Consider the following 58779-nt stretch of genomic DNA (forward strand, 5'->3'; position numbering starts at 1 on the left):
TGGCATGTTATTGTGTATCCATTTGTGGCATATTGTGTTTGTGGGTGTGCTCGGGTATGCGATAAAGCCTGCGTGTTTGAGAGAGAGTGAGTGAAGAAACTCTGAAAAGCCTCGAGGGGGATTTCCTCTGAAAGGGAAAGCTTTTCTCCTCCCCCTCCCTTACTCCCTCCTTCCCTCTCTCTCCCTGTCTCTCGCTCTCTCTCTCTCTGTCCCCCAAACACTCAGAGTAGCCAGAGAAGTGAAGGATCAACAGGCAGCTTGAACATTTGCTGCTCTCTGTTGCTACACACTCAAACTAGCAGAAAGTCTATGAAGAATGGAAATGACTTTGGTTACTTTGCCACCAAGACAACTCACTGTCATGTGGATGTACTTCAGTCGACTCCTGTTGTTGATGCTCTAAACATGGCAAGTCTCTCAGCACGGAGCCCAGGGAGACTGTCTGGAGAGGATTACCAGGGGCAAAAATGAAATAACTTTCAGTTTTGTAGAGGAGAAACGCCTGCAAACATGGTAAAGTAACATCAAGACTGCACAAGTTTTTTAATTCCTGTCTGTTGTTAGGCTCAGGTTAAAGGGTTAAAGTGCTCCACTGACCCAGTAACTGAGAGTGAGAGCCTCTGCTCTGGACAAGTGACTTTGTTTCTCTCTGTGGCTATGTCAGTCATGTGTGACTGAAGTTTTTGAAAGCCTGATGTGTTGTAACTAATGCATTTTCTATGCTTTTAGCAGCTTTTTTTTCAGCTGCATGATACCGTGCACAGTATTGATGCACATTCTTTGTTCTCATTTTATGAAACCTTATCTTTGTGACATACAGAGGCAGCACAAAGCTAATGTAGCTGCACTCTTCAAACCTTTTTTGTCATCATGTGCACAGTTGGTGGGACTGTTTCACCTCACCAGCCCACAGCATTTCAAGCTTTGTAAAGTGTGTGCACGCTGACAAAGAGAGAGTGACAGAGAGACACACACACACTGCCTTTTGTTTTGCATCTTTAAGTCCTTTGGTTGGGACTTAATTGATGCGGATGGCACACATACTTCAGCATGTGGAGAGTGTTTTCAGAGTATGAATTATTTGACTGCTTTGCATGCACACATAATGGAGTTCTCCTGTTTAGTGTTCAGCACTTTGAAAGGTTTAAACTACACGGCTTTTTACGAGTTAAGAGGACCAGTGTAATCCTGGTCACAAAAGAAACTAATGAATGACAAAGAGTGAGCCACAAGATGGGAACATGTTTGATGACGGGTTTGTGGGAGGATGTGGCGTCTTTGAACTTATTTACTGGTTGTTGCTGTTGCAAAAAAACAAAAAAAAACAAACCTCAAATAAATGCAAATTAGGAGTTAGGGTTGGATAAAGATCATAGTGATGCATATTTAGCTTGTACTATCTAGAATTCAGCTTTCTGTTTATCCAATGTAGCTTTCTTCTTTATATGGAAATCAGTTGGACCCCTAACATCTGTCCCAGCGTGCTGTCTAAATGATAGCTTTAAAGTGAGCAGGAAGGAAGGATGTTTAAAGCAGTCCAGACTTGGCTGCGTATCATGGCCACCACTGTACTTTGTCCTCCCTTCACATCTACGGCAGCACTTGTTAAACCAGCTTTTACGGCCCCAACTGTTTGTTTTACTTATTGCTTGACTGATGTCGTCTTCCGTGACCACCCTCCAACTTCCAGTCACGAGCCTGCAGAGTCTAAATTATTGGATTACTGCACCAAGTTTCAATCTTGGGTAAACACTCGGCAACAATACATAACCCAGAGCCGTGGCTTGCTGGTGTGAAATGTATTTGCCTTTACAGGAGTTACTGTGTGACAAGGACAGCCAAGAGTCATTCATTCACCAGCAAGGTCAAGCACTTTGTTCTTAAGGCCTTACAGCAGCTTGTGTTATTTCATTCACTGTACAGCAAACATGGTGATCAGCAGTGTGTGCTGTTTAAGTGTCTGTTGCGGAATTCAAAGTCTATTCAAAGTTAATGCAAATCAAAGCCTGTGTGAGAGCCACTCTCAGGTTTTGGATGTGCTCTCGTCTTGCCAAAACATGTTTGGTTTGTGCTGAGCAGGTTTTTCTGTGATTCATCTAAAATGGTAAAAATGCCAACTGTCATTAGCAAAAGGTTATTTTAGAAGAACATTTACTAACCCTTTCTCGTTCTCAGGTTGGTAAATACCAACGCTTTGTCACTCCCCTTGGCATCTCATATTGACATACAGGGCATCCAATAGCGCATCTATTTGATGCACAGCTGAAACACATTGTAATATATCGTTAACTGCACAATAGGCATCAATTTGATAAAGTGAAGAAAAAAGATCATGTTTTGGGCTGAAATAAGTATGTTTCTTAATGTGACAAAAATACATCACAGGAGTAATATCAGTGCATGACAATCCTACGTAATTGTGTAAAGTTACACTAAGACACCCTCTGGTTTCCCATGAGTGACATAATTTTACGTTAAAACAACATTGACTTTTGGTTTTGCACGGGACATTAACCTGGATGAAAGTCTGGTTTTGTTTGACCCATCCACTTCGCCTCCCTCCCACCCTGCGCAGACTTTCCAACTCTTAATTCTACATTAGTTGCTCTCACCGTCATGTACAGTATTTCCACAGCTGGGTTTATACTGGAGTTAATTGAAAACCCAGCGCGTCTCATAAAGACGCTAAAGGGTGCCTTTGGCATCCATATCATACGCCAAGGGCCATGACAAAGCGGTAGTTTTTGACTGTCCGGGAATAAGAATCGGCTGTATTTACACATTCAGCAGACACAGAGAAACATTAGCATTCATTTGGTGTTTGTGTCCACCTGATGAGTCTCATATACACTCTCCTTTTAGCTCCGTTTTGCTCTCCACTAACTGCTGGGAAAAACATAACAGGCTCTCAAGTTGATAAATGCTCCACTATGTTCACCAGCAAGTCGCTAGCCATGTTGTTTGATGCTGAGCAGATAGTGTACAGTGAGTCAGTGAGGTTATCAGACTTTCTCCTTTTTTTTTTTTTTTGAAAAGTTTATGTAGCAGATGTAAAACCAAAACAGTGAGCTGAAACATGCTAAAACGTGCAGCACAGCTTAGAGTCATGTGATAACACAGGTTCATTATAACCACCTTTCAGTCACATATAGCCATTTGACCCACTTTTAATATAAAAATATAAAATATTTTATTATAGCAGATGTAAGTCTCTTGATCACTGGCAGGAACACTCACAGACTCCCACAGACTATCACATACCTGCTCCATATCATCAGTCAGATATGCTCATCAGTCACGGTGGTTTTTCCAACCACTCAGCTTACAGTATGCATGCACATACCTTAATCTATTAAGTGTTGCATACACTGTGGACACGCTGTGTGAGAGCATCCAGATTCTGATTGGCTGACTGTATACGTACTGGCCCGGCTTTAAAGGGTCACAGCTGTGTCTCTTTCAGCCATGGGACGGACAGTCATCAGTAGCTTTCTCCCCTGACTGTAACAACTCCTCACAATTTTACAATACCATCGTCTGTGCTCCCTTTGGCGGACAAATAATACCTCCTGCCCTCTGCTTCACTTGCTGTGATTTCGCCAGATTTCAACAGAGGCAAACGGGGGAAAATCTAAACAATAAAGCGATGTGATTTATAGAGAAAATATGTATAATTGCAGACATCTGCTCCATGGAGCCGAATAATTTCTACCCTGCTTCAATCAGCAAGTTGAGTTTCTGAGAGTTGTCATGGAGCTGTGAGCCATATTTTCAGCGTGTTTATTATCTCTGTATCACAAAAGTGGGTCAAACTCAGCAGAGACTGTGCAGTGTATTGTGAGTGTATGGGGGGGAAAGTGTCTGAGCAGCAATAGGCTGTCTGTGAGCCACTTTTCATCATGCATTGTCTCTAGAAGCACAGTTACAGCAACATTGTCATTTCCTTGCCGGACTGTGTTTGAAAGTTTCTGTTTTTGTGGCTCGGCTGGTTGCTTTTTTGGGAAGATAACAGTTGTATTTAAGCTGGTTCACTGATCACGACACATCAGACACAAGTCATAAGAAGTTCTTGCTTGCCTTGATTCAAAACCAGCTGAACAACTTTAATGGGATCTGTTGGGCAAATGTGAGGTGACACCCTGTGTGACGAGGTGACATTTACTGAAGGATAAAACATTCAGCTTGTGAGCTGCTGCCGTGCTCTGTATAGCTCTGTTCGGAGTTGCACTTGTTTGGACTTACAGAAAACTTTACAAAGCACAGGAATGAAGATCAGCAGATGTCAGTGTTTAGTCCACTCCTTATAAACACACTCACATGCTGACCAGTTAACAAATCCCCTGCACTACGGCTTAATGGATTTCATAAGGCATTCCTTCTCCTGTATTATTTATCCTTTTCAATTTCTTGGCCATGTTAGCATCGTGAGGTGAACTATGGGAGCTATTATGGCGTGTTGCAGTCTCTCCAAAAACAAACCATTTTGAATTTTGTTTCCTGGTAGTTTGCCAGAATGTAAGCTTTGGGAGATGAGCTGAGATCTAGGAGGCTTTGTTTGGTCATGTTATATGGGAGCGGTTCATTTTGAATCAGTCGTGGACACATTCCAAAAAAAAAGAAGTCAACATGGGAACGTTAAGATGTTACATGCCAGTTTTTGTTTTTAAATGTACATGGGGGACTTGAGATTTTCTGGGGAAGCCTTCCACATTTCTGATATCTTGTGTTTTAAAGCTTCATCTGTCCCACACCCCGCTGCACCTCTTATCCTCATCGGGCATTGTGCAACTTTTTAAACTACTGTATACACTTGTTTGATCCTGTATATCCTGACATGGCATGACAGGGAAGGAGACAGTCACTCTTTTGTCACGTGCATCCAAAACAGTAGTAAATGCAGGCATTGTTTCAGAGCACGTTTTTTTAAATGTTGCATTTCGTAATGTGTGGTTGCCATGACAGGCAGCTGTGAGTCAGCGTTTTTTGAGATGACAGCATGGATTTATGTCGGATTCAGACACACTTGGCTGATTGTTCTACACAGCGGAGACAGATTTCCTCAGCAGTATTGTTCCCACTTCCATGGAAGAATATTACAAGTTCATTGTTCATTATTTACAGATTCAGGATGGATTAATGAGTCACTTGTGTAATCAAACGTCAGCTCAACCTCATAGGGTACTGTACAAACCTGCCTGGTTTTAAATTCTTGAAACTCGTGTGAAATGAGAAACAAAAGGCCGAACCAGAAACCTGACACACTATTAATGTGGCCTCTTCACTCTACAAACACAACTTGAGCTCTTACAAACTACAAAATGAATGAGTAAGAGGAACCCGGGCAGATTCAAGGTCTGATAGCGAACACATACCATGTTTACTCCTGGCAGCGGCAACTCTAAGAAATGATGTAGGGGTTTTATCTCAAAGGGGCCGTTTTTTTTTACTGGTTAAAAGGATTTAAGATGGCTCGGCTGAATGGAGTGCCCCTCTGCTGGGTTTAACAAGAGTGGATCAAACACAAAGACAACACTGTCTCGCCGCCAAAACACAGATACCAAATGTTTAAGAAGGGAAAAGTGGAGAAGGATGGGGAATAATTGAGAGATAACACTGTAACATGTTTTCGATTATGATGTGACTAATGCTGAGCTCACATAAACTCAGATGAATAACACCTTCTGGATGGCGTGGAAAAAACAAACAAACTGTGGGAATACAAAACACACATGATATGTTGCTATGGTGATATATTATTTACAAAGATGAGAATAAAATAAAATAAATTAAAGGTACACTATCCAGGATTTTCATAAAAAAAAACAAAAAAAAAAACAATGTACAGACTCATACAGAAGAAATACCTCTTATGACCCACTCTCAGTGTATGTCAGTGTATTTTTCTGCAGATACTCTGCCCTCTGCCTGTATTTAATTATTTCCATCTTATTTTGCTGTTTTCAGGACATTCCTGGGCACAGAGCGCAGGTAAGGTCAGCACTTTATAAAAAGGTAGTGAAATGGCGCCAGACCGTAAGCAGCACGCATCCAAGAGGAAGTTATGAAAATCACGGATACAGTGCCAAAAATTACAAATATAGAAAGGCCAAGCGGACAAAGCTGGGGTTGGCATCCGCTCTTACTTTAGCTGGCAGTACTGTTTACAAACAATAGCCAACATTCCTGCATAGTACACCTTTAAATAAAATTATTTTGTGTTTGTTATTTAAATACAAATTAATTTAAATTATGAGCTTCAAGTTGTTCATTTTTTTTAATTGATAAAATGATAGTATGCAAGAAATGCTGGTCAATAATTACAGCACATAAAAATCAAATATAAGTGACGTAAAAACATATGAAAAAGCATAAAATAAGAATTACATAAAGACGAACAGGAGTACATATATACACAAATTTAAACATAGTCAGTCAGGTTTCCAGGAAAAAAAGTTCCAAAGGCTCAAAGGCGACATCTTAGAAATTTAGAACATTTCTTTTTGTGAACAAAAAATCTTTACAGATAATATCTTCATCCAGATCTCCCATGTTGTCTCCTAGTAAATTCCGTCACGGAGGATGACAAGAAGTTTTCATGTCTTCACTTTGGATAGCAATGCCGTTGCTGGTATTCTCATCTGGCCTCACTTAATTTTACCGTCCTGCTGTCTTCCATTAAAATGATTTTGTCTTGCCATCTACCATCTGTCTGAACCCATGTGAACGCATCATAAGACAGTGTTCTTGATTATTATTGCTCCGAGACTCAGCATCTTCCCACTGCTAAGGTTTCGTGTGAAGCCAGTTATAGTCATTTAAAAGCTGCAAATTATCTTAATCTTCTTCCCATGATGTTATTTCTTATTATCTTTGTGGCTAGGTGTCATATCTCATCAGCCCTCTGTGCCTGTGCTGTGATTGGCCGATGTTATGGCTGAGTTGGTGGTGTGTCATCTGAGATACTCGGACATATCTGCATGTCCGCACATGCAGAATTCAGGCAGACGTCTTCAGGATTTCCTGGCAGGTCTGAACTCAACTGTCGCTTCTGCTTATGTTTTGGGTTGAGCCCAGAGGTGCAGTGACAGTCCATTTCTTATGAGCATTTCAAGCAAACGTGATGACCAGTCGAGACAGAGACGTCAACAGATCCTTCCAGCGTGTCACATCGGGAGTCGTGTCCATTTAGTTGAAGATAATCTTCTTTAAAATCACATTCTGCTCAGCTTACCCGCTCTAATCTTTTGAGCTGTTATGGCTGATGACACAGATACACATTGTGTGTTACGCACCTTGACAGCTTGTTTATACTGTGGCTCAAATCTGACTCCTGACTTTCTTGACCGTAGCCCAAGGCAGTATAGAGGAAACCTGTAATTATCTGCTCAATAGTCAACACTGCAAAAACTCCCGTGGGGCCTGGATGGTGTAGAGGACAAAGACAGATGCCTGTTGTCCACACTGGCATGCCAATTCAGGCCAGACAATGATCTTTGTTGCAGACTGAAGCTATTTCAAGAGTTAAATCACAGGCTGCGCTGGACAATAATGGGCAGAGAGGGAATCCCCTTGTGTCAAATGTGTAGAGGAGGCGGCAGTGGAATGTGGTCGTCAGCTGGACATCGATCAAACCCCAGTGTCTCTGCAGACCAAGATAAAGGTTCAGGATTTAAGCTTGATTGAATGCTCCTCACTGGCTGATTGTGGGAGTAAAAATACTTTGGAAAAAGAAGTAGCAACTCTGTTTCTGTCAACATAAGGAAACGCGAGTTAGATGCTGTGCACTGATATACAGTGAAAAATTGTGTTATCATAAAGATGTAGGGAAGTGATTGTGTGTGGGTGCTCACACAGGACTGAACAAATTGGTGTTAGCCCAGAGTTTTTGTGGTGGGAGGAACTGTTAAGAACACAAAAGAAAAGCCTGTGCGGCAGACAAAACAGCAGAGGGACTAAAAGTTTATTGCAGACACTTAAAATGGTTGAGCAGCTTATACAGTACTATGGATTTGTTCAGCCAAAGGCAGCCTGCATGAAAAGACCAGGAAACTCCAGCACAAATGTCAGAACTTAAGGTGTATTCCTGGCATTTATAGAGGGTATGCACTGGCTTCACTTTTTCACACATACAACCTCTTCACCTCCACTGAGTGCCCAAACCAGCCCTCTGTTGCTATTGTAAGTTGGGAGAGCTGTGGTATTGGGAGGAAACGGGAATCTTGAATACACAAAGGTCATGTGAGTTAAGAATGGTCATGTAGAATGAAATAAAAACAACCTAGAGATTATGAGGTAGCTGAGTTTTTATGGGGGGGGGGGGGGGGGGGGCAGCAGTGGCTCAGCTCGTGGGGCATTGGCTCAGGAACCGGAGGACAGTCTTTTCAATTCCCTGTACGGACCAAGAGTGTGGACTGGTAGCTGGAGAAGTGCCAGTTTGCCTCCTGGGCACTGCTTGCTCCTCGCTCTGATGCCTTTCTATTACAGTGATACTTTGCAGATTTTCAACCAGCTTTCCATCATAACAATGTGGGTGGTAAGAGTAAATGAACTGTGGTAAACTCCCCTCCATCTTACCAGTGACCAGATCTACCTGCTCATCTCACAGCTCTGTTGCACAAACTACAGATTATAGGCTACTTCAGATGCCATAAGAATACACAGAGATTATTGAAGCAAACTTAGACCAAACTCTAATCAAACTCTGATCAAACTGTCATATTTTTTGTGCCCTGTTCGGCTGTTTGAGAACAGGAATTAGGCACCATACTGTTTCCTGTATTATAAAAACAGATGCTGAAAATACTGAGATTGAAAAGTAAAACTAAGCAGTGTTGATCAAGTATAAAACAAGGCTCTGTCACTGCATTGCCTATTCCTCTCCTAAAATGTTTACAGAAACATATTTTAACTTACTGTTTAACTGTTAATTGAGATTGTTTGTAACCAACTGGCCACCATATTGTTTCCTGAGTGTGCTTTAAATCAGTCACCAGTGGTAGCATTTATTGGTTCAGTGCATACTGGTAGTTGTAGGTTTTCTACCTACCTCTTGAGCCTTGTCTTTCTGCTGCATAGACAGTTCAGTTTTATGAAAAGACCATCTTTCCAGCAGTGAAAAACTTCCTTAATGCATGTGTATAGGTTGTGTGCAATAAGTGTTCGTGTGTGTGTATTTCGGGCCTGTGTGTGTAATGTCTAAAAATAAAAACAGTGAGTTATAAAAACTTAATTTCCCTACTGGGATCAATAAAGTATGTTTTCTTCTTCTTCCAGAGAAGATGAAGCTGAGTTTTCCATGTGCATTATAAATGTTCTTAGTGTACTAATGCTATTTTTCAGATCCAAATTGCTTGCTCACTGAACAGTGCAACTACTTCGCTAACTGTTTTAACCAGTTTAGTTTATATTACTATAACTATGACTCTGATTATGATTGATTTAATGTTTCAAATACCAAACCAACAGCACCTACTCAGTCAGGGCACAGTTTTCCTTTGTCTCAGAAGAATTTCTGCTGAAGCTTTCACAGTTCAGGCCTGTTTGGCATGTTGTCTGGCAGTCTGTCAGATGTAATGAGATACAGAAGTGCTCACAACACTAGCAGCTTGCCCTCAGTTCATTTGGCTGGCTAGCCTGTCTGAACTGGGTCCAGCTGAGCAATGCTAAGTAAAATCTCAAGAGGGTCTCGCGCATATGAATATCACTAGCCAAACCACCCACAGAGAGGAGTCCCAGTCAGGGGGAAACATCTCATGCTTTTAGCCCTCTTTGTTTTCAGAAGAAGTTTATCCAGGCATAAGCGTTTGTCATTTTAGCCAGAGTGTTAACAAAAAGAGGTTTAGATCTCAAATGATTTTGAAGTAATGTTATGGTAATAAGTCACTGATATTTTTGTTTAAGGTTGAATTTCAATGAAGGGTTGATTTAAAGTCAGGCTACAGAAGAGTGGGCCTGCTCGAATAATTTCAGAGTATCATCGTCTACATCAGAAAAAGTCCGCCTATTCAAATAAAACTTAGGGAAACTGAGCGTCTCAGGTCTGTACAGTAACTTTACAGTGCTGTGTCGTATTACACATGACCTCAGGTTTATCGTTAGCTTTGAGAAATACAGTAGATACCCAAAGTTGAATGGCTGCAGTCAGTCTGAAACAGCTGTGATGCATTACCATTCAAGGGCCAGCCTCGAAGGTACTCTGCTCTCCATTTCCTAATCTATTGTGACAGATGTGCACAATCACAAAAAGGAAGCATTCTTTTCTACTGAGGACATGTAATGTCTACAAGAGACACAAATCCTTAGCATAAGTTGATTAACGTATTTAGCAGACACTGAAATTGGACACAACCACCTTGTATCCAAATGCACAATCCTGAAGTTTTAACTCACAGTGAATGCAAACACTAAACTGAGTCGCACAATCAAAGTTGAATGATTTACTGAATTATTCATTGAATCATGAAACAGCTTTATGACCTTTGTTCCCAGTGTGTTGCTCGCATAAGCATCCGTTAGCCAAGCAGTCAGCACAGTCCCAGCGCTAACCAGTGTGGGGTCTTTGAAGCTGCAGCACTTGTGTTTACCCTGGGCCGCTCTCTGGTCTGGTTAGGCCATCAAGCTAAGTGAGGGGGGGGGGGGGGGGGTAAAAACAGACTCCTTTGTAGGGCTGGGAGATTGACACAGCAGGGTACTGTGAACTGATTGTATGAATAGCACGCCTGCTGTGGTTTGCGGCGAAGACCTGTCCAGATCCAGAGTAAGTGTCAAGTCCTTATTTTCAACCCAATGACGTGAATGTTATTCATGTTCTTTTCATTACAAAGAGACATTTATTTGACTGTTTGTGAAGAAAAGAACAGCACTCTGCATTTCAATGTGATATATTACACACACTTACCTCATATATGAAATGCAGTTGAGAGAATGATGTGCCTGGAAAGTTTGAACAGACATTCATGGTTCCCAGACAATGTAACCCCATGACTCTGATGATCCTTGACTTGTTCTCTACCATTAGATCTATTGCCATGAGGTTTTGTACAGTTATCCATGTCCCCTCACACATAAATAGGATTTTAAAAAATTAAACAAAAATAAAAATAACTTTGGTGCTCCTTTAAGTTTTTACTTAGCTCCATCATCAACCTGAAATTACAATACCAGATACCAAGACTCTTCCATTTCCAGATACCTGCAATATTGATGACATTCAATCAGCCTTAGCTGTACTTTGTGTTTATTGCTAGCACAATGTTAGCTTACTAACACACTAACATGATGAACATGGTAAACATTATACCTACTACATGTATCCTCATACAATGGTTCATATGACATCTTACAAATTAGCGCCTCCTATTGTTAAGTCTAGGAAAGGAATCGTGGGCGGGTGATGTCACGTTACATAATGTGACGACGTGAAGAGAGGGTGTGACGTGATGACGTGAATTTACATACATACTTAAAACTTACTGCTGACCTTTGATTTCACATGGGACACAAACCCTGGTCTCCGGAGTCAAAGTCCTGTGTTTGTTCAACTCATCCATCCACTCTGTCTTACTCTGAGGATTTTGTTGCATCCCTTGACTTCCTCCTTTGCTCCCATCTTAAGCGGGATTTATACTTCTGCATCGAAAGGATGCCTGAGCCTGACGTGCACCTTCCCAGAAATCTAACTACAAGTCACAGAAATGCAGAAACAATAAATTGTGAAGACAATAAAGCCTCCACAAAATAGCATTTTAAGTCTTGTGTGTGATTTATCCTTGCTTCATATGAGTACAGGAAATCTCCACTAGTCGCTAGGCTAGCACGTTCACATGTTGTATTTGTTTGGAAAACGTTTATAAGACAGTTGTTTTGTCGGTAAACCTTGTGTGTTGTAATGGAAGCAAAATTTGTAATGTTACCTTTGTCAGATGTTGCTGTTGTCCCTGGCTTCATATGAGAAGAGTCCACTGGCTGCTAGGCTAATTTACACAATGTAAAATGCCATAGGCTTGTGCTAAAAACATTAGCATGGTGTATTTGTGGGGAAAACCTTTGTCTCTATTAAGACATGTTTATTGTGTGTTTTGAATCAACTAAACTTTACAACACTTCACAGAAACCCTGCCACCGACAAGTGTTTTGGAGGTATAACTGCAGAGTGACACAGACACGCCACCGCACAAGTTTAAATGCTGACAACAGCATAGGCCACGTGCATAGGTTACAGCATAGGCTCTGCATAGAGCTGACGCACTAGTATAGATCCTGCTAGAGGGAGGACAGCCTGCAGCATATTTCACATGATGACATCGTCCTGGCTCACAATTACATGGGTTATATTCGAATTATAGAGCATTACTTTTTATAGGTGTAAGTGTGGACAGTGAATGAAAACAGCCTGCCACTGTGTTCATGCTAGCATGCTGATCTCTTGATGTTAGCACTTAGCTCACAGAACCCCTACTTAAGTACAGCCTCACCAAGCCACTTTGGTTTGTTAAGAGAACCATGCCCCAGCATATTACTGTGAAGTAACTATTTGATTCATATGACAATTTACAACCAACTGACAGACAAAGCCCAGAAGTCATTTTACTGTAGCTCATATATTTTGCACAATCAAATCAAAAGTACAGTATTTGCAGTACAGGCTGTTTTATTAATCCACACTGACAGCCCCCACATCTCAAAGCATCATCACCTCAAATTCATACCATTGGGTGGTTCAACAAAAATGCTTTAAAGACGGCGTCTTTTCATCTGAAAAGTTTCCATGTGTTTAGCTGGACATCACCCATGGCACAGCTGGTGTTAGTAACTCATCCAGTGCAGACGTTTGTACAGTACAGGCAGTAAGCAGAGGAACCACTCTCTTGACAGAAAATGGTGTCATTACATGCACTTGCATCTTTATGGGCAATTTTAATGGGACTGTGCATTTCTCTGGTCTGCTTAGTTTCTTCTTGTCACATTGAATAGGATCAGACGTTGACCCCGGTCTGCTACAAATATACCACTTTAAATGAAGCATATCCTGGCCAGACATGAAACAAGTTGTGCATACTCATGCAAGACAGACTTAATCATCTCCAGATAATGTTGGACAGCTTTTGATTAGGCTCCAACCAAATAGCCCTCTCAACCCCCCAAAAGATGTCAGTTTATAATTTACCTCAAAGCCTTTTGTTAAGTGTATGAAATTCTTTGACATGTTTAGATTTTGGTGAATTTGATCTCTGCAGCTTTTAATTTGTGTCCCCATTCAGGTAGGCCTGGTAATAATTCACTGATCCACAAAGTGCATTCATGCAAAAAAGCATATCGCATTTTTCTCATAATGCAGAAAAACCCTTTGAGGGATTCCAAATGAGCACAGCGAGTGGCCACCATTTGCAGAGCATTTGTTCTTGACATGTATCTCAGCCATATGAACTTTCTTAAATAAATCAGTTTTAGAATAGACATTTACCTTTTGAAATTCATGGTCCACATAACACACTCAGGGTACTGACTCAGGCACACATTTGACCTGACAGTACAACAAGTCATGACATGAAATAGACTGTTCAACTACGATTTAAACCACCTTCAATACTATTTATTAACTACAATGCCAGGATTTCAGTTTGAGGGCAGCTGTTTTAATTATATACAGAAGATTTATTTGACCTAAATTAAAGTTAAGATTCATGTTCCTTGGCTGAAAGGCCAATACAATTCTCATTTTAAAAGAATGTGCAGATCAAACCACTCCTTCATTTATGCACCAACACCAATGTTCTGTTATGTCTTTGCTATGTGTACAGCTGCTGTTTTCTTCTTCTTGTTGGGTTTTTAAATTTGATGTCTGTATTTTAGGGTTTGGTTGAGTTCCTGTGGCACATGAGCACTTGGAGAAATGAAGCCAAAAGGGGCTATTAGATGCAAAAATTTCAATATACTTTCCTTTGATTTATGGTCTTTTTTTAAGTTTTGTTGGTGCCATTCTAGAGATCTGTCCTAGACAAAACTTAAACCAAAGTCTCATAGTCTTATAAATAATAATGTTTCTGCACAAACCTCATCTCACTGACCACCTCCTCTTGTCCCCCAGAACCCAGAATCTCTGGACTCGTCCATCCAGGGTGCCCTGTCGGCCCTCTTCCCGCCTTTCGAGGCCACAGCACCCATCGTCCTCAGCCAGCTGTTTCGCACCATTGAGGAACGTTACCACGGTGATGCATTACAGTGCCTGCTGGACTTCCTCATCCCTGCCAAACACCTGCTGGAAAGTGTCCAGCAGGCAGCCTGTGTGAGTATAAATACTTTTTCCTCCTCTCTCTTAGAGTATGTGGCAATAATAAAACACAAGAACATGACACAAATACTTTTACGTTTAGTTTGACTTACCCTTCTAAGATGTCACTATTTCCAGTGTCCATCATGAATAAATGTCCATAGATTTATTTTTGAAGTTTTCTTCATTATCAAAGTACTCCAGTTTTCTATAGTTATCTACACTCCATTGGTACACTGAATAAAAGAACATTTAATAGTACAATTTTAATTGTGCCAATTTGCTTAATGTAATCAAACAAGCTAAAAAAAGATGGGGCTCAAGTTGTAGCCCATATCTCACTGACTTCCTGTTGACATCATACTTCCTGTTTACAGTCCCCAAGCCTCCAAATGTATGGGTAGTGGCTCCAAAACTTGGAACACATGTAGTATCACCCAAATGCGAGTAAGGCAAGACATAATAATGTCACTGATATACAATATGTCAATGGTTATTTTTTTAATGTTGCACTATTAATTTTTTTTTTTTTTTTACATTACGTGGGCTCAGAGTGTCCCATTGACATTGTCCCTGTAGACCAGGAGCTCTGACACTCTTCTCTTTCCATTTAATTACAGTCTGGTGTGGTGGGTTAAAGCAATACCTATGCCTTCCATACATAAAGTTCATACAAAATGCAAAGATGTTTTTCCCTGAAGAGCAAAGGCATGACCCGCCCTACTCTACCTTGCTCTGCCTCTGATTGGCTTACCCTGATATCATATTGACCCTAACCAATTTCACTCGTGCCTAAACCTACCCAATTCAACGAATAAAGGCAATGACTGCTAGACAGTCAGAGGGAAAGTAGAGCAGGACATACCTTTGCCATTTTAGGAAAACAAGACTGCATACAAAACCTTGATAGGATAGAATTTCTAAGCTACAGCTCAGCTGTGTGTACTGTGTTGTATATTATACCAATATACAGTATATACACGCACATGCAGGAAAAATGCAAGTGAGATAACTCACCTCTTTACATGGTGTGTGTATTACATGTCCTTGAAATCATAAATGTTTTAAATTATGCTGGTAATTTTTTAATTTTATATTCTGACAAACACATTCCTGCAGATGAAAAACTACAAAAAACTATATAAAATTCTGAAAAAGTATATCAATAGGACATTAAGAGAATTGTATTAAGAAGAGCAAATTAAACCAAGATTACACAGAAAACTAATTTTGCTTCTTTTTTTTCCAAGGCTGGATACTCTGATGTGGTTTTCCGCTGTGAGGGCTGGCCTCTGTGTCTCCATGATAAAACCGTCATCCAGTTAGCAACTGTGAACCCTTTGCTGCTGCGCCCTGGAGACTTCTATCTACAGGTGGAACCTTTCGGGGACCAAGCGGCTCGCGTTGTCCTGAAAAGTCTTCTGGAGGAGGGCTGCCGAGAAGTGGAGGAGACCCCCGTCCCTGAGACTTCCTACCCCTGCATCTTCACAGAGGAATGGCTGCAGGAAATCAATGAAGGACGCCAGGGAACTCCTCTGTCAGGTTGCTTGCTTTGCACAGATCAAGGAGTAATCAAGTTGCCCTGGGCTAAAATCGCCATCCCGGAGTTTTTAGACAAGCCTAAGATCATGCCAACTTACAGGGAAGCTCCTCCTGAGCCAAAACAGGTCACAGTTCCTTCCCATTTCAACTCCTCCACCCTCCCAGTGGAAGCCATTTTTCTTTCTTCAAAAGAAAGGATGCCAGCATCTTTGAGACCTGTGCACTGTTCTTCGAAACTTGTCAAAATGGATCATGACAGACGAACCCCCAAATCATGTTCCAGGCCTTTAATTAAGCCTGTGGGTTTGGTCTCTCCTAATACCTGGGACAGTCGCAACTATCGGGAGATCGAGGGCGATTATGTAGACCTGGTGGATATTGCCAAAGGGAATGAGTTTGTGGATAAACAAAGAGGCAGCCATCCAGATCCACACAATTCAGTTTTGTTCAAACCTGTCAGACCAGCACCACCTGTGCCACTTGGGAACAGTGTTCCCTGTGGACGCACCCTTCAGTATGCAGAGGAGCCTTGCACACCATGCAGTCAGAGAAGGCTGGGGCATGAGCTTACTGAACAAGACTTAAAGTGCAGGTACAGAGACTCGTATGTGGCAGCACTGAGAAACCCAGTCGCTTTTGAGAGGGGGAGTGTAGACCTCCTGGCTGCCCTAGAGGAGGTCGGTCTCTGTGAAGAGGCAGAGTTAAGATCCAGGGGTGCATTTGAAGCTCAAAGAGGTGAACCTGGAAACTTTTGTAACCACTGTAATAAGCCTGTGATAAGTAACAAGCTCTGTCAGTTCAGACACTGCTGTGAGCCAACACCTGAAAGCTTTGTGTCTCACCTCAAAGACCTTCCTAAGAGTTCTGAGTCAGAAAACCTCATGAAGGAATCACCCAAGATTTTGAAATCAACCCCTGGTTTGAGCCACAGTCACAAAGTTCAGATGAAACTTATTTCCCACCAATTAGGACATAATGTAGGTGTGAATCCAGGATCAGATGGTGACGTTAAACCACATCAGAACGTGGAGGTTGTGAAACCATCGGGAAAGCACAAAGTTAAGGTTAGGTCTCTGTCCACTGTGTCAGAGACGCCTAAAGGGAGTCCGCTTCTCTATAAACTCAACAACAGAAGCCACAGTGACATCTGCCCCGAAACAATCACCAACATGATGCAGTGTAAGAAAGGTGAACTGCTGGATCAGGTGACTCTAAAGCTGGAAAGACTAAAGTCCCCTAAAAAAGGTAAGCACAGTAGGCAAGTTAAAGAGTAACTCCTGTATTTCTCAACCTGGATCCTTTTTTCTATGTTTTTATGTCTAAGTGACAAATGGGAGCAACAGTTTTGACATTGGTCCAGTATTGAGTGAGAGGACTGCAGCTGGCAGCAACAAAATAGACTATAATCTAACCTCTCAGGGCATTTGTACATCATCAGTTGACATCCACTAAAACTGCTTGTCACTTACAGGCTCAGATTATTATTCTACATGTCTGACAACAGTATGGAAAGGACCCCTACAGAGACAGACCTTTTTGTTTAGGAGTAAGTATCCTTCATGTTGAACCAGAAACAGCCCCGAAATCTCAATCGCCACTCTCACCAAACTCCATTTAAATAAACATTAACTTTAGAATCATCTAACCGGGTAAATTAAGGTTTTATTTTAGCCACATCAGATTGGTGATTGTCGGAGCAGTGAAAAGACAAAATGAGATGGCTTTTGTCAGTTTTATTTTGTTTCTGTTGACTTTGAATGAAGTGTGCTTTACGATGATAAAACCACTGTTTCTTTAAATAGAGTCTGGTGGGTTTGGCAAATGCGATTTCAGGGCTGTTTCTGGTAAACAAAAGGGTTCTTACTCTTTAACAAAGAGGATTATATTTGTTGGGATCCTTCCATAATGTTGTCAGACACTTAAAATAATAATCCGAGTTGGTCAGTGGGAAAAACAAACACCTTTAGTGGACGTACATTGACAGTGCATATTGTTCCGAGTGTTTACATTTCAGCCTGTTTTGCCCCATGTTCAGAGGTCTCACTCAATACTGGACCAATTTCAAAAACTGTTGTTCATGGGAAAAACAGGGCCCAGGTTGAAAAACACCTGACATTCCAGTGACTTTTTTTGCTACAGTCTTTCCCTGTCCTTTTCTGTCCTCACTTCTTTTTCACATTCACCCACACATAAAGTTTGTACATTGTTATTACTGCACACACAGCTGTTTATTATGATCTGTTGCTCAGCGCTTGCAGGGCCACTGAACATTAACGCTAAACAGACTGATTGAAACTCGACCGTGACCTTGTGTGCTTGAGGGAATGCGCTCCGCAGAGATCATAAAGGCTCCTCAGGAAGAGGGTTCAAAGGGTCGAAGATCAGGCTTGAGTGTGATCTTCTTCCTCTGCTGTCTGAGTTCTTCAGCAGTGCGGCTACACTCACGAAATTCCAATTACCGAGGGAGTGAACGGAAATAGCATGCTGCACCCCGATGAAAGGGAGGGCCTGAACCCATTGGGTAAAAAGAAAGAGCAGAGCATTCCTCTAATGCAGAGAGACAGCAGAACATGCAAGAAGGAGCTTTCTGTGTCCCCTGCACCCACTGGCATGCACCCTCGTGCCCTCAGAAGGGCATGTTGAGATCTTGACTGGAGACATGCTTGTCATGGACTATTAAAGCAGCAAACAGAGAGAGCACAGGCGAGGCTTTGTTGGCCCTAAGGAGAGGCCAATTAGGATGTCTGAAATCAAAGCCAGGCTTAGTAGCCGGGCTGCTGCAGCATTTTGTTACAGAGACCATGTCCAATGTATAAAGGCTGTCTGTATACAGCTGTGCAGCTGCATCCATGACGATAGAGGACTATTAAGATTTATGGATGAAGAGCTGAATAATTACTGTTGTTATAAAAGGGCAAAGGTTGCTGGACTGAAAATAAAATTGGCACGAGCTGATAGTGTATAAGAAATATTAGTGCAGTCTTAGAAGAGCGTCCTCAAGAGACGCAGTCTGATGGATTAAACAAAATCAAGTTATGAGAAACAAAATACACACACTAAGTTTTTCTCTCGCAATGCTCTAATTATACTTTGATTTATTTGGTTCTCTTTGCTTTTTCTGTGGGAAGACAATTATGTTTGTGTTTACTGTCATGCAGACTCCCAGTCAAGTAGGAGTGAAACTCCCTCCGCCACAGATGGACCAGACCCAAAACTCCATAACTCAAAAATAGAGAGGCCATCCTCTGCACAAGTTGAGCTTCCTTCTGCAAGTTGTGACACTCCTCAGTCTCCACAGACAGAGGGATCAAGTTTGAGAGGCATTGCTGATCTGCTTGAACTTGGCATCATTACTTTGCCAGGTATTTGATAAACAACATTAATGTCTGAGCATTCATTTCTGTATCTCAAAATGACAATGTTATTCTGTGCTGTCATGCCATTTGTCATTTAAAATCCTTGACTTTGACTAAAACTGCCTCTTACACTTATTTAAAACTAATTATATGTCACTATCTTTTTTCCTCTGTCCTGTTAACCCTCAGGAAGCAGGGACAGGACAGGCAGGGCAGTGGTGGAGGTCCATGGAGGCAGAAATGAGTGGACGTCCCCTCTGGTGTCAGCCCAAAATGTCTGTGAATTATTGCTCTACTTACACTCCATACCAAGGTACTGAAAACAGTGAACAAGGACTCTTACATGGACATCCTCACTGATACACGCTGCAGTGTCCTGATCCTCTAATATTCCCTAACCTTTGTCTGTCTGCTGCGTTCTCTTGTCCCATGCTTATTCTCTCGCTGCTGCTGCTGCTGCTGCTTTGCTGTGCCTGTTTGTCTTACTGCTTGTGTTTTCTGCTCTTGTCTTGGTTGTTGTATTTCCTGACTCTGTTGTCTGCTAGCTACCTGCCCGAGGCTTGTGTGCTAGTCTGCATGTTATTTTGTAATGCTTTTTGTCATACGTAATGTTTGTTGTGATTGTATGTGAGTAGTGGGTGTTTTTGAAATGTTTGGATGTGTGCTGCTGTCTTTTTAACTCTTAACATTTATTTTTGTAGCCCCTACCCCCTTCTCTCAAGAGCCTTTGCCTTTTTCTGGGCCATGGTTGTAAATAAAAATATAAAAAGACCACAAAGAGATGCAAAGAAACAGAAAATAAAAACACAAAATGACTACAAAATGGGGAAAAACAACCCTTAAGAAGCACAAAATTACCAAAAAAGACAAAAAAATTACCGCAACAAGCATCAAAATGTCGAAAAGATGCATAACAACTTCAAAGAGACACAAAACAACAACAAGAAAAGAGGCAAAACCACCATAAAGTCTGTGTCTTGCTCCTATAAAGGAGAGATGGTGGAGCCTTTGCATGTCTGTGCTCAGGGGCCCATTGTCTTACAGCACGCCAAGATGATCTCTGTATCAAAAGAGACCAAATGTCTGTAAATGAGAGGCTCAATCTCCTCAGTTGCCCAGGAGAGGAAAACTGTAGTTTACTGGACTGCATATAATAAGAGGTCTGACCACAAGAGGGCAGCAGACACCTTTTAAAATATCTCCATTGTCCAGCTCAGGTTTTGAGTAATATGACCCTACTCATACAACCACACTAATTGATCCCTTATGGGTCATACCTTTATATTGTTACTCTTTTACAAATACTAAAACAATATATTTTATGCAGAATCACAACTTTATGAACTGAGTAACTGCCTCATGGTGTAATACTTTAAGATCAGCTCAGATCAGGAGCAGTGACCGGTGCTGAGTACCCCCCCCCCCCCCCCCCACAAAAGGTCTACTTGCGAACACTTCAACAGTGTTATTTGTTTGCTCTGGGTTTAATGGAGTCTTTGAAGTTCAAAAAGCCATTCTACCAGATAGCTTGGCCTTCCTCTGTCCCCACCAGAGAGCCATACCACAACAGTCTATGGCCAGGCTGGCTGCCAACTGTCTGGTATGCAGCGCCTTGCTAGAATTAGCAGCCATGTCTGATGTAGGCTCACTCACACAACAGTAACCCAAGAAGAGGCCATTAAGAGGGATGTGTGAAGGCGTCAAAGTGTGGAATAGGATGTGTGAAGAAGAGAGAGTGTGGGTGTGGATGGCAGAGAGAGATATAAAGATAAATACAGATTTGAAAAGTGGAATAAGTAAACAAGCCTAAAAGCCTTTTATCACACAAAGACTACTGTGACGAAGGGATAATGTTTGAATGTGCCCTGACATGATTTAATGTTTTGGCAGGAAAGAAGTTCGAGAGCTGGGAATGACTTTGGTTATCAATGCCAGGAAGAAGCCTCCTTCACTTCACCTCTACAAAGCTCTGCTGATGGCTCAGGTTAAAAACAACAAACCTGCATGCACAAGTCCGAATCAACAATGCCTGAGCTCACCCAAAAACACTCACACACTCCCTGTTATCAAATGCTGACACTTGTGGAAATTGTCACATTCCTTGATTCACAGCTAAAGAAACTGATGTCAGGATTAGTCATTGTGTGTCTGGGTGACACAAGTTCGTTTAAGGTTGTGCAAGTTGATGATTTGGTGGTAGTAAAGAAGTGCACCAGAGGCTGCAATACCCATTTGTTTTAGCAGGTTTACAGTAAAAGATGCCCTAATACACTGTGATTCACACTGTGAACCTATTGACTTTCAGTGTCATGTCAGTTAAGAAGAAGGTTAATGAAAAAGTACACTTGTTTTGCTGCTGTGACAGTCATTCATCTCATATCTAAATCATTAGAATATCTAGTGCTACTTATGCTGAATTAAAACACATGGCACTGTGCCCTTATTTTTTGTCCTCTAGGAGTGACTTCAGTAGTTTAGATAGAGCAAAAGAGCTGCGTGCAATCTAATGTAATGTAACCACTGAGTGTATTTGGACACGTCAATGAATGTGCATTAAAAGTGCATGTTTTTGCCACTGACAGGCTCAGATTGTTATTCTAAGTGTCTGACAAGATTATGGAAAGGATTCCTACAGAGATATACTTGTTTTTTGAAATAGTGAAATGCTTTTTGTTTGACCAGAGGCAGCCCTGAAATTACCACCAGACTCCATTTAAATACAAAGCAATTTAAGCATGGAGAGAGCCAACATACTTTATAAACATACAAGGCTAAATAAAATCCTTTCTAGAAAAGTTTCACATCTAACATCTAACTGGGTGAACTGAGGGTTATTAAAACCAAATGAGAGGTGGTGATTGTTGGAACAGTGTAAAGATGAATCAAGACAGCTTTTATAAGTTTTTTTGTTGCTGTCGAGGGTGTTGCTGTTGAATGAAGTGTGATTTACAATGATAAAATAACTGTTTTTTTAAATGCAGTCTGGTGGGTTTGGCGATGAGGATTTTGCGGCTGTTTCTGGTTGAACAAAATGGATCTTACTCTTTAGCAAAGAGGTTTATCTCTGTAGGGATCCTTTCCATAATGTTTTCAGACACCTACAAATTTGCTGTATGCATTAGTGGACAGTATTGTCTTCTTCTTCTAAGATTGCTACTAGCCGACTACTACTTGCTACTACTTCCTTTCCTTTTTCTTCTTTTGGTTAATGAGGGGTGGCAACTGGAGTTTAAGGCACATTACCTCCCTCCTCCATGAGCATATGGGTGGTTTGATTCTATTGGGGATTAACTGAACATTTATTTTATCTCTGATAAGGAAATTATATCAAGATAATTATTGTTATTCTTTTATTGCCCAGCCCTGCTTAGAATAACAATCCGAGCCTATCTGTGGTAAAAATTTGCACTTTTAGTGGACGTACACTGATGGTGCTCACATGCCTTGAATAGTTACATCGCAGCCCATCTGCTCAATACTGGACCAGTTTCAAAAAATGTTGTTCCCACTGGTCACTTAGACACAAAAACACGGGAAAATAGGGTCCAGGTTGAAAAATACCAAAGTTAACATTATCCTTTAACTTGACTTTCTGCTACAGGAGCAAGCTCTCCATGCCGTCCACAGTACCGTGATGCTGGTGGACAAAGACACTTGTCCTCGACCTGAAAAACAGCCAGGGTTACAGGTCAGAAATGAAAACAGCTTCCATGTTCTCCTTTGTTCTCTTGATTTGACACCACAGATGAGTGGCACTTCACCTTCTGTCTAACCTTGCCTTTGTGTTTCTCAATAAGATGGACATGGTGACTTCTATGAAAGCCCTCAACAAGACAGTTGAAGCTTCCCAGCTGACCTCTGACCTGGGAGGGACCTTTACTTACAGTCACGCTGACTGGCTGCAGTTCCATCAGGTACTAAATTTTCACTTTCAGCTGTGATATCACGTCTCCCAGTCACTTTGATAAACTGTGGAGTTTCCCGTAGATTTGGAGGAGACTGCTGTTCAGCCGCAGTCCACCCACTGGGGATGACTAGTCACACACCCAAACCAGATATTCATCAGCTCTGTTGTTCTTTAGTAGCATGTTTAGCTTTGGTCTTTGAGTGGAGGGTGGGTGATGTCACAAGGGGAAAGTTCTATCTAAGTGATTAATTAGATTATTCGTTGTAGTGTAAATTACTGACTGTTAAGAAGGGGCAGACTTTTTTATGCTTGTCATGCAACACTGATCAGTACAACCCACACTGGCTCCAACACCACAAGCTGGTTGTGTTTATAATGTAAGTATAGAGGTCATAACAAATGTACAGTATTTCATTAGAGCATAATGGGAATGGGGAAATGATGATGAATTTTAGCATTAAAGTATCCCAAACCCAACTTTAGTGCATTAAACTACAGGCCAGAGGGAAGCAGCTAAAGTTTGTGATATAACAGCTGGTTCCATCCAAGTTAGACAAGTGGTATTTCATGAGTGCACATATAGAGTACAACATCTATGGGACTTTGCATCTATCACTCTGCTTTACACATGCTCTAAACTGTTAATTACACTAAACATTAATTAGCCAACATTAACAGTCATCGTCGCACACTTTGCAGCACAAAGTTGAACATATTTCCACAGATAATATTTGAGTTAAATTATGAATGGTCCTCAGAAGAGGTTGAATGGAAGAAAACACGCCTGGATACTTGACTGCTAACCTCAAGGTGTGCTCATATGACATCAGCTGATGTCGTAACGTACCGTCTGATCATCTGTTAACTCATCTGGATCCTGTCAGCAGACTCTAATTTCCCTGGTTGCATAATAAATGGAAACATACAGATAAATGTACATGAAACAAAGTGGTTGGCCTGTGGTAACATGTAGACCTACACAAGGTAGCACGCTGGTGTGCAGGGATTGATATGTGCTGCTTGGCAACAGTCAAGTCCCAGTCAAGTTGTGAAACGATCTGTGATTAGATAATTAGAAAAATAAAATCAAAACATGTTGTTACTAATTACTGTTACCTAGTAAATAGTGCTTGAGGAACTGTTGTAGCAATTATTAGCATGGCTGAGATTGGCTGTAGGCTGTTCAGTTATTTATTTATCTACAGTGGCTCTGTAGATACATTTCTGACTCATCTTCATCCACTAAAACTAAAGCAAACTGTGTAGGAACGTTGTGGTCTAATGGCCTGCCATTCGTAGACACATGCAATCCAAAAACATTGTAAAGCAGAAGCAGTGATGTAGAATACAGAAGGTCCTCAGGAATTGCCTCATGCAGGAGTTTTACAGCCTGCTGCAGTAATGTGTTGATTGGGATGTCTTATTAATAGTCAGGTCCAGGACTCTGAGGTCTTTCCGAGCCATAGCCAGCGGCACACTGAGGGCAGTCTTGTGTTTGTAGCTAATAAGCACACCTCAGTACTCCTGGCCTCAGGTTGGTGCTGCCTGTGGTGCTCTCTGTAGGCAGCAGAGGGCAGATACGTAGTATCGCTTCACCTCAAAGCTCTCGGGTTCAGTACAATGTATATTTTTTTTTTCAACTTCCACTAACTTAAATGTGATTTATTTCAGAGACTGGTTTCCTTCATGACTGACCTGCGAGGTGCAGACAGCTTGTTGCAGAAGGCCATCAAGAAAGTGGATGGCAGCAAAAAAATAGACACCGCCCAGGTAAAATACACACGTTCACAGTGGTGACATCCTATAATTAGTGTACTGCATATTTTGAACCAGAGCAGACACGCTGACTTTGTGTTTGCTGTGGCTGCTACAGGAAGTGCAACAGTGCATTCAGGAACAGAGGGCCTCAATGAAAGAGGTGCTGGAAGACACTCGACTGGTAACCCTGCAAAGAGAGGGAGGGGCTGCACTGGCCAGGATGAGGAGGGAGGAGTTCAAATTTCCTCAGTCTGAGGACTACAGGTATCATATAATATTTAAATCTACTCACGTTCTCCTTCAGTTAATACACCAAGAGACATACTGCACATCACAGGAACACAGCTCGGTGTTAAAATTAAAATCGGTGTTAAAATCTCTTTTCACCTGCATTGTCTTGCACCTTCACTGATCTGTTGTTGTATTTTAAAATAAACTGTTGTCTGCAAGTGAGAATTTTTTCACTGTCCTCATCACCACATTTATTTGAAATCTATATTTAACATACAGTTACAAATGAAAGCCTAATCTGGCTGATTAGACCTCTAATGGGGGGGGGGGGGGGGGGCAGGCTCAATCTGAAACGTGTGCTCTGTTTTGCTATGGGTTGAATGACATGTGTCCTCAAATCATGGTTAAATGGTATGCGATGGGCTTTAAGGGAAATTTTCTCTTATTTGATGGGTGTGTCCCACATGTTACCCAAACAGCAGCATGTTAATAAACCAAATTCTAGTAGATCTTTACTCATTGTACATACAGCTCTTGTTTTTTGTTTCACTCTTGCTTTTGCAATGTAAGCCCATATTCCCCATGCCAATAAAGCTCAACATTTCTGTTTTGCTGGGGATGAAGACAGCCCAGGTGTCAGTTTGTGGGAGCTTGCTGGGACTTACATGGTGTCATCAAACTCTATGTACTAATATGAGTGATAATGTGCTAAGTTGTCCCACCCTAACAGGTGTGTGAGGGATATGTCAATAAAGTGCAGTTTGTACAAGCCCACACTGTCCCGAGAACAGGCCTAATGAGGCATCATAAATGGAAAAACCTGTGTGACAGTACTATGGGTATGCAGAGGCTTTAAGAGTTTACATATTAATTATATGATCATTATTTCTGATTAAACCACCAAACAGCAGATTTAAAAAGCAGCTGCAGCATTAATGCATCCTGCTCTTTAATGTTTCATTATTAACAAATCAATAATATACAATAACGTAACACTGCCACTCTGCTTACTGAGTATTTCCTATTTTTTATAGTCAAGTACATTTTTTCTGATAATACTTAGATATTTTTATATACACTTGTCATATTTTGAAGAAGATTACTACTTCTTCCACTGTATAAAACAGATTTTTACAGCTGTAACTCACTTTTCAAGCTGTGGTTCAAATAGATGCACAGCAGCAATTAGATATTATTATTCTTAAATTAATGGTCCAACCTAAAATAAACAGCAACTGGTACATAACCATATGGTTCTGTCTAAAAAATACCATTCTAACATTGAGTGAATTATGTATGCAGGCATGCCTGAATATTTGTTAACATTCAAATTAGCATAATATAGACACATTATTTATACAAAACTTTTTTTTTTTTTTTTTTGTAATTACGGCAGTATGGCACCACAATTTATCAAGGCAATCATGTGGGCATGTGTAGTTATTATGCACTCCATTTCACAGCCATAATTAACATGTTACTTACATAATATATTCAGCAATTCTGCAAAAACTCAAATAATAATGATACACAACCCCAGTATATTTCTGAGGTGAGCTTAACTTAACAATAGTGCATTTATCCCCATAACGCACTTGAAATTACAAATGATACATTACAGTGCAATTCAAGTTTGATTTGTCTCAGAGTTTGTTAATGTTTGTTTCACCATCCTTTGCAGAGATGCTCTGGAGTCAGTGACGAGTCTGTACAACCAGGTGGAGGAGAAGCTCCACACGCTGGTAATGAGATCAAATGAGTCACTGCAGCACCTGGAGTTCCTCTTCAGGCTCAGGGAGATGGAGGCCAAAATTAGCACGGTACTGCCACTTCTGTCAGTCAGTTCACAATATTAAAATCTATAATATGTGTTGAAACAGCTAAAAATTTTGCCAGGCTGTAAACCAACATTGTGTTATTCCACATTACGTCTTGCAGGCCGCGATGTGGTTCAGTACAGACGGCGAACAGACACTGAAGGACTCTTACACAACAGATGAGACCCTGGTGTGCACTGAAAAGGCCTTGCAGCACTTTGATTTGTTTCTCACTGAGTCCAAGGTATTAGCAATGGATCAAAAGGGATTTTAAAAATCAGAAAAGTTGCCCTTATTTGGCAGTCTGTGTTTCTGTTTACATACCAACAGTTTTCTTTCATTTTCCCAAAGTTGAAAATATCTAAATGGCTGCACTGGCAACAGTAAATAGTAGATAGGGACTTGTGTAGACATGAGGGGAGAAAATACATTTGTTTTCATTTATCATTCGTTACAGGAGAAACAACAATACGCCTTGACCCTGGTGACGGAGGCAGAGGGAGTTGTTGGTATGAGTGATTCCAGTCCTGCAACAGATGTTTTTCTCACTATGGTCAGCACTTTCAAATCCAATATGGATGATTTTATGTTGCGGGTAGAGCAGAGGCACAAAGAACTGGACACACTGGTGCATGTGCACCGCTTCTGTCAACAGGTTTGTTTTTTCATTGCTCCAACCATCTGACATTTCTAATTAAAGTCTCTTTCTTTCTTGACTTTCCCTTTGTCCACATATTTTTGACTGATTTGTGTTAACCTTTAAATCTAAAATTTGCTTTTCTTTCTCCCTCTCTAGGCGTCTGCCCTGGCCAAGGAATGCAGTCATTTTTTGGAGCAGGTAGAGCAGGGGTGTTACTCAGCTCAGACGCTGAGCACACTCCAGATGTATGAGGAGAGATTAGGTGGCGAATTCTCCACCCCACACCTCCAAGCTCTGAAAGCTAAGGCCTGTGCTGTGGGATCAGGGGCCTCTGGGGTGATGAGAGTGTGGAATGCAGCCTGGGTCCAGTGCCAAGAAGTTAGGCAGCGTCTTGAGGAGATGCGAAAGAAGGAGAAAGGCACAGATAAGGACCAGATCCAGCAGACAACAGCTGCAAACCCTCAAGGGAATGATGGTGGAATGGAAAAGGAGGAGAAAAGGGCTGAGGTGGGGGAGGGTTACTGCTCCCAGACCCTGCAGCTGACCTCTCAGGAAGAGGTAGTCAATATTTCAGAAAGTGAAGGAGAAAGCACCACTGCTGCATGCCTCAACCACCATTTAAAACTCGACTCGAAAGTGATCGAGAATGGAGAATCCCAAATGCAGAAATCACCTGAAGCAGCAGCTAAAAATGAGAAAATGACTCCTGTTTTCCCCCAAAACACTGACTGTCATCCAGAAAACAAACGGAGGCCGAGAGGGCACCACAGCGAGGCAGATCTGAGGAGCGCGTACTCAGTTGAAGGGGGCGCTGATTTTAAATTGCACCAACCTTTAGGTCGGTCCCTGAGCGAGGGCTCGTGTGTGAGCTCTTATATAAAGAGCATCACCGGCTTTTCACCTTTGAATGTAAGACACAAACACTGTCAGAGCAGAACACAGCCACTGGAACAGAATCTGCAGCCCGTCCAAAATCTCCCAGTTTCCCATAACGAGAGTTTATGTACAGGAAACCTGAGCTGTGAGTCAAAGAGAGACAGTAATGAAGAGGAGGGTGGAGGATGCATAGTCTCGCACCAGAGCCCTAAAGAGTCAAGGACCCCAGAGACATTAGTCACGGCAACAGAAGACAATGGCAGCAATGTTTTGTAAGTAACACCCCCTCCCCTCAGCTGTAATCTAAAGCTCAGTGCAATGCTGTCCAGGACCTTACGGCAAATTACATAGGTTATATTCATGAATGGCGCAGTTGTTCTCCAGTTAAACAATACTGTCATATCCACAAATAAATAATATAAAACTTAGCATGATCCCAAGCTCACCTGGCTTTGGTTATGAGCTTTATAAAATCATTTCTTCCATTTCCTATGTGTGGGACAGGAAACTGCGGAGGATCATGGAGGAATTGCTGTCCACAGAGAGGGAGTACGTGAAGGCTCTGGGTTACGTTCGCGAGCACTACTTCCCCGAGTTGGAGAGGCCCGACGTCCCTCAGGACCTCAGGGGCCAGAGGGGGAGCATCTTCGGCAACTTAGAAAAACTCCACGACTTCCACCGGCATCATTTCCTGGATGAGCTGGAGAGCTGCGTGAATGAACCCTTCAGAGTGGGACGCTGTTTCCTACGACATGTAGGTGTATTAGTGACAGTAAAAGCATTGGGTTTGAATTACAGTGTGCAAGTGGGGTGCACCTGAGTAACTGTTGTTTCCATGACGTAACCAGGTTTTGGCAGATGTGAGTCTGTGTGATGTCAGGTCCATGGTTTTCTGTTTTGAACCAAAACGGCAATAATTAAACATAATCAACTGCCAACAAAAGCCCTTCCAGATGTTTCCTGGCTGTCCGCTAATGCTAGGTCTTTAGCCTCCGAGGAATCAACTGCTTTAGTGTTGATATCAATGAACACATTCACTGGAAATAAGGACTACATCTAACACAGCTGTGATCTACTATGTTGTACAGCTTAGTCTGCATTTCACTGTGTGGTACACTAGTATATGCGTTTTTATTGTGGGTGATAATGATGATGACTAATGCTCTTTTTCATCCCTTTTATTTCAGAGAGAGAACTTTGCCTTGTATGCCCTTTACAGCAAGAACAAACCACAGTCTGATAGTCTTCTCATCAATCATGGGCAGGCTTTCTTCAAGGTGAGGACCGCTGCCAGCCTCCCTTTGCTCTTTATTCTCTTGTTACTCTTCCCAAAACCACATCATGATTTTCTTAAATGTATTTCAGCAAGATAAGAGGCTTTGTGTAAAGCTCTGTGAGGCTGTGCTTGGGTAAAGCAGTGCTTTCAGCTAAATGCTAACGTCAGCGTGTTAACATTCTCACAGTGACACCCTAAAGCCTAGCTCTTAGTGTGGTTAATAAAAAGTAATGACCAAATAAAGATTCCAGTTACATCTCTTTACACTATTTTATTCCGGATGGATGCTTTCCCATCCACTTTAAATCCCCCTCCACTTAAAAAATATTTATCTTATTTTAATGTCCCTTAAAATGTCTGACATTGACTATACTGACTTCAAAGTTTGTCATGAGAAAGGTGTTTCCACATTCCTCTACTAAGGAGGGTGATGTCTGTGCACTTCCCTAAAATCTGAGATTAAAACATACTCCAAGCAAACAAGATTAGGCACATCACTAATACCAAAGAAAATCGCTGTGTGACATGAGCACCCATATCGATGGGGGAACAGACTTTGACAGCAAACATGGTTGAGTGTGTAATTTTTGGATGTAAACTGGACTCTTTTTTCCACTATCTACCAAAAACCCCATCTTAGCAGCCAATGCCAGTTAGCCTACAAGCTAACAAGCTAACAAATGACGTAAACAAATGAAGGATCTTAACTACTTTTACCATTCTGATACATCTGATAGTTGCTGATTTTGGTGACAACGGATTTCTCATCTGGGTCTGAATGAGGCTCAAACATGTATGGTTGAAGAGCTCGGTCTCACTCTGAGGTCGTCAAAATCAAGTGCTAGGGCAGTGACTTACAGCATCAGAAACCAACGAAAAAAGGCGTCCTTTAACGTCGGCATGATACGCGGCCGGTCGTCGTTATAGTTTGAGGGAAACTAGGGGGACACACGGCGGGACTAGGACGAAAGTTAAGGCGCTGAAAGTAGGACTGGGGCGGGCGGGAAGGGTGGTGGTGGATGGGTCCAATGGAAAGTCCATGACCAGCCGTCAATATGTGAGAATGTGTTTGGCTGAATCTCTCCGATGTTTCCTTTAACGCTAGTGGTCTTTATGTGTGCTGCTTTTTCACCAGTCAAATTAGCACTAGTCTTGCACAGCCAGACCTATTACCACACTTTGTTTTAGCACCCTGCCAAGGCTGGAAAGAGCCCATCTTGGAATCGGGTATCTAGGTATTATTATAAATCTGTGAGTCCAAGTAGCTGTGGTACAGGTCGACGCCAGAATCAAAATTTTTCAGTGTGGGAGAAACAAAGATGTATAATAATAATAAGATACCAGATTACAATATGGCGCATATCATTCCAATGGAGTTGCTCGCCTGGCTATGCCAAAAAAAAAAAGTTTCTAGCTTCTGGGCTTGTCTCCACAGTATGCAGCCCACTTAATATGCATAGTAGTGTTTCTCCTGCTGGCCCTGCCTGCAAGTTCCTGCTCGGCTCATAGACTTGACATTGTGATGACATCATAGATTTTTAAATAGCTTTTTTACCTCTAGGAGAGTTTTACAAATATAAAACCTCTATGGATCAAGAATTAATAATAGAAGGAGTCATAACTAACCGCAGTTAGAGGTGTTCTGTAAACAGTTAAACAGATGTGTCTTTACAGTGGTGGTCTTTTTTTTATTTTTATCTGGGAAAAGCATTAGCAACAAAGTATTAATCATGGCAGAGTATTTTTTTCTTCTTCTTTTTTAAACCTGTCTGAAGGGGGACTTTAACATTAGCATTATTTACAACTCAGCCTTAGCATTACTCTGATAGCTTCGGCCATACACTGCTGCAGGTTCACCGTGTGCTCTGTCTCCTCTCCTCACACACCAGCAAAAGCAGCTGAAGCTGGGGGATAAGATGGACTTGTGGTCGTACCTGCTGAAGCCTGTGCAGCGGATCAGTAAGTACAGCCTGCTGCTGCAGGACATGGTGAGGGAGTGCGGTCCAGGCCAAATCAGAGAGATGGCTGAGGTCAAGGCCGCGCTGGAGGTCATCCAATTCCAGCTCCGCCACGGCAACAACCTGCTGGCCATGGACGCCATCCAGCAGTGTGATGTAAGACAGTTTGTTTCTTTTACCTTCTGTGTTATGTTGTGCACTGAAATGTCAAGCAAGATTATTAGAAAGGAAGATTCCATGTCTTTTATACAGTACATACATACACAGGTATGCTGTACATATATAGTAGCCTGTATAAGATAAGAATGACTTATCTCATCCAGCGTTGGGCAACACCATTGGTAGGGTAAAATAACAGGTACAGGCAAGGCTAGGGCATTTATCCGTAAGGATGATACATACAGTGTGGGTGAGGAAGAATGTTCCGTAGAACATTTATCATTGTGATTTATATTTGTGCAATAGTGTTGGTTAATGTGGGATGGGAATGATTAAGATAGATGAAAAGAGCACAGGGAAAAGATAATAGTTTTATCATCTGTTCCATGGAATGTAAAGGGGGTTGTTGTGTGTGTGAGATGATGGTTTGGAGCTCTAATATCTGGAGGGCAGAGACAGAGGGAATGGAGCAGGAAAGGTTGATTGTATTACTTCTATAAGAACTGTAATATTAAAGTCCTTTCTCCTTTCTGGTGCATTGTTGCTAACCACAGTACATGACCGCCAGTCTCTCCCTCTGTGCTCTGCAGGTTAATCTGAAGGAGCAGGGGCAGCTGATACGCCAGGATGAGTTCTTGGTTACATTCAGGAAGAAAAAGTGTTTACGCCACATATTCCTCTTTCAAGAACTCATTCTCTTTAGCAAGACCAGAAAGACGGATGTAGGAAATGAAACATATATCTACAAGCAGTCATTCAAGGTACGGATATTGCTACACACACAATTTCATCTAAAGTTCAGATGTATCAATAGAACCAGTAAATTAGGCAATAAGAGTAATAGAATTTTTTTCCACTGCTACCACTTCCTCTTTAGTGAAAGGAAACTTCCTACATCGGATACTTACACAGAAAGTGACGATTACTTTATGCTTGGCATACATTTACTCATGATTTATGGAGGAAATGTGGCTTTCATTATTTGTAACAGCGAAATTTCCAAATCACTTCGATGCAGAGGAGCATTGGACATGTAAATTAACCTTGGACTTTTAGCCTTATACAACATATTAAACTTAAAGAAATACTTCACCTACAAACTTACCATTTGTATATCAACTGCTATATCAGCAACTACTGTGTCACCTTGAATTCATGGTAACAATGTCATTCATGCATGCCTTTATGGTGAACCAAGAATCCAGAAAAGGAACATTCTTGATGAATTGAAATAAATCCAAGTCTCATTAACCAGTCTTTCACTCAGTACTTCCAACACATTTTTGCTAAACTTTAGCATTTAAAACACTTCCGCCAAAACAGCAACAACTCACGGACGAGTAGCCCCTTGGCAACTTGTTGGTATGCAAAAGCAAAGTTCAAACGCACATGCTTGTCCAGATGCACGACTGGTATGTGGAGGTTATTTAAATAGTAAAATTTTATCAAAAGTGTTTGGGAAGAACTGAGCAAACCACTTGATAAATGAGACTTAGATGACACTGCACAAGTTGTGTGAGAGTTTTTTAACAGATGCTTTGAATTCATCATTCATCATTGAGGCATGTTGGAAAAATCTTTTTTTTTTTTCATAAATTCAGTGTAACAGAGGATGAGTAATTGATGTAAAAAAGTCACTTAGAGGGTGAATTCTTCCTCTTGTATAAAAAACTGAATCCTTAAATATGTCAGTCATAGAACTATTTAATTTTTCTTATGTAATTTAGAGACGTCTGGCTGCAGAATCAATTTTATTGAATAATTGAATCAATTTGAAGTACTTTTACCTTATTTTGTATTACATGTATTATATTAGACTAACACCTATCTAAGAATAAAGCCCATTAGCACCATGGATAAACCCTGAACTGCAACCTTATGCAAAACAGTCAGAGGCTAACCACTACTGCCAGGTCAATGGTGCTGTTGCTATGGCCTCATTTGTATAAACTTACTGTACTCCAGGTGGCTGGTCCGCCTCTTAGATAACATTTATTTCATCCTGTACTATCCAGCAGTTTAATAGGCCTTGTAACACACTGTATAACACTCCACTCCACAAGCCTAATTACTACAGTGCTTACCATATTTTACACTACTATCTTACACGATCTTTGTTTCTGTTTAGACGTCAGATGTAGGTATGACCCAGAACAGTGGTGACAGTGGCCTGTGTTTCGAGATCTGGTTCAGAAAGAGGAAAACCCAGGACACATACACACTTCAAGCAGTCAGCCGGCAGGTGAAGGAAGCCTGGACCAAGGACCTGGAGCGGATCCTGTGGGAGCAGGCAGTACACAACAGAGGTACAGAGCACATGATCACATACTACTGATGCCCAGATTACAGGCTGATTACAAGCTGTGGCCTCAAACAACATCACAAAAAGGCTGTAAGGTTAAAGAAATGACTCACAATACACACACTGTACATTAAAACATCACATGGTAACGTGTGAGGTTAATGTGATAGCGCCTGGGATGTTCAGAATAGATTAACATTTGCACTGCGTATCGTTTTTTACTTTTCAAAGTCAGTGACAGCAACATGTGATTTGTGTTCAACTTATATGTGCTTATTGTCATGTCTTTAGTTTAAAATATGTTAAAGAAATGATTTGACACTTGTTTTGTAGAGGTCCGTATGCAGGAAAGAGTGTTCATGGGTATTGGAAACAAGCCTTTCATGGACATCCAGCCCAGTGATGCCGCTATCAACGACAGAGCCGTCAACTATGTACTGATAGGAAGAGGTAAGCAATGGTTTACTTATTTATTCAACACTTTAATTTTAGTCAGTAGATATTGTGATGGCTTTTTCCAGCTTATCACACTTCTGCTCATAACACATATTCTCACCTGGTCTCTGCAGAAAACAGGGTGCTGTCCTCTGTGGGATCATGTGGTTCACAGGACGGGCTTCCCGGGGGTCGGCCAAAATCTCTTGGTTCAGGAAGCAGTTCGTCTTCCTCCTCTTCCTCTGGTAGAGGTTCCCTGTCCCCGGTGGGATATCTGTGTGGGCCAAAGCGGAGGGGAGTTGCAGGGGGCCTTGGAGGATATGTATCGCCTCCTGGAGCTCTGGAGGAGGATGACCTGGACCATGAGAGTGGGAGCCACAACTTATTGTGTGAGTCTCCTGTGTACAACTCAGCAGACATGGTCTTAACTCTAACATGATTACTATTTATTGCAAATGAACAAGAGGGTTAGATGAAATGTTGTACCCAGGAACCCCCCCACTGCCATGACAGTGTGTTACTGATGGCCCTTGAACAGCTTCACTGAGGCTGCTGGGTATCATGTTTCGAGCCTAAAGATATTTTTTACGGTTTTATTCCCCTCTGACTAGGTCAGAGGTCAAAGGTCAAATACTTTTTAAAGGCATCCAAGGACATATCAGAAGGGACATTGATTGCTGCCACAGTGTTTGAATCTTGGCTTTCCCGTTAAGAAATTTTAGAATCACCCATCTATTATTTATGCAATGATCATGTGTGTAATCAAGCCCTCTCTTTGTTCCAGTGGACAGCTCCGAGTCATCAGGAGACAGTGTGAGTGGCTTCAGCAGCTCCAGTCACAGCTACCACTCTGCTATTGGAGGAGAGGCAGAGGAAACCTCCCTGGTCTCTGCCTCTGTGATCACTGTTAAGGAAGCAGTGGTTGCTCACGGCTCTGAAGCCTCTGCGGTCTTCCACAAACCAAATGCTCTGGCAGGATCCCCAGAAAAAATCCAACCACCAGTTGCACCAAAGCCCAAGACCAAACCACAATACCAGGCCAAGGATCTGCCTTGTGGCAAGGTGCAGTACACAGTGCACAACCAGTGTTTGAGCAGTTGTTCATGTGGTTAAAAATCATAGACTGTAGGCTATAAAATAATGGATGTATCCACTGTAATGTCACCCATTGGTTTGTAGACTCCTGTTTTAAACCTCAGTTTGGCATTTTTCGCCAAACAGGATTTTTGGAGCCAGAAGTGAACATATTTGAACAAGTGGGTGGATATAACTCTAGTGCTAGCTGCTAGCTTGGTTAGCAAGGTGCATTTATGTTAACTGTGATAATGCTAATGCTAATGTAAATTTTTTTCTAGCAAAAAAAGGTTTATAACCATTAAAACAAAATGAGCTAACTGGAAAAACTGACTATCTGACTTTTCAGAGGGTTTCATTGAACACGACATCTTAGGCCACCTAAACATTAAAATTAACCTTCATGAACTGAAAACACACCAAAATAGCGACACCTACGTATATGTGGTGAATCCAGGGTTACACCATGGCTTCATTACAGTACCTAACAAGGTTGGTTGCATTGGTAGTGACTTGTCAACTAACGGCACCTGCCTATCACTCAATGCAGCCATGTGCTTAATTATGTAGGCAATTAATAGGTAATTAATAATTAATAGGCTAAAGGTTATATAGAAATGCATCCCCTTTACAGTTGCCATTAACAGGGAAATAAGCTATAGAGACCAGGCTGTAAACATGTTTATTATTGCTGTAAAGTTGGGCACTTTAACATGGGAGTCTATGGGGATTGACTCAGCCTCAAGTGGCCAGTTGAGGAACTGCAGTGTTTGGCACTAATGCATTTTTTCTTAAGCCTAGTTCACATTACACGATTTTCACCATGATTTTGACGTCGCAGAGGATCTTGAGAGCCACCTTGGGTCAGAGGTGAGTCGCAGATAGTCTGCCACGACGAGTCCTCATATGTGAACAAGCCTACGAGCGAGTCGCCCCCTCGTCTGAGACTGGGACTGGATATCTGGCATGCTAGAAAACTGGAGTGTGACACGACTGACAAAGAGCATCAGCCAATGAGAGGTGGGATACGTCCCACGTCAGCACGCAGGAGGACAGAAGAAATGTGAGGAGGACAAGCTGCAGGGTTTCCACTTGCCAGGTCCACTTATTAGCCGTGACTTTGGGCTTGTTTCTAAAGTGGAGTTGCTTATTTGCTCTCTAAACGTCGCCTTTCTCCATATATATCTGTCTAATAAGTTATTCAAACGCATGATAGTCGCTTCTTTTGGGCTTGTTTCCATTGCCCTGGTTGCTTGTTTTTCTCACAAGATCTGGCAACACTGACAAGCCAGCCGGCAAGCAACAACAACAATGGCGGCGTCCACAGGATCACGGGGAGCGCGTAGTGTTTGAACCCAGGCCTGATTCAATACTGGGTAGAATATCCATGCCTTTACAATGTGTCCTCTCCAAGTTAAAACACGTAGTTTGGTGACGTCACCGTGTTATCTGGGGCTCTATCGGTGAGGGCTCGGTGGAGAAATCTTGTGGTGTGCACACACAGGTCGAAACACAGTTGGCTGACAGAAACACACGTCGCCAGGTATGAACACTCAAAAGATTACGATAGTCTCCGCGACGCAAAATCAGGGTGAAAATCGTGTATTGTGAACTAGCCTTTAATCTCAGAGGTTAAGAGCACAAAATACCTAATGCAAACAGAAATTAAACTACTTCAAACTGTCTCTGTTCTCCTTATACTGAAAAATCTCTTTCTACAAGGGGAAGTTCCTCATATGAATGATTAATCATCTGTTGGGATTAATATTAAATTAATAATGTCCTTATGAATCTTTCAGGTACAGACCACTAGTGTTGGAAAATCCACTGAGGTTTGACCTACAAGGTGAGTGCAGTGCAAATATACATCACCCATCTTTCTTAAACTTGTATATAATTCGACTAGTTTTTGAACAGTTAGTTATTATGTGTACATTAATTATGAACTGTTCTGCTGTGGAAAGAAAAAGTCAGTTTAAAGATCTTCTTTTGTTTCTACAGATTTGGAGGCAACCCAAGAAAAGCCGTCTGTTGGTGTCAGCATTGAAGATGAAACTGTTTCAACAGACATCCTTTTATACCAGCTGTCACTGTAATCCATTACCACTCTGTAAATAGACATTCTTTTATAATCTTACCACTAAAACAATAGGTCGGAAAGGTGCCTGTGAATGTACTGTACTTAAATGGCGATACATTTTTAAAATGCGTAACTGACATGGCATTCATAGTGCACTGTAAATCAGTCTACTTTCATAGCTTATGCAAAGTATGATAGAGATGCTGCGGTTTTACTATTTATAACACAATGCTAAACCTTACAGTAGTCAAAGAATGTGGCTGAATAATCCTGACGTGCCTCCTCCTGATCCCAGAGGGGTTTATTAAAATCTTCTGGAGGTCTGTGAAGAATTGTGTCACAAAGAGAGTAGACTTCATGATGCCGTCTATTATGTCCTATATGTACTGACTTGTGTACAGATTTATCAGACTTCATTACCACACACGTTTCTTACTTGTTTCCATTGAAAATAAAACACATTCACTCTGTTTTTTCTTTTCGTTAACTGTTTTGTATAATCTAACATGTTACTGGAATGGAGGCATGTAACACTTGTATGTCTTTGTATTTGAAATACAGAACTTTTGCAGTGATGAAGAGTATTTTGGCTTTAATATGTGTTTTTACTTGCACCACAATATTTTTTTGCAATAAACTTAAAGTGGACATAGATGATTTTTTTGTGTTAACTTATCATTATGTTGTAAATATTGACTGTTCAATGTAATGGCTGTAGAATAATGACATCATCTGCATTTTGATTGGTTGTGTATAAGCCTCGCTATCTCTATGCAAGTCTGTCTACCACAGAGTATGAACCACCTAGAAAATGAAGACTCAATTGACGGCACAAAGGAAGGGTCTCAACTATTTCAACCAAAACAGGAAGTGGATAGCATTTTTGTTTTTCCTGGTGGCTATCGGTAGCTATCCCCAGTTACCAAAGAGTGTCATTGTAAGTTCTTTGCAGTTACTATCCTCAGTAGCAGAAATGGTGGACAGTGGAACAACTGAAGTAATAACCATAGAAAAAAAACGGAAAGTTATCCACCTGACTTTGCGACAGCCAACCAATAATAATACCACTTGACACGCTAAGGGGGGAAGCTAAAATGTTGTCTGTTTTTACTTGAACCAACATGCTTACAGTCATATTTAAATGTCTAAACTCAAGGATGGTGGCTGGTATGTGTTTTCAGTTTGCATTTGCCAAATATCTCCATTACTAGTGCAGATGAGGCATTAGCAGAGCAATTCATGTATTATACATATGTTTAACATACATTGTTCTCCAGGTACTCCGGCTTCCTCCCACAATCCAAAAACATGCAGGTTATTTGGTGACTCTAAATTGTCCGTAGGTGTGAATGTGAGCGCAAATGGTTGTTCGTCTCGATGTGTCAGCCCTGTGATAGTCTGGTGACCTGGTGTACCCTGCCTCTCGCCCAATGTCAGCTGGGATAGGCTCCAGCACTCCCACGACCCCTGATGGGATAAGCAGTTACGGAACATGAACAAATGAATGAATGAATAACATACATGTGACATGTGCTGTAACATATGATACAGATGTATTTCCCTGATTAACTGAAAACAAATGAACCATCAGCACATCATGTTTTCTGTATTTCAGGTAAATAAGAAAAAACCTACATAAAACTTTCATCATAAAATGTAGGGGATGACTTGGTTTTTCCACAATACTGACCTTTAAAACGTGCAGAGAACAAAATGAAACATTGTAGATGTCAAGTCTCACCTTACTGAATCACAGACATTTGGTGTAACCACCAACAATCGTATTTAAAAGAAAATCTTATCCTGAATTGCTCTTAACAGGTACCTCCCTCAACGTCAAAGGCCATGATTTTCGAAATTTGGAGAAGTAAAACTTCCCTTTAATCATTTTTATGGAGCGTTCTTCAGATCATGGATGGATTACTGAGTGGCCCTGCCAGGCACAGACCTAGGGCCCCCCTTGCCCTCGCCTCGAAAATGCTTCTGAAATAAACAAGAACAGACCAGGAAGAGACTCAAAATGACCACAAAGAGACATGAAGAGATACACAAATACACCCATACTAAGTAAAAAAAAAGGGCAACCCCTCAGACACTCAAAATGATGACAGAGAGACACAAAGCAACCAAAAAACACACAAAATTACTTCTAAGTCAAGAGGTGGTGGGGCCTTTTGCATATCTGTGTACAGGGGCCATTTTCTAATAATCCACTCATGCTTTAAACCCACAAGTTTCAAAGACACCCCTCATCCTTCTTTTAGTTTTTACACACACATTTATTATGAAATCTGGAAGCGAGTGCAGGCGATAGATTGAACAGTCTCTCTGAAGCCAAGCCTGCCTTGGCAAGGGCACTCAGTCATTTCCACTGTGAGGTTTGGACAGAGCTCTGGCTTTGGTTTCACTTCTGTTAATCACTGAATTCACTTTCCTGATGTAATGCCCAACTCTGGAGCCAAGACGCATGTTTGTGGTTAATACTAGTCTGCCCGGAGTGCTTCAGACCATACCACTGGCTTCATCCTCTACTTTTATTGACATTGTTACAATTACAAATTCACTATTGACTTTACTTTTGGTGCGTAATTGGTACCTGTTGTCAACTTTTATAGTGGAAACTGTTGGTACTGAACACAGGACAAGTGCTGTAACAGGCTTTTTACTTCATGTGCCCAAAGAAAGAAACAACGAAACTTTAGCAGTGACTTCAGAAGTTGTTGTTTTACAATGTTCCTTTTCGTCTAAAGCAGTGTTAGTCTCATTGTGTCATGCGGATTACTGTTAATTTATTATGCTGATCTGTTCTGTACGACATCTATTGCATGTCTGTCCGTCCTGGAAGAGGGATCCCTCCTCAGTTGCTCTTCCTGAGGTTTCTACCATTTTTTTTCCCCGTTAAAGGGTTTTTTTTGGGGAGTTTTTCCTTATCCACTGCGAGGGTCATAAGGACAGAGGGATGTCGTATGCTGTAAAGCCCTGTGAGGCAAATTGTGATTTGTGATATTGGGCTTCATAAATAAAATTGATTGATTGATTGATTGATTGTGCACTTGAACCTGTGCACACCTCCCTCTTCACCTCACCATGCACCATGCATTTTCTTTGTAATGTATCGCCTTTAACCTGACAGATGAACTCACTTAAAGGTTGAGGCTGGTGTTATTCTAGATTATTTGGGTTGTCGACAAATGACGAAAACCAACAACTTGTTCATTCCTACAGAAATTTTTCTTACATTGTTCATTCTGTACTGAGGATGGAAATCTTTAAATGGGTGATACATAAAGTCAGATAAATGAATATTACTCAAATAGTAGGACATAATGCATTTGTTGGGGACTGTTTTCAGCCATGGACTATTGAGCCTAATGAGTATTTACAGCATCAGGATGGTGCTCTGTGGGATTTACTCAAATCACAGCTCCCATGTCCATGATAATAAAGGAACGTGTCACCCAGTGTGACATGTGGCTCATTTGTGTTTTTAATGAGTTTTTGGACAACAATGGATGTCTGTGATGCTCATGAATAAGATACATGCTTTCAGCATACAGGCAGTGCTTAGTTTAGGATCAGATAATCTACTTTTTATTATGTCTTTTCATGGGATTTGTTGACAATACCTCACCTTAAGACAAATCTAAATAAAACTGGGTTCTATGGCTTCCCAGGAATCTCTCCTAAACTAATAAGGCTTGTTCCCAGTAAGTGTTTAGTTCCTTGGAAAATTAATGTACTCCTTCAAAATAAAGCTGTATATTTGTCTTTTAAAAGTTAAGGACAATCAACCTGTTTGAAGAACAATTGATCCCCTCTGATGGCTGTGCCCACAGCCAAACAAAAGGTTGTATGACTTACCAACACCATGACCACAGGTTCAGCTATCTTTGATTTGCCGTCACTTAAAATACATACAACACCAGATTGTTTAGTTTAAAATCTATTAGCACTTTGACAACACACTGTTTTCTAGATATTTAGTTTATATTGTTTTGTCATTTTGCTGTTTGCTTTGTAAGTTATTAATTAATTTCTGTTTGTCTTTGAGTTACCTGAAGTCACTTGCTCGTTGGAGTTGGGCAAAAGACGGGACTGAGGGCAGGTATGTGCAGAAGGTCATAGTCTTAGTTTTTGTCTATGTAAGTTTTCCACTTTATAGTCTGATTAGCCAGTATATGTTACTCCCAAGATTTCCATTGGTCCCAGCTGGCCACCCTCGTGAAAAATTTTGGGGTGTGCCACTGTTTAAAACCTCAGTGAAACTATAACATACTGGTTCAAACCTTCTGCACCCAACAATACTGCATGCTATAGTGACCTGCCTGTGGTTTCCATAATCCCTGTGCAACCATGTCAGCTCAATGCTTTATACCATTATTGTAAACCTGACAGAAATGACACTGCGCCCCAGTGCTGGCCCCTGGCATAAGCAGTATAGGCCAGTGCTGAGGGCGCCGTCATCCATGGACACACAATTAGGGAAGAAAAAAAAATCAAAATGTTTATCTTTTACTATTTTATTTTTATTTATTTATTTTTTTTTTTACCAATTTCATCACTACCACTATTTTGAAATATTAAATAAGGCCACAACAATATAACTACATAGCAAAGCCTACTAAATGATAGACAGGCCTTTTTTCTGGGTTCCTGCCAACCCTCCTTCCCCCTCCACAGCTTGATACACTTTATCTGCTCTCTGGGGGAGACAAACCCACTGTATTGCTACCATGTCAAAATGACAAAACTCTGGTGCCCACTCAACTACCACTACATTATTGAGAGGACACTCAACTACCACCACACTACTAGGAGGAATGGATGTGAAGAGAAATCATGAAATCATCAGGAGGAGGGCTCTTTATCATTAGCTGTTAGCAGTTAGCAGCTGGTTATGGTTAAATCTGAGCAGCTGGTGGCCGATACCAACAGCTCACAAATTGATTTACACTGTAAGGCGTTCAAGCTCTTATCAGTAAAAATTAGTAGCCTATTGGAGTTAGGTAAATTATAACGTTCTTATGATGTGTTCATTGTAATCTTGTAAGTAAGTCTTTTGGTGAGAAACTTGAATAAATCCAGCAGTTTGAAGGAAAAATGTGTTGATGTTTTCACAGCACTATAAAACAGATATTAGAGAAAGAATGTATCATATAAAGTAAAAAGGCTTTTTGCTCATTTTTTAAAAGATGTCCTTCATGTAAAAGATGGTTATGTTTAAGGTTGTTTCATAAATATGTATTATTGAATTTGTGCTCTGTCAAAGGTAGTGTAATGAAGGACTAGATGACTTTAAAACTGTTCATTTATTTTTTTATATAGCCTAATGTAGATTTCTGTGTTTCCCTGGCACAAAAGAAAAATAAATAACAACAAACAAACCAAAAAGAAACACTAACATAAAAAAACAAAAAAAAAACAAAAAAAACCCTAAAACATTTGCTTTTGGCAAAATTGTCATTTTAAACATTGGTCATTGGTCCAGCATTTCAAAATCAGCGTATCCCTAGTTTAATAAGAAAGTTAATTTGTACATTTTATTATTTTTGTACAATGTCATGTATTATTTTAGTGTTTTCGTTGTCCTCTGAACTACTTAATTTGTATTTTTTTATTTTTATTAATCATTGATTTAAATAATTATTATAACACATGTACAACACTGTCCTTCTGTCTTAACTTTTCCACACGAGGTCAAAAGCTCAGCAAGCGTTTCATAATTTCTTTGGTAAACGACGCCTCTGCACAAAGTCATCGTTCCTAGGTACCAACTTTTAATGAATCACCGGGGGATTTACACTACAGCGATTGTAACGTAACGTGTGTAGGCTCGCGTGTAAATCAGCACACGCGGGAAAGGGTGCGCTCTGTTTAGCGAAGGGTCGCGTCACGCCCACCACCAGACTGACTGGCACGAGGGGGACTACAAATAAGAGCGAGATAACGGCGAGGACTGATACAATATTCCTCTCTGAGCAGGAGATTCACTGAAAGCACAGTTTCATCCAAGAACACAGCAGAAAACATGGCTCAAGGTAAGTACACTGAATACTTTTATTTTTAAGCAGACCTGTTATAAACTGCCGGTGATATTTAGGATACATAACTTGTGGAAACTATTTTCAAACTAATATAAATAGTCAGGTCGTAGTTTATAACTAGATAAATGTTTAAAAATACATGCACGTTTATTCACAGTGTTATAATCTGCATGGAGGCTATTTATTCCACAGTCAGTTCCCCAAGGATTTTGTTGTAATGAATTCTTCCCACTATTTCCTAATATGGATATTAATGCAGCTTTAAATGTAACTCACTCTGTGTGTATTTTTGATGCTGTGTAGTTTGTCTAGCCACTTACTGATGAGTTAATGACAAGGCAGGGCAAACTTTCATTAAGTCTAGGACACTGTAGCATGCTTTAGAGAGGATACATACTAAAAACAAAGGTGAATAAAGTTACCACAGTCTGCACATGCCATCGCCTGGTGCTAGCTGGATTCAAAGCTGCAGGAGAAACTTAGTCAAACAGACATTCATCAGAGTTCTGAAGACCAATGCATCCAAAAAATGTTTCACCCTCATGTTTGAGCAGATGATTGTTGCCCCGGGACCCTTATAATAGCAGCTGAGAGCAGCTGTGGAGCCAGAGACAGTCACAGTGCTGCTCTCTTTACAGGCACACACACACCACCCTACACATAGTTTACATTTACACCCTTGTAAAGACATTCAAAACTTCCCAAACAAGAAAAATAGTCGAACTTTCAGTGTCGGCAAAATGTTTAACATGCCAGAAATATCTGAGGAGGGCCGTTGGACATTTTATGGCAGAAAATGCATACACTTTCTGTTGTAGGTTGTGTTTTTATCTCTAAACCTGTGAGCTGGAATGGGCTAGTTTAAAGTGATAATAGAAATGCATTTGCTTTTTGCCATATTTAATCGTCATAATCACAGGATGTTAGTAAGATGTGTATTAGAGGAACCAGCTACACCAATACAAATATAAGCAAGGCTTACATCACTGCAGAACTTGCAGGTAGAATAAACAGCACATATTTAAACCAGTGTTGCCTGTTTTCCAGCTGTTGGAAGTTAACAAAGCATTTCCTTGAATCTGAAAGTGTCCGTGATGGAGCTCTGAAGTCAGCATGGGTGTTACCTGCAAGACTAAGAACTCCTTTCAGGGGAGTTTGCTCATATTTTTTCTCAGACTAAAATAGTGTTTACTGTACTCAGTTGACACCAGCTAGTTCTAGTTTTAATGTCCTTATTAGGCTTATACCGGCCTCAGTGTGGTTTTACTGGGACAGTCCGTCTGTGTGTGGTGTGGGTCATGGTTGGTAAAGTGGGACAGAAGTGTGGGAGTGTACAGTATGTGAGGGTTAGAGAGGTTGGCAGGGTTGTGGCTGTGGAATCTCTGCCCATGCATTTCATATTAGAGCATTGTGCTGCTGCAAGTTACGTAACCCCTACATAATAAATGTATTCAGTTTGGCTTTACATCACATGAATACCATCTGCTATACCACAACTGCTTCACCTTGAATGACACATGCTGTTGCACTGTGGTTTGGGGAAAAACAAAATTCATTCTCTTATATGTCAGTTATGGGGCCACAAAGACCCCCAAATTACAACAGAAAGCATGACGTCAGTGTCCTATTGCACCGTTCGCCTGTTGTTTCTGGAGGTTTTGGGTCTCGGACAGTCATATGTTTTTAATCTATGTAATGGTTTTCACATTCTGCATGCTGACGATCTGTTTTATTGGACTCTCTCACCATGAGGTGTGAGTACAGTACAATTAGTCTTTCTTCAAAAGGCAAAGGACCCAAGTGAGATATTTCTTTCCCCTGATGGTCCCTCAATAAACTGTTAAATTACATCGCTGCTCCAATGCAATGCAGATATGTATTTGATATTTGCACAGATCAAATGTGAGCTAAATGACTGAAGCGTATGCACAGGCTGAGGAGCAAATCCCTCATAATCCTCTGACAGCTGTCCCAGAATAGGTGGCGTTGCATCCTTAAGGCATTTGCCCACAATTACTAACACTAACATGTCTTTAATTAGGAACTGAACCAAGGTCAAGATCAGTAAAACATCAGAGCTGAGACAGACACTCAGGAATGAGAGACTTCACGTAAAACAGCAGGAAGTCTTTACAGCTTAGTCTCTTTGTTTATTCAAGTCTCGCCTCGCCTTGACACTTCCACCCCATACTTGTTTCCAGGGCTTTTCTTGACACCAAGGACTAATATATGGGGAGAGGTGAACCTCCTGACATGTCATGGAGCAGGAGGACCGTGGAGGGATTATATAGGGCGACCCTTACTTTTCCTACAAACAGGAAATCAAAGGGTGGGATTCGCTTAGGCACAACAGGCCCTGGAGAGAAGGAGCGGTTGTGTGTTTGCACATTTCACAAGGACTGACTCTCTGTCTGTGTTTAGCTCTTGTTAAACCAATACAGAAATCCCCGTGAAGCTACATGATTTTACCATAAATGACTGCGAGTGTCCTGCGGTTGACCGTTTTAGTCCAAAGTCCACAGAATTGGCGGTGGCTTTGAAGATCACACAAACAAAATAAAGTTAGAATAAAAGTCAGTTTATTGAAATTAGCAACATGTAGGAGAGCAGTTCACTTGTAGAAAATATAAAAAACACATTCACGGCCATAAGAAGAAATCTAGACTAGTTAACCACAGATTTGATGTTATTTTGCTGCATGTCTGCAATAAAAAAGTTAGTGTTGGGCCTTATAAATTCTATTAAATATCCCTCACCCTATACGTTTTACAACTTGCACTTCATTAAAACCATGTTGTGGCATTAAACGTGCTCCATAAACATATACACTATCCTCCTATTAAATTAAAACAAGGTCCAATAGTGCTAAAAGACTTTTATAAGTAGATGTACATGTTCTACATGTTTTAATGAATACAAAGACATACCATACCATTTTATGCATCTGTTGCAGAAAAAAAATAATGACTGTAAATACCTTAAAGCTTTAAATACTCTCAAGGTACAGGCACGTTGAAACGATAGATATTTCGTCTACATGATGATTGATCTCCATCTACGTTGTACATTTCAGAGACAGACAATAAATATCTTTTAATCAAGTCTTTTTTAAAATGCCCCCTCTTCTCTTAAGGTCTGGACATTGACCGCTGGAACCTGGAGTGCGAGTTCAACAACACGGACCATCGCACTGATCTCAATGGCATAGATCGTCTGATTGTAAGGAGGGGCCAACCTTTCTCCATCAGCCTGTACCTTCGCTCTGGAAGCTACCAACCAGGAGTCACCTCTCTTGATTTCATTGCAGAGACAGGTGTGACTCATTCTCATACTCATACTCACTCTTTTTGAACCATATAGAAGTGTAGGCTCACAGTCACTCGTGCTTTATGCAGTGTGTTCATGTGTTCTTTGAATATTTATGTACATTTCAGTATGATAGTCATTTGAACTGCATCAAAAAATTTGGAGAAGTTTATGACCACCACTCTCACTTTCCTCTGATTCAGGAAGTTGGGTTCACGCTTGAACCCACTGTGTTTTTGTACAGACATTGCTTTCTTTGCAACCTATTGTGATTTCAAAGATGAGAGAGGGGAAAGGAGCAGGAATGCTGGTGGAAAGGAAAAGGAAGTCATTTTCCCTTGCTCACTTTCCAGTGATGCCGCAACTGGCTTTCACAATGAGCGCCCTTACAGTAGCTGTAAGATGTTCTGTTGTGTTTTCCATTGTTAGCCTCGGCTCCTCCCTTACTGTTCTGCAGGTGTTAATGGACTTTACTGTTATTGTTGGGAACCCCAGATACTGTATTCTTACACACTTGCTGTCAGACTACCCCGTAAACACTGCAAACCATCTGTCTCTTCTCCTCAGTTGGTATTTGGATAACCTTCTCATGTATGTATGGAGTATGATAAGACAGCTGTTACTTGCCATCAAATCCGACTGTTTAAACAGGAAGTGTTGCTTGCCAACAGGAAAGCATGTGTATAATCACAGATAACATTATCAAAGTTTGAAACTTCAGTGTATTTTAATGGATTGGAGTAGGACCCTTAATCCCACCCGTTCAGAGGGAGGCCAGATGCCCTCGGTTTAGTTGGCTGTACCGGGCGGAGGGTGAAAAAGAACTGACTGTTTGGACTGGAGGAGTGATATCTTCAACACTCAGCAACTCACAACAAACATTCTAGACTGATAAATAGCACTGCTTGTAAGAGGTGAAATACGTCTTTCTGATTCTGAGATATGTCCCTTTAATTTTCTGTAACTTACCAGACTTACCAGAATCCGAACTGAGGGAGACTTGAGTCCCAAACAATTTTGGTCATAATTAGGTGCCATTACACAGTAATGCTGCTGATGCATGAGAGCAGATTACTGGCATGTTTGAACTAAATTAGGGCATGGTTGAGAAAACTGAAAATGTACCCTGCGTGTTTCCAATCCCCTGACACATCTGTTTCAGCAAGTTCCCTTGGCTTTTTTCCCCTCATGTAATCTCAGGGCTCTGAATATATTCTCTGTTACATGCAGGTCCTCAACCATCTGAGCAGTATGGCACCAGGGCCTCCTTCGGTCTGTCTGCCAACGTTGACACTTCCCGCTGGAGCGCTGCTGTCACCAGTCCCCCTGGGGACATGGTGGCCCTGTCCATCTGCTCTGCCCCTGATGCGCCCATAGGCCGATACACCCTGACCCTGGGGCGGTCAGGGCGGATTGAGTTCATCCTGCTCTTTAACCCTTGGTGCCCAGGTGGGTAAACAGACCATACATCAAGCTGTCATGTAGTAGATCTTGTGTAGCGATCGTCAGCTACAAAGTGCTTTGATGATCATGTTTCATTCCAGAGTGGGCTTATGACAGGAGCTATTCAGGGGCAGTGCTGAGGAGATTATACAGGGGGGTGGTATAATTATTGGGAGATTTTTAGAAAATAGTTAAACAATTTGGGAAATATGATTAGTGTTTTTCAGCGTTCTATACTGTACTTCTCTAATATCTAACACCACGCAAACAGTTAGTTTAACTGAGCATAAAGAATGGGAACAGAGGGAAACAACTAGCCTGGCTCTGCCTGAGGGTAACGAAATCTGGCTACCAGCACCGCAAAAGCTTACTAATAAACATGTCATGACTCATATATTTAATCCAAACAAAATCAGGTTTTTATCAGCTTATTTTTTTGGCCTGGAATAGTAACTTCCTTGGGTCCTCTCATCACTGTGACGCAGGACTGGGTGATATGACAAAAATTTTGTGACCAAATACCTCAATATTAATATTGCGACAGTATTGTAGGGTTGACTATTGGTGTTTTCACAAAATATTTTTGATAAATAATCATAAGTAAGGTGGATACAATGACCATCTGAGTTAAAGCAAATAAAACGACAGGTGGAACAGTCTGATAAGTTCACTTCACTGTGATGCAGCCTTTAAAACCAGGAAAAGACAACACTTGCGATATTACAATATCCAAATTCTAAGATGGGATCTTGTCTCATATCACAACATCAATATAATATCGGTATATTACCTAGCCCTACTGTGAGGTTGCCAGGCAACCAGAAAATAGAGAGCTAACAATACAGGTGTCGGTAGGCTGATTTTGTTACCTTTACACAGCCAGGTTAGTCTCCCCCTGCCTCCTGTCTTTATACTAAGGTAAGTTAATCAGGTTCTGGCTGTAGTTTAATACTGAACACACAGATATGAGATTAATATTAATTTTATATAACTCTTGGCAAGAGAACGAATAAGCGTGTTTCCCAAAATAAAAAACGACTCTTTTACACCAGTGTTTCTCAAATGGCCGCGATGCTTGTCCAGGTGTGCCATGGGATTTTGTGATAACTACACAGTATTATTGCAATATACAACTGGGCCTATTCATAAAGTTATGAATACATTTTATTGGACTTTATCAGTATGTTGTGTTCACCCATTTCCTAATAAAGAGGCAAACTCTGGCTAAAAAGTGTAATCGTATTGAATTTAACTGAAAAAACCTTCACAGGGAACCTATTTGTTGCCGTTCACATTTGGGAATTATGAGTGTGTGATACATCAAAAGCCCTGATTGGCAGCCAGTGTGAGGGATGATAACATTTAAAAGGAGAAAGCCGTGAGAGGGACAATGGATCGCTTTATTGTACGGAGCAAATTACAACAAAGCACCAGTGAAGACGACCTGCCACTGAAAGATGAGGAGAAACTGTCAGGAGGCAGTATCATGAAAGCTACCTGTCTTATTTGTTCTTATTTCTATTGTCTGATGTCATGATAAGAGTCATAACACACATTATAAAAGTGATTGTGCACAGATATATATACACAGGTGTGCCTTGAGATGTTGGCTCGCCCTTTGGCACAAAAAGTTTGAGAACCACTGCTTTCAAAGTTTAAAACTTTATGAGAATGCAATGAATACATTTCATCATCTGCAGGATGAGAATATATGTGTTTTTGCCAAAGAAATAAAGACCAGTAGGACACTTAGGACATGTACTAGGACATTCATGGAATTGTTTATGATGTCCCTCTGCAACAGGAGATGCAGTGTATCTGGACAATGAGCAGAGTTTGGCAGAGTATGTCCTTTCTCAGGATGGAATCATCTTTCGAGGCAGCTACAAACATCCCATCCCTACTCCCTGGAACTTTGGACAGGTACCAACACCAACACTTCATCTTACACCCATAGTCCACCAGGCGAGCCAACATTGGGCCAGGCTGGTGAAGGAGTTTAAATCATGCTTATTCTGATAACAGGAAGAGGTCCATTTATCAAGTGATTTATGATGAGTTACATAAGTGCAAACAGGCTGTAATTTCCAAACATTTGACATTGAAATTAACTGAGGTATTTATATCTGACAGGGTCTGATAAAGTGAGAGGACTGTTATCGTTCCCAGCCTTTTTACTTTGATATCCGATACAGTTTGATTAGCCAGGCATTAGCAGTGCATTACATGTGCATCTGTTGAGCTTTACAGCACGGCAGAGTTACACAGCTAACTCGCTATGTGTTTGCACCTGTTACTTGTTGAAATGTTTTTATGAAGGACACGTTTAACCCTGGATCTCGCTTTTGATTATTTTTCCACCTCTATACTTGTATCAGTGACAAACAACTAATCAGCAGTAACATTTTTTTCCCATCTAGTTTGAAAGTGGAATCCTGGACATCTGTCTGAGGATTTTGGATATGAATCCAAAATGTTTGAGAAATCCTGGCAAGGACTGCTCAGGGAGGAGAAATCCCATCTATGTTTCCAGAGTGCTTAGTGCCATGGCAAGTCCATCCTCTTTACTCTTTTTATTTGCGTAGATAAGCGTATGTGTGTGATACTACTGATGCTTCAGACTAAACCTAAATCAGCTAAATTTCACACTTTTTTTCTTTGCCTGTTAGGTGAACTGTAATGACGACAAAGGGGTGGTGATGGGAAGATGGAAAGATGGCTATGAAGGAGGTGTCAGCCCCATGTTCTGGAGGGGCAGTGTGGAGATTCTGCGCAACTGGGACACCCAAGCCTGTCAGCCTGTTCGCTACGGACAGTGCTGGGTGTTTGCTGCAGTGGCCTGTTCAAGTAAGATAGGACGTGGTGGAGCCTGGTGGCCTATCACTGGAAAACACACTTCATTTGTCTCAAACAGACACAACATAACACCATATATGTAAACACACAGTTACAATATACATCTTGCTCCTCCTCTTAGTATCGCAGCACTCATGTAGGTTATTTTTATACCATGTTAGTTTCCAGAGCCCTTGGCATCCCCTGCCGAGTTGTCACCAACTACCTGTCAGCCCATGACAACAACGGTGACCTGGTGATTCACCGCTATGTCAATGAAAATGGAGAACCCAGTCACCCTACAGAAATGATATGGTAAGAACTATATTTAATACTACAGTAGGAGGCAGGTTTGTGTAGTCATGTGGTAACATTACATATTCTGAAGCATAAAGGTATATTAAAATACATTACAAGGAGGGATATTTGCATTTTGAGATGACTGTGAATTATTTGAAAGTGAGTATAAAACCCTCTGGAGACTATTTAAGCTGTATATGTGTTCTCTTCCTCTTTGAAATGTGGCATACACAAAAAAATGCAGTGCTAACCAACATGTTTTCTTCATTTTGGGTCTTTTGGATTTTAATGTATGTGCTGTACCTCAAATATGCCGATGTGACCGTAAATTTATTCAGTAAAGTACACTCAGCACACAGATCTCTGCAAGGCAGCTGCCTGAGCTGACCATGACCGCTCTAAACAAAACAGGCGGCACAGCTGCACCCAGAGAAATTGTCCCTTCTGGTTATAGTTACCTTATAGTCAAGATGGCAGAGAAGATAACAAAACTGCTTTTTTTTTGTTTTTCAATCTCATATTATGCTTAACTTCAGTGAATCATAACCAATGAATTAATCTTTTTTTTTTTTTTAATAAACCTTTATTTAACCAGAAAAACCTCTGGAGACTTTTCAAGAGCATCCTGGCCACAACAGGCAGCAACCTAAGTTACAGACAGAAGAGACAGAACCAAAATACAGAATAAAAATATAAAGCTCTAAAACAAGCAATATAAAACACTAAGATAAGATTACTACAAAGAAAAGCCAAAAAGTATCAACGATAAAAATGCAAAAATGGCAACTACACGGGTCCATGTCATTGGTCCAACAGCCCATTGGTCCGACATCCCATTAGTCCGACGGTCCGCGGTGCTGAACGGCTCCTGGCGGGCGTATTTCTACCTTGATGGTGCGCCGCGACCGGCTCTGGGTCAGCTGGGAAAGGCTTGAGGCGGAGCAGGCTCACGGCTTATGTGTTTGTCACTTTCTTTTTCATTGTAACCCACACCATGATCTTTTCCTGACCCTAACCAAGTGGCTTTTGTGCCTAAACCTAACCAGACCTTAACCACAGGGCATCATGATGATTTCGGAACGGACTTCGGAACAATGGGTTTAATATGGTCGGAACAATGGGCTGTCGGACCAACGGGCAGTTCCCCAACTACACATGATTACAAAGACCAGCTATGATACGCCGTGACATTAGCCTATAGAAGATTGTGTACGAAAATCCTGCAACGGTGCTTTGAAACAGCCAAGAGGAACCAATTAGTGCAACTTTAAGTCCTTCTGCAGGAGATTCTACATTTAAGGAGCTGCATACACAAATGCTTGGTTGCCAAACTCTGTACGTACCGTCGGTACAGACCATAAAACATGTTTTGTGAACAGAGAGTATAGCCATTTTCAATTTTTTGCTTATTGAAGTCTGCCACACTCTATATCTGTCATTTTTTGAGTTACAAAAAAGGCCAAAATGTGGCCTGTAACAGATGGTTAGGCTTCTTGTTTTAACTCTAACCAATTACTGTTAAAGACTTGTGCCCGTTACCAGCCAGTTAGGGTCGAAGAGTCAGCAGTCAGTGATGGTATAAAACAGCCAATCAAACAGGTTTTTCAACAATTGTGAATCCCCATAGTCATGAGAGATTCTTGAGCATAAGTGTGCACACAAAGTATTAAGCTGATTTGTCCAGAAGTATGCGGACAAACATATACACTCTCACATGCACACATGATCCCCCCCAGATTCACCCCTGGTGGAGATAATGAAAAATTTCTAAGGGAATACACTGAGCACTATTTTACAGATGCACGTCCAATTGCTGTAGTTTTGAACATCGTCCTGATTTGACATATTGACTACGATTTGACCTCACAGTAGAGATTTACACAGTAGAGGTTTGTTAGTGGCTAAACTAAAGTCAACCAGTTTACTGCATTTTTTAGTGGCATCAAGTGCAATAAGCAGATGTCTTTATTAAAGTGCCAAAACAGGTGCATCCAGTGTAGGAATCCAGCTGATGGTGTGTTTACATGTGTAGGAATTATCACTGCTGGGTGGAGAACTGGATGACCAGGCCAGACCTTAAACCTGACTTTAATGGCTGGCAGGCCAGTGACCCCACACCTCAGGAGAAAAGTGAAGGTAACAAACACGCTGCATCGATAAACCCATGAGGCCATTTTATATCAAGGCAAATCCTCAACAAGTTTGTTTCTGCTTTTTCCCATTCTCCTTAGGAGTGTACTGCTGCGGCCCCATCCCTGTCAGGGCCATCAAGCAGGGCGAGCTCATGTTCAAGTATGATGCACCGTTTGTCTTTGCTGAGGTCAACGCTGATGTCGTCACCATCATGAAGAAAAAAGATGGCAGCACAGCAAGGGTCAGTAGCGCTACTATGGTGGGCCAGAAGATCAGCACGAAGAGTGTGGGCAGTGACGCCAGAGAGGACATCACTCATCTCTACAAGTACCCTGAAGGTAGAGAGCACTGCTGGATACACTGTACATGAATATAATCCTGACTTAACATCACTAGAGTTGGTCCCTACCATAAATAGTGTATGTTATTATAAGACAGTATGAAACATGACCATATACATACAAAGCTCCTCTGCATACCAGCAGGTCACAACAAGGGCCCCTGCTGCATAAATCCCCTGTCAGTATTTGCGCTACTCTTAATGTAGTTGTTTAAAAAGGGTCAGGCTTATGCTCCTTTACTAATACAGACTATTTGACATATTAAATATGTAGGAACTGATTATTTTGGACGGCAGACACTTGTCAAATTTAAGACTTTTGTGTTTAAGTTTTTGCTTTTTTTCCTTTCATATATCCAGGTTCTAATGAAGAGCGGGAGACTTTCGAGAAGGCCAATCACCAAAACAAGCTGCTCCAGCAGCAGCAAAACCAAGGCCTACACCTCACCATCAAGGTCACATCAGACATGAGGAAGGGCTGCGACTTTGACGTGTTTGCCGTGGTCACAAACAACACGCAAAGCGACAAGAAGTGCCGCCTGGTGTTTGGATCTTGCGCTGTGACCTACAACGGGGTTCTGGGGCCGAATTGTGGTTTTAAAGACCTGCTCAATGTTGAGCTGTCACCAGGAGGAGGTGAGCCAGGTCGCAATGTTGTGTTCACATGTTCATGCTGCACTCGACTTTTTCTGAGTACTGAACATATCGTATGTGTTCTTCTAGAGAGGAGAGTCCCACTGAGGCTGAACTACTCTAAGTACGGTGGAGCAATCACTGAGGACAACTTAATCCGTCTAGCAGCTCTTTTGGTGGACTACTCCACTGGAGACGCAACGCTGGCAGTGAGAAGCATCGTGTTGGATAATCCTGAAATCAAAGTCAGAGTAAGTACGATGACCTTCAACAACAACAACTTGGGATAGCTAACGATGCCAAAAAACTTACTTACGTAATGTCTAATTAAAGGAGCAGTGTGTAGGATTCATAGGATCTAGTGGCATCTAGTGATGGGGATTGCAGATTGCAACCAGCTGAAACTTCTCCCATGGGCCAAGCTTGAACTCCCGGTTAGAATTCAGAGGTCTCTTCCTCTCTCAAACAAACAGACCAAGTTACAAATCAGTAGCCCCTTTTACACTGCCAGATTTTCCGCAAATTTTTGGCCGTTTTGCCTGCAAGCTCCGAGCGACACACAGAGCTGGATTGGCGAGTTGATCCGAGGTGCCCAATTTTCCGCCTCGTAGGGTAGTCATATTGGCGGAACCCTTTTAGTTTAAAAAGACAGAGGTGACCTTCCGCAACGGGTGGGGCTGTTGAAGACTTGTGGGAGGAGCTGTTGATGATGCTGTACGTGCAACCCACTGGCGGTGGATAAACAGGAAACAGCTGATAGCAGGAATTAGTGAGCAGCTAGTAGCAAGAGGGAAACGCAAACCTGACAGACACTGTAAAGATGAGCAACTGGGGAGACAAGGAATTGCGCCCCCTCCTTGCACTCATTGCCGAAGTACTGACCAGCCGCGGCTTCCCTCCCATGTCACTCTTTACATAGGCGGCATTTTGTCACACTCCCCGATTACTGCCAATGCTAGAAAAAGACTGATTGGGCTTTCCTGCAAATTTGCACAATTCCTGTTTAAAAAGGGCTAGTGTTTCTCCAATGCTGTTTGGCTCGTTACAAAGCCAGTGATTGGTTTGTCCGTCCTGGGCTACTGTAGAAACATGGCTGTGCTCCACTCCGTGGACGAGGAGCTGCTCCCCATGTGCATATAAATGGCTCATTCTTAGGTGATGAAAATGCAACAAGCCTTAGTTTCAGGTGATTTTACACTAAAGAAAATGTACGTACTCTCTCTAAATCTAACAGACTGGACCTTTAAATGCAAATTCAAAGTAAAAACCAGTAATGAAATTTAGTAATTAGAGATATATAAGTAAAAAAATGGGCCAAGATGATCTTAAAAGCCCAGTTTCAGCTGTGCCATACTACACAAGCTCTCTCATATCATGGTTACATCAGTGCAGGATTACAGTACTGGAACACCAACACCTGTTCCCACAGTTTGTATAAACAAAGCCTGGCCCAAGCAAAATTGTACCGTACTTACAGTGAGACTGTCATGAAGTAACACCTAAATGTGACTGTGTTCTCTAGATCCTGGGTGAACCAAAGGAGAATCGGAAGCTGGCTGCAGAGATCACCCTCAAAAACCCTCTGCCTGAGACGCTGGACAACTGCTGCTTCAGCATCGAGGGGGCCAACCTCACTGGAGGACGCGTCATCTCTGAGAGGTTGTATGAGTCTCTCCTTATCCAGCTAGAAAATATTACTCCTTACTCACACAGATCGCCAAGTGAACTGTCGTAAATTAGACACTGTAAAAGTCAATTATTTAAACATTTTCCCTTCAATACGGGCCTCCTTTGGGCTTTTAAAAATCATCAAATGAGTGTAATGGAAATGTTTTTTTTTTTAGTTTGACTTCCAAACTGTGAGATATGTGTTATTTTGTTTTATGATTTGTTCCCCTGGTCATCCAGATGGCTGGATGCGCCCCTGTTTAGTCATGACAGGAGCCCACTTGTAAAGAAGGGATTTACTGGAGCAGACATAACATTTACACAGAATTCACTTAATGAAATACCATTTGGGTGGCTTGTTATTGCTCAACAATAATCTGTCTGTGATTTTATTTGTATATTTTGATCTCATTCAGTGAGTAAAGTAAGGAGTAGCCAATCAATTACTTCACTTCTGACTGCATGATGCATTTCCATTTTCTCTGGAGCGTAAAAAAGAAGAAAAATGAAACTGTTATGAAAGCATGCTCATTTTTTATACCCTTCAGTCCTCAGCTGAGTTCCAACACTGCAGCTCCATTCACATCACCTCCATAAATAGTCAAAACTGTCATGAGACAAACGATATGTCAGTGATAATCGATCGTCTAAATATTTATGCAATCAGAGTGATAAATCTGTCCCTGTTTGTGTCTCAAACTTTAATATTTAAATATTTATCCTCCAGGCTGGACTCCTCAGTGGGACCCGGGGATGATGCCAAGGTGAAAATTTACTTCACTCCCACCCATTCTGGGCTGAGAAAGCTGGTGGTTGACTTCGACAGCAACAAGTTGTGCCACGTCAAGGGCTACAGAAACGTCATCATTGGAAAATAAAACCTGGCAACCGTGTTTTTCAGAACTGTTAACTCGTTAGCCATCTAAAGATAAGCGAATGCACCTGCTTTTGCACAGTATTTATACATAAAACGCTTCTATTTGAATACTTTAGAATCTCACTGTATATTCCTGATTGCTTCTTTTATATCTGTTTTTATTCAGAGCCATAGATATTTAAATGTGAACACTTTGTACTCAGTGAGGCTGATCAAACCTGTGCATGCAAAACTTTGAACAGAATACATACTGTGATCTGAAGTGAGGCTTTGTATTTTGAGTACTACGTACTATTTTTATATTTTTAATGCTACAGTTAAAAGACTTACACGTCTTGTTTTGTGAGAATCGTTCAACCAGTCACAATGTCAATCTTTGGACCTTGTTGGACAAAATGTGTTTGACTGAGAGCGCAAATGCAATGATTTTTCATTTGCAGTGGGACAATCATCCTTTTGTACATTTTACCTACAACAAAGATAATGAGGGATCTGGCGTGGTGTTTGTTGTTTCAATCATGACTGTATTATTTACTGAAGAGTTAAAGTTAGACAAAATGGTTCAGCAGCAGAGTATGGACATCATGTCCTCCCACAGCAGACAGTTTCACCACATTCCACCAAACATATGGGTACAATAATGCCATACTGTATTCATTTCAGATTTCCACCTCAAGGTTTATTTCTTCTCTTCTTGTACTTGAGATGCAAATGCTATTGTTTGAAAAGCCTGTGGGTGTCATTAGGTAATCTGCCTTGTTCATGGTAAGCTGCATTGCTCCTCTGTACAATATGTATTGCTATATGCTATATGCCATTTTTCTAAAGTTAGAGGAAGTGCTGCTCTCTTCTGGCCACAGACAGCAATTGCAGGTGTTAAAAAGAAAGGCTGGAAAGCTTCTGTACAAGGCATGTTGCACAGTCCACAACCTTTTAACTGTTAACAGCGTTTTGAACAAGCTGTGTGGTGAAGTAAAAGTAATACAATAAACGAAACTGAACTACCTACCCTTTTATAATCCTATAATACACTGGTTCCCAAGTCCTGATCTCCATTATTGTCTATCAAAGGTGATTGCGGGGCCTTCTTGACATACTTCTTCATTCATTTCTGTGAGGAAAACTAAATGTTTTTTCTTTTAAGTTTAAATTATTATTCAAGATAAAAACTTAAAAGAAATCTTGCAGGATAAGGGCATGGTCTGAACACAAGCTGAACTCAGAGCCTTTACCTTCTACTAGACAGCCCCACCCTGCATTAGAGTAGCACGCAGTTAAAACAACCAAAGAGCAAAAAACACTTGTCAAAATTTGTTGAAAAAGAAGCCCATTAAGTGTGCTTGTTGTTAAAAGAAATACATATACCATAAATTTGTTATACAGACAGCAAATCCCGTAAAAAGTATCTTAAAAAATATAGGAAAACTCATTGCTGGTTCAATATTTACAGGAAATAATCTGCTGAAAATAAATTCAAATTGTTTATTTTACACCTCACTTCCTGTAGTTGTTGTGTTCAC

At 41.2% G+C, this 58779-nt stretch overlaps 2 protein-coding genes across 2 annotated transcripts; both read left to right on the forward strand.

Annotated features, from left to right (window-relative positions):
• The first annotated feature begins 211 nt into the window (after window positions 1–211).
• quob (quattro b) lies at window positions 212–38329 on the forward strand. The gene is made up of 24 exons (XM_033627502.2): window positions 212–513; window positions 14087–14284; window positions 15520–17056; window positions 18970–19173; window positions 19357–19480; window positions 21058–21151; window positions 22769–22855; window positions 22965–23081; window positions 24746–24844; window positions 24948–25096; window positions 26745–26883; window positions 27002–27124; window positions 27338–27535; window positions 27677–28668; window positions 28901–29150; window positions 29584–29673; window positions 31562–31786; window positions 32380–32550; window positions 33918–34095; window positions 34425–34541; window positions 34661–34915; window positions 35311–35588; window positions 37400–37446; window positions 37602–38329. The coding sequence occupies exons 1-23, from the start codon at window positions 511–513 to the stop codon at window positions 37436–37438; spliced, it is 5667 nt and encodes a 1888-aa protein (XP_033483393.2). The 5' UTR covers window positions 212–510; the 3' UTR covers window positions 37439–37446; window positions 37602–38329.
• Window positions 38330–43587: 5258 nt separating this feature from the next.
• Window positions 43588–58302, forward strand: tgm2b (transglutaminase 2b). The gene is made up of 13 exons (XM_033625651.2): window positions 43588–43718; window positions 46858–47037; window positions 48261–48479; window positions 50278–50396; window positions 50894–51022; window positions 51143–51320; window positions 51491–51623; window positions 53641–53744; window positions 53840–54079; window positions 54442–54717; window positions 54805–54965; window positions 56237–56373; window positions 57110–58302. Exons 1-13 carry the CDS (start codon window positions 43709–43711, stop codon window positions 57258–57260), a joined length of 2037 nt encoding a protein of 678 aa, XP_033481542.2. The 5' UTR covers window positions 43588–43708; the 3' UTR covers window positions 57261–58302.
• Window positions 58303–58779: the final 477 nt, after the last annotated feature.

Source organism: Epinephelus lanceolatus, chromosome 1, assembly GCF_041903045.1.
Source record: "Epinephelus lanceolatus isolate andai-2023 chromosome 1, ASM4190304v1, whole genome shotgun sequence".
NCBI lineage: Eukaryota > Metazoa > Chordata > Actinopteri > Perciformes > Serranidae > Epinephelus > Epinephelus lanceolatus.

Coding starts and splice junctions, on each gene's coding strand:
- quob (XM_033627502.2), top strand. Junction 24,845..24,947: donor AAAAAATAGACACCGCCCAG/GTAAAATACACA, acceptor TGGCTGCTACAG/GAAGTGCAACAGTGCATTCA. Junction 32,551..33,917: donor TCTACAAGCAGTCATTCAAG/GTACGGATATTG, acceptor GTTTCTGTTTAG/ACGTCAGATGTAGGTATGAC.
- tgm2b (XM_033625651.2), top strand. Junction 50,397..50,893: donor CTCCCTGGAACTTTGGACAG/GTACCAACACCA, acceptor TTTCCCATCTAG/TTTGAAAGTGGAATCCTGGA. Junction 56,374..57,109: donor GGACGCGTCATCTCTGAGAG/GTTGTATGAGTC, acceptor TTTATCCTCCAG/GCTGGACTCCTCAGTGGGAC.